General features: G+C 31.7%; 1 protein-coding gene and 1 pseudogene across 2 annotated transcripts; one reads left to right on the forward strand and one right to left on the reverse strand.

The window, feature by feature from the left end:
• Positions 1-38,071: 38,071 nt before the first annotated feature.
• On the forward strand, positions 38,072-40,135 carry LOC132936639 (uncharacterized). 2 transcript variants are annotated; one of them, XR_009663503.1, is made up of 7 exons: positions 38,072-38,305; positions 38,411-38,489; positions 38,563-38,652; positions 38,718-38,807; positions 38,885-39,147; positions 39,316-39,470; positions 39,535-40,135. XR_009663503.1 is itself a non-coding variant. In XM_061003398.1 (6 exons), exons 1-5 carry the CDS (start codon positions 38,300-38,302, stop codon positions 39,337-39,339), a joined length of 462 nt encoding a protein of 153 aa, XP_060859381.1. In that variant the 5' UTR covers positions 38,072-38,299; the 3' UTR covers positions 39,340-39,470; positions 39,535-40,135. The 2 variants fall into 2 exon arrangements, 1 of the variants encoding a protein (XP_060859381.1); XM_061003398.1 differs by lacking the exon at positions 38,718-38,807.
• An 18,087-nt stretch (positions 40,136-58,222) lies between these two features.
• Positions 58,223-58,811, reverse strand: LOC132934136 (rho GTPase-activating protein gacQ-like; annotated as a pseudogene).
• Positions 58,812-72,089: the final 13,278 nt, after the last annotated feature.

Raw genomic sequence — 72,089 nt, forward strand, 5'->3', positions numbered from 1 at the left:
TTTTGGACTTAGTATGTTCTGTTTCTAACTTGTCCAGACTTGTCATAACTTGTCTTTCTCGCTGTAATATTTCCTAGTGTTTGTGTTACATAAGTTTACGCAGCTAAAATATCATCAAGTTTTGGATCGTTATTTTCATTAGGCTGTTGTATTGACATTTGATGTACAGATAGGTTATCTCTTGAAGCACTTGAAGTACTAGCCATCTGCGCGTATGAAATGTTTGATGTGACCGGCTGAGCTGGTTCTTGTTGCATCCTTTACACAGCAGTGACTTGTTTTGGGTGTGCTCTTTCCATTGCTTTTTTATAGGCTGAGCATCCCATCCAGTTGGCAGTGTGATTTTCGCTACAGTTAGCACATTTTGCTTTAATAATTATGTGTGTAACCGAATGCTTGACAGTTTTTACACTGCGGTACTTCTTTATTTTTACTCGGTGGTTCTATTTTTATAACCTCATGGCATAACAATTTTATGTTATATATGTCTTTATTATACTCCTTTGGCTATAAATCTACGAAAAATAATAGTAGACTTAAATGAGTCCACCATAGCTGGTTCTTCCCATAGATGCCATGGCAACATAGCCTCCAGGAAATACCATCATATTCATCGTTTTTAAGTTCCATTACATTTGGCCGTCACGGTGCTAATAAAATGTTATCGATTAATTACAAAATATAAATATTTTTTATTTTATTTACATACATAATAATATTTTAATTATTATTTATTTCCCATTTGAGTATAATCAAAATGTTTTGACACATTTTGAGCTGTTTGAAGACATTTTAAGTATAAAATTATTAATATAAAATGTAATTTCTAATGTCAAAAATAAAATTGTTATAGGTAACTTATAACTTTTAATATAATTAGAGGTGGCGCCTCCCAACGTTAGTCTAATAGTTTAAACTAAGTCATATGGTCTTCGGCGTTTGAGACGCCTAATGTCTTGAGAGTGATCAAGTAGTTGAATTGCTGCTGGATTGGTGTGTTTATATCTAGTCTTTTCTCGTGTTTTCTGGAAATCTTGGTAATCTCGTCCTGGACTAGGATCGAGCTCCTGTTTTCGTTGTACTAATCCATTAGCGTTCCTTGTCATGATCCTAAGTATATTGTTCATTTCTTTTTCTGTTTGGTGTTTTGGACTTAGTATGTTCTGTTTCTAACTTGTCCAGACTTGTCATAACTTGTCTTTCTCGCTGTAATATTTCCTAGTGTTTGTGTTACATAAGTTTACGCAGCTAAAATATCATCAAGTTTTGGATCGTTATTTTCATTAGGCTGTTGTATTGACATTTGATGTACAGATAGGTTATCTCTTGAAGCACTTGAAGTACTAGCCATCTGCGCGTATGAAATGTTTGATGTGACCGGCTGAGCTGGTTCTTGTTGCATCCTTTACACAGCAGTGACTTGTTTTGGGTGTGCTCTTTCCATTGCTTTTTTATAGGCTGAGCATCCCATCCAGTTGGCAGTGTGATTTTCGCTACAGTTAGCACATTTTGCTTTAATAATTATGTGTGTAACCGAATGCTTGACAGTTTTTACACTGCGGCACTTCTTTATTTTTACTCGGTGGTTCTATTTTTATAACCTCATGGCATAACAATTTTATGTTATATATGTCTTTATTATACTCCTTTGGCTATAAATCTACGAAAAATGATAGTAGACTTAAATGAGTCCACCATAGCTGGTTCTTCCCATAGATGCCATGGCAACATAGCCTCCAGGAAATACCATCATATTCATCGTTTTTAAGTTCCATTACATTTGGCCGTCACGGTGCTAATAAAATGTTATCGATTAATTACAAAATATAAATATTTTTTATTTTATTTACATACATAATAATATTTTAATTATTATTTATTTCCCATTTGAGTATAATCAAAATGTTTTGACACATTTTGAGCTGTTTGAAGACATTTTAAGTATAAAATTATTAATATAAAATGTAATTTCTAATGTCAAAAATAAAATTGTTATAGGTAACTTATAACTTTTAATATAATTAGAGGTGGCGCCTCCCAACGTTAGTCTAATAGTTTAAACTAAGTCATATGGTCTTCGGCGTTTGAGACGCCTAATGTCTTGAGAGTGATCAAGTAGTTGAATTGCTGCTGGATTGGTGTGTTTATATCTAGTCTTTTCTCGTGTTTTCTGGAAATCTTGGTAATCTCGTCCTGGACTAGGATCGAGCTCCTGTTTTCGTTGTACTAATCCATTAGCGTTCCTTGTCATGATCCTAAGTATATTGTTCATTTCTTTTTCTGTTTGGTGTTTTGGACTTAGTATGTTCTGTTTCTAACTTGTCCAGACTTGTCATAACTTGTCTTTCTCGCTGTAATATTTCCTAGTGTTTGTGTTACATAAGTTTACGCAGCTAAAATATCATCAAGTTTTGGATCGTTATTTTCATTAGGCTGTTGTATTGACATTTGATGTACAGATAGGTTATCTCTTGAAGCACTTGAAGTACTAGCCATCTGCGCGTATGAAATGTTTGATGTGACCGGCTGAGCTGGTTCTTGTTGCATCCTTTACACAGCAGTGACTTGTTTTGGGTGTGCTCTTTCCATTGCTTTTTTATAGGCTGAGCATCCCATCCAGTTGGCAGTGTGATTTTCGCTACAGTTAGCACATTTTGCTTTAATAATTATGTGTGTAACCGAATGCTTGACAGTTTTTACACTGCGGTACTTCTTTATTTTTACTCGGTGGTTCTATTTTTATAACCTCATGGCATAACAATTTTATGTTATATATGTCTTTATTATACTCCTTTGGCTATAAATCTACGAAAAATAATAGTAGACTTAAATGAGTCCACCATAGCTGGTTCTTCCCATAGATGCCATGGCAACATAGCCTCCAGGAAATACCATCATATTCATCGTTTTTAAGTTCCATTACATTTGGCCGTCACGGTGCTAATAAAATGTTATCGATTAATTACAAAATATAAATATTTTTTATTTTATTTACATACATAATAATATTTTAATTATTATTTATTTCCCATTTGAGTATAATCAAAATGTTTTGACACATTTTGAGCTGTTTGAAGACATTTTAAGTATAAAATTATTAATATAAAATGTAATTTCTAATGTCAAAAATAAAATTGTTATAGGTAACTTATAACTTTTAATATAATTAGAGGTGGCGCCTCCCAACGTTAGTCTAATAGTTTAAACTAAGTCATATGGTCTTCGGCGTTTGAGACGCCTAATGTCTTGAGAGTGATCAAGTAGTTGAATTGCTGCTGGATTGGTGTGTTTATATCTAGTCTTTTCTCGTGTTTTCTGGAAATCTTGGTAATCTCGTCCTGGACTAGGATCGAGCTCCTGTTTTCGTTGTACTAATCCATTAGCGTTCCTTGTCATGATCCTAAGTATATTGTTCATTTCTTTTTCTGTTTGGTGTTTTGGACTTAGTATGTTCTGTTTCTAACTTGTCCAGACTTGTCATAACTTGTCTTTCTCGCTGTAATATTTCCTAGTGTTTGTGTTACATAAGTTTACGCAGCTAAAATATCATCAAGTTTTGGATCGTTATTTTCATTAGGCTGTTGTATTGACATTTGATGTACAGATAGGTTATCTCTTGAAGCACTTGAAGTACTAGCCATCTGCGCGTATGAAATGTTTGATGTGACCGGCTGAGCTGGTTCTTGTTGCATCCTTTACACAGCAGTGACTTGTTTTGGGTGTGCTCTTTCCATTGCTTTTTTATAGGCTGAGCATCCCATCCAGTTGGCAGTGTGATTTTCGCTACAGTTAGCACATTTTGCTTTAATAATTATGTGTGTAACCGAATGCTTGACAGTTTTTACACTGCGGCACTTCTTTATTTTTACTCGGTGGTTCTATTTTTATAACCTCATGGCATAACAATTTTATGTTATATATGTCTTTATTATACTCCTTTGGCTATAAATCTACGAAAAATAATAGTAGACTTAAATGAGTCCACCATAGCTGGTTCTTCCCATAGATGCCATGGCAACATAGCCTCCAGGAAATACCATCATATTCATCGTTTTTAAGTTCCATTACATTTGGCCGTCACGGTGCTAATAAAATGTTATCGATTAATTACAAAATATAAATATTTTTTATTTTATTTACATACATAATAATATTTTAATTATTATTTATTTCCCATTTGAGTATAATCAAAATGTTTTGACACATTTTGAGCTGTTTGAAGACATTTTAAGTATAAAATTATTAATATAAAATGTAATTTCTAATGTCAAAAATAAAATTGTTATAGGTAACTTATAACTTTTAATATAATTAGAGGTGGCGCCTCCCAACGTTAGTCTAATAGTTTAAACTAAGTCATATGGTCTTCGGCGTTTGAGACGCCTAATGTCTTGAGAGTGATCAAGTAGTTGAATTGCTGCTGGATTGGTGTGTTTATATCTAGTCTTTTCTCGTGTTTTCTGGAAATCTTGGTAATCTCGTCCTGGACTAGGATCGAGCTCCTGTTTTCGTTGTACTAATCCATTAGCGTTCCTTGTCATGATCCTAAGTATATTGTTCATTTCTTTTTCTGTTTGGTGTTTTGGACTTAGTATGTTCTGTTTCTAACTTGTCCAGACTTGTCATAACTCTTGTCTTTCTCGCTGTAATATTTCCTAGTGTTTGTGTTACATAAGTTTACGCAGCTAAAATATCATCAAGTTTTGGATCGTTATTTTCATTAGGCTGTTGTATTGACATTTGATGTACAGATAGGTTATCTCTTGAAGCACTTGAAGTACTAGCCATCTGCGCGTATGAAATGTTTGATGTGACCGGCTGAGCTGGTTCTTGTTGCATCCTTTACACAGCAGTGACTTGTTTTGGGTGTGCTCTTTCCATTGCTTTTTTATAGGCTGAGCATCCCATCCAGTTGGCAGTGTGATTTTCGCTACAGTTAGCACATTTTGCTTTAATAATTATGTGTGTAACCGAATGCTTGTCAGTTTTTACACTGCGGCACTTCTTTATTTTTACTCGGTGGTTCTATTTTTATAACCTCATGGCATAACAATTTTATGTTATATATGTCTTTATTATACTCCTTTGGCTATAAATCTACGAAAAATAATAGTAGACTTAAATGAGTCCACCATAGCTGGTTCTTCCCATAGATGCCATGGCAACATAGCCTCCAGGAAATACCATCATATTCATCGTTTTTAAGTTCCATTACATTTGGCCGTCACGGTGCTAATAAAATGTTATCGATTAATTACAAAATATAAATATTTTTTATTTTATTTACATACATAATAATATTTTAATTATTATTTATTTCCCATTTGAGTATAATCAAAATGTTTTGACACATTTTGAGCTGTTTGAAGACATTTTAAGTATAAAATTATTAATATAAAATGTAATTTCTAATGTCAAAAATAAAATTGTTATAGGTAACTTATAACTTTTAATATAATTAGAGGTGGCGCCTCCCAACGTTAGTCTAATAGTTTAAACTAAGTCATATGGTCTTCGGCGTTTGAGACGCCTAATGTCTTGAGAGTGATCAAGTAGTTGAATTGCTGCTGGATTGGTGTGTTTATATCTAGTCTTTTCTCGTGTTTTCTGGAAATCTTGGTAATCTCGTCCTGGACTAGGATCGAGCTCCTGTTTTCGTTGTACTAATCCATTAGCGTTCCTTGTCATGATCCTAAGTATATTGTTCATTTCTTTTTCTGTTTGGTGTTTTGGACTTAGTATGTTCTGATTCTAACTTGTCCAGACTTGTCATAACTCTTGTCTTTCTCGCTGTAATATTTCCTAGTGTTTGTGTTACATAAGTTTACGCAGCTAAAATATCATCAAGTTTTGGATCGTTATTTTCATTAGGCTGTTGTATTGACATTTGATGTACAGATAGGTTATCTCTTGAAGCACTTGAAGTACTAGCCATCTGCGCGTATGAAATGTTTGATGTGACCGGCTGAGCTGGTTCTTGTTGCATCCTTTACACAGCAGTGACTTGTTTTGGGTGTGCTCTTTCCATTGCTTTTTTATAGGCTGAGCATCCCATCCAGTTGGCAGTGTGATTTTCGCTACAGTTAGCACATTTTGCTTTAATAATTATGTGTGTAACCGAATGCTTGACAGTTTTTACACTGCGGCACTTCTTTATTTTTACTCGGTGGTTCTATTTTTATAACCTCATGGCATAACAATTTTATGTTATATATGTCTTTATTATACTCCTTTGGCTATAAATCTACGAAAAATAATAGTAGACTTAAATGAGTCCACCATAGCTGGTTCTTCCCATAGATGCCATGGCAACATAGCCTCCAGGAAATACCATCATATTCATCGTTTTTAAGTTCCATTACATTTGGCCGTCACGGTGCTAATAAAATGTTATCGATTAATTACAAAATATAAATATTTTTTATTTTATTTACATACATAATAATATTTTAATTATTATTTATTTCCCATTTGAGTATAATCAAAATGTTTTGACACATTTTGAGCTGTTTGAAGACATTTTAAGTATAAAATTATTAATATAAAATGTAATTTCTAATGTCAAAAATAAAATTGTTATAGGTAACTTATAACTTTTAATATAATTAGAGGTGGCGCCTCCCAACGTTAGTCTAATAGTTTAAACTAAGTCATATGGTCTTCGGCGTTTGAGACGCCTAATGTCTTGAGAGTGATCAAGTAGTTGAATTGCTGCTGGATTGGTGTGTTTATATCTAGTCTTTTCTCGTGTTTTCTGGAAATCTTGGTAATCTCGTCCTGGACTAGGATCGAGCTCCTGTTTTCGTTGTACTAATCCATTAGCGTTCCTTGTCATGATCCTAAGTATATTGTTCATTTCTTTTTCTGTTTGGTGTTTTGGACTTAGTATGTTCTGTTTCTAACTTGTCCAGACTTGTCATAACTCTTGTCTTTCTCGCTGTAATATTTCCTAGTGTTTGTGTTACATAAGTTTACGCAGCTAAAATATCATCAAGTTTTGGATCGTTATTTTCATTAGGCTGTTGTATTGACATTTGATGTACAGATAGGTTATCTCTTGAAGCACTTGAAGTACTAGCCATCTGCGCGTATGAAATGTTTGATGTGACCGGCTGAGCTGGTTCTTGTTGCATCCTTTACACAGCAGTGACTTGTTTTGGGTGTGCTCTTTCCATTGCTTTTTTATAGGCTGAGCATCCCATCCAGTTGGCAGTGTGATTTTCGCTACAGTTAGCACATTTTGCTTTAATAATTATGTGTGTAACCGAATGCTTGACAGTTTTTACACTGCGGCACTTCTTTATTTTTACTCGGTGGTTCTATTTTTATAACCTCATGGCATAACAATTTTATGTTATATATGTCTTTATTATACTCCTTTGGCTATAAATCTACGAAAAATAATAGTAGACTTAAATGAGTCCACCATAGCTGGTTCTTCCCATAGATGCCATGGCAACATAGCCTCCAGGAAATACCATCATATTCATCGTTTTTAAGTTCCATTACATTTGGCCGTCACGGTGCTAATAAAATGTTATCGATTAATTACAAAATATAAATATTTTTTATTTTATTTACATACATAATAATATTTTAATTATTATTTATTTCCCATTTGAGTATAATCAAAATGTTTTGACACATTTTGAGCTGTTTGAAGACATTTTAAGTATAAAATTATTAATATAAAATGTAATTTCTAATGTCAAAAATAAAATTGTTATAGGTAACTTATAACTTTTAATATTATAATTAGAGGTGGCGCCTCCCAACGTTAGTCTAATAGTTTAAACTAAGTCATATGGTCTTCGGCGTTTGAGACGCCTAATGTCTTGAGAGTGATCAAGTAGTTGAATTGCTGCTGGATTGGTGTGTTTATATCTAGTCTTTTCTCGTGTTTTCTGGAAATCTTGGTAATCTCGTCCTGGACTAGGATCGAGCTCCTGTTTTCGTTGTACTAATCCATTAGCGTTCCTTGTCATGATCCTAAGTATATTGTTCATTTCTTTTTCTGTTTGGTGTTTTGGACTTAGTATGTTCTGTTTCTAACTTGTCCAGACTTGTCATAACTTGTCTTTCTCGCTGTAATATTTCCTAGTGTTTGTGTTACATAAGTTTACGCAGCTAAAATATCATCAAGTTTTGGATCGTTATTTTCATTAGGCTGTTGTATTGACATTTGATGTACAGATAGGTTATCTCTTGAAGCACTTGAAGTACTAGCCATCTGCGCGTATGAAATGTTTGATGTGACCGGCTGAGCTGGTTCTTGTTGCATCCTTTACACAGCAGTGACTTGTTTTGGGTGTGCTCTTTCCATTGCTTTTTTATAGGCTGAGCATCCCATCCAGTTGGCAGTGTGATTTTCGCTACAGTTAGCACATTTTGCTTTAATAATTATGTGTGTAACCGAATGCTTGACAGTTTTTACACTGCGGCACTTCTTTATTTTTACTCGGTGGTTCTATTTTTATAACCTCATGGCATAACAATTTTATGTTATATATGTCTTTATTATACTCCTTTGGCTATAAATCTACGAAAAATAATAGTAGACTTAAATGAGTCCACCATAGCTGGTTCTTCCCATAGATGCCATGGCAACATAGCCTCCAGGAAATACCATCATATTCATCGTTTTTAAGTTCCATTACATTTGGCCGTCACGGTGCTAATAAAATGTTATCGATTAATTACAAAATATAAATATTTTTTATTTTATTTACATACATAATAATATTTTAATTATTATTTATTTCCCATTTGAGTATAATCAAAATGTTTTGACACATTTTGAGCTGTTTGAAGACATTTTAAGTATAAAATTATTAATATAAAATGTAATTTCTAATGTCAAAAATAAAATTGTTATAGGTAACTTATAACTTTTAATATAATTAGAGGTGGCGCCTCCCAACGTTAGTCTAATAGTTTAAACTAAGTCATATGGTCTTCGGCGTTTGAGACGCCTAATGTCTTGAGAGTGATCAAGTAGTTGAATTGCTGCTGGATTGGTGTGTTTATATCTAGTCTTTTCTCGTGTTTTCTGGAAATCTTGGTAATCTCGTCCTGGACTAGGATCGAGCTCCTGTTTTCGTTGTACTAATCCATTAGCGTTCCTTGTCATGATCCTAAGTATATTGTTCATTTCTTTTTCTGTTTGGTGTTTTGGACTTAGTATGTTCTGTTTCTAACTTGTCCAGACTTGTCATAACTTGTCTTTCTCGCTGTAATATTTCCTAGTGTTTGTGTTACATAAGTTTACGCAGCTAAAATATCATCAAGTTTTGGATCGTTATTTTCATTAGGCTGTTGTATTGACATTTGATGTACAGATAGGTTATCTCTTGAAGCACTTGAAGTACTAGCCATCTGCGCGTATGAAATGTTTGATGTGACCGGCTGAGCTGGTTCTTGTTGCATCCTTTACACAGCAGTGACTTGTTTTGGGTGTGCTCTTTCCATTGCTTTTTTATAGGCTGAGCATCCCATCCAGTTGGCAGTGTGATTTTCGCTACAGTTAGCACATTTTGCTTTAATAATTATGTGTGTAACCGAATGCTTGACAGTTTTTACACTGCGGCACTTCTTTATTTTTACTCGGTGGTTCTATTTTTATAACCTCATGGCATAACAATTTTATGTTATATATGTCTTTATTATACTCCTTTGGCTATAAATCTACGAAAAATAATAGTAGACTTAAATGAGTCCACCATAGCTGGTTCTTCCCATAGATGCCATGGCAACATAGCCTCCAGGAAATACCATCATATTCATCGTTTTTAAGTTCCATTACATTTGGCCGTCACGGTGCTAATAAAATGTTATCGATTAATTACAAAATATAAATATTTTTTATTTTATTTACATACATAATAATATTTTAATTATTATTTATTTCCCATTTGAGTATAATCAAAATGTTTTGACACATTTTGAGCTGTTTGAAGACATTTTAAGTATAAAATTATTAATATAAAATGTAATTTCTAATGTCAAAAATAAAATTGTTATAGGTAACTTATAACTTTTAATATAATTAGAGGTGGCGCCTCCCAACGTTAGTCTAATAGTTTAAACTAAGTCATATGGTCTTCGGCGTTTGAGACGCCTAATGTCTTGAGAGTGATCAAGTAGTTGAATTGCTGCTGGATTGGTGTGTTTATATCTAGTCTTTTCTCGTGTTTTCTGGAAATCTTGGTAATCTCGTCCTGGACTAGGATCGAGCTCCTGTTTTCGTTGTACTAATCCATTAGCGTTCCTTGTCATGATCCTAAGTATATTGTTCATTTCTTTTTCTGTTTGGTGTTTTGGACTTAGTATGTTCTGTTTCTAACTTGTCCAGACTTGTCATAACTTGTCTTTCTCGCTGTAATATTTCCTAGTGTTTGTGTTACATAAGTTTACGCAGCTAAAATATCATCAAGTTTTGGATCGTTATTTTCATTAGGCTGTTGTATTGACATTTGATGTACAGATAGGTTATCTCTTGAAGCACTTGAAGTACTAGCCATCTGCGCGTATGAAATGTTTGATGTGACCGGCTGAGCTGGTTCTTGTTGCATCCTTTACACAGCAGTGACTTGTTTTGGGTGTGCTCTTTCCATTGCTTTTTTATAGGCTGAGCATCCCATCCAGTTGGCAGTGTGATTTTCGCTACAGTTAGCACATTTTGCTTTAATAATTATGTGTGTAACCGAATGCTTGACAGTTTTTACACTGCGGCACTTCTTTATTTTTACTCGGTGGTTCTATTTTTATAACCTCATGGCATAACAATTTTATGTTATATATGTCTTTATTATACTCCTTTGGCTATAAATCTACGAAAAATAATAGTAGACTTAAATGAGTCCACCATAGCTGGTTCTTCCCATAGATGCCATGGCAACATAGCCTCCAGGAAATACCATCATATTCATCGTTTTTAAGTTCCATTACATTTGGCCGTCACGGTGCTAATAAAATGTTATCGATTAATTACAAAATATAAATATTTTTTATTTTATTTACATACATAATAATATTTTAATTATTATTTATTTCCCATTTGAGTATAATCAAAATGTTTTGACACATTTTGAGCTGTTTGAAGACATTTTAAGTATAAAATTATTAATATAAAATGTAATTTCTAATGTCAAAAATAAAATTGTTATAGGTAACTTATAACTTTTAATATTATAATTAGAGGTGGCGCCTCCCAACGTTAGTCTAATAGTTTAAACTAAGTCATATGGTCTTCGGCGTTTGAGACGCCTAATGTCTTGAGAGTGATCAAGTAGTTGAATTGCTGCTGGATTGGTGTGTTTATATCTAGTCTTTTCTCGTGTTTTCTGGAAATCTTGGTAATCTCGTCCTGGACTAGGATCGAGCTCCTGTTTTCGTTGTACTAATCCATTAGCGTTCCTTGTCATGATCCTAAGTATATTGTTCATTTCTTTTTCTGTTTGGTGTTTTGGACTTAGTATGTTCTGTTTCTAACTTGTCCAGACTTGTCATAACTTGTCTTTCTCGCTGTAATATTTCCTAGTGTTTGTGTTACATAAGTTTACGCAGCTAAAATATCATCAAGTTTTGGATCGTTATTTTCATTAGGCTGTTGTATTGACATTTGATGTACAGATAGGTTATCTCTTGAAGCACTTGAAGTACTAGCCATCTGCGCGTATGAAATGTTTGATGTGACCGGCTGAGCTGGTTCTTGTTGCATCCTTTACACAGCAGTGACTTGTTTTGGGTGTGCTCTTTCCATTGCTTTTTTATAGGCTGAGCATCCCATCCAGTTGGCAGTGTGATTTTCGCTACAGTTAGCACATTTTGCTTTAATAATTATGTGTGTAACCGAATGCTTGACAGTTTTTACACTGCGGCACTTCTTTATTTTTACTCGGTGGTTCTATTTTTATAACCTCATGGCATAACAATTTTATGTTATATATGTCTTTATTATACTCCTTTGGCTATAAATCTACGAAAAATGATAGTAGACTTAAATGAGTCCACCATAGCTGGTTCTTCCCATAGATGCCATGGCAACATAGCCTCCAGGAAATACCATCATATTCATCGTTTTTAAGTTCCATTACATTTGGCCGTCACGGTGCTAATAAAATGTTATCGATTAATTACAAAATATAAATATTTTTTATTTTATTTACATACATAATAATATTTTAATTATTATTTATTTCCCATTTGAGTATAATCAAAATGTTTTGACACATTTTGAGCTGTTTGAAGACATTTTAAGTATAAAATTATTAATATAAAATGTAATTTCTAATGTCAAAAATAAAATTGTTATAGGTAACTTATAACTTTTAATATAATTAGAGGTGGCGCCTCCCAACGTTAGTCTAATAGTTTAAACTAAGTCATATGGTCTTCGGCGTTTGAGACGCCTAATGTCTTGAGAGTGATCAAGTAGTTGAATTGCTGCTGGATTGGTGTGTTTATATCTAGTCTTTTCTCGTGTTTTCTGGAAATCTTGGTAATCTCGTCCTGGACTAGGATCGAGCTCCTGTTTTCGTTGTACTAATCCATTAGCGTTCCTTGTCATGATCCTAAGTATATTGTTCATTTCTTTTTCTGTTTGGTGTTTTGGACTTAGTATGTTCTGTTTCTAACTTGTCCAGACTTGTCATAACTTGTCTTTCTCGCTGTAATATTTCCTAGTGTTTGTGTTACATAAGTTTACGCAGCTAAAATATCATCAAGTTTTGGATCGTTATTTTCATTAGGCTGTTGTATTGACATTTGATGTACAGATAGGTTATCTCTTGAAGCACTTGAAGTACTAGCCATCTGCGCGTATGAAATGTTTGATGTGACCGGCTGAGCTGGTTCTTGTTGCATCCTTTACACAGCAGTGACTTGTTTTGGGTGTGCTCTTTCCATTGCTTTTTTATAGGCTGAGCATCCCATCCAGTTGGCAGTGTGATTTTCGCTACAGTTAGCACATTTTGCTTTAATAATTATGTGTGTAACCGAATGCTTGACAGTTTTTACACTGCGGCACTTCTTTATTTTTACTCGGTGGTTCTATTTTTATAACCTCATGGCATAACAATTTTATGTTATATATGTCTTTATTATACTCCTTTGGCTATAAATCTACGAAAAATGATAGTAGACTTAAATGAGTCCACCATAGCTGGTTCTTCCCATAGATGCCATGGCAACATAGCCTCCAGGAAATACCATCATATTCATCGTTTTTAAGTTCCATTACATTTGGCCGTCACGGTGCTAATAAAATGTTATCGATTAATTACAAAATATAAATATTTTTTATTTTATTTACATACATAATAATATTTTAATTATTATTTATTTCCCATTTGAGTATAATCAAAATGTTTTGACACATTTTGAGCTGTTTGAAGACATTTTAAGTATAAAATTATTAATATAAAATGTAATTTCTAATGTCAAAAATAAAATTGTTATAGGTAACTTATAACTTTTAATATAATTAGAGGTGGCGCCTCCCAACGTTAGTCTAATAGTTTAAACTAAGTCATATGGTCTTCGGCGTTTGAGACGCCTAATGTCTTGAGAGTGATCAAGTAGTTGAATTGCTGCTGGATTGGTGTGTTTATATCTAGTCTTTTCTCGTGTTTTCTGGAAATCTTGGTAATCTCGTCCTGGACTAGGATCGAGCTCCTGTTTTCGTTGTACTAATCCATTAGCGTTCCTTGTCATGATCCTAAGTATATTGTTCATTTCTTTTTCTGTTTGGTGTTTTGGACTTAGTATGTTCTGTTTCTAACTTGTCCAGACTTGTCATAACTTGTCTTTCTCGCTGTAATATTTCCTAGTGTTTGTGTTACATAAGTTTACGCAGCTAAAATATCATCAAGTTTTGGATCGTTATTTTCATTAGGCTGTTGTATTGACATTTGATGTACAGATAGGTTATCTCTTGAAGCACTTGAAGTACTAGCCATCTGCGCGTATGAAATGTTTGATGTGACCGGCTGAGCTGGTTCTTGTTGCATCCTTTACACAGCAGTGACTTGTTTTGGGTGTGCTCTTTCCATTGCTTTTTTATAGGCTGAGCATCCCATCCAGTTGGCAGTGTGATTTTCGCTACAGTTAGCACATTTTGCTTTAATAATTATGTGTGTAACCGAATGCTTGACAGTTTTTACACTGCGGCACTTCTTTATTTTTACTCGGTGGTTCTATTTTTATAACCTCATGGCATAACAATTTTATGTTATATATGTCTTTATTATACTCCTTTGGCTATAAATCTACGAAAAATAATAGTAGACTTAAATGAGTCCACCATAGCTGGTTCTTCCCATAGATGCCATGGCAACATAGCCTCCAGGAAATACCATCATATTCATCGTTTTTAAGTTCCATTACATTTGGCCGTCACGGTGCTAATAAAATGTTATCGATTAATTACAAAATATAAATATTTTTTATTTTATTTACATACATAATAATATTTTAATTATTATTTATTTCCCATTTGAGTATAATCAAAATGTTTTGACACATTTTGAGCTGTTTGAAGACATTTTAAGTATAAAATTATTAATATAAAATGTAATTTCTAATGTCAAAAATAAAATTGTTATAGGTAACTTATAACTTTTAATATAATTAGAGGTGGCGCCTCCCAACGTTAGTCTAATAGTTTAAACTAAGTCATATGGTCTTCGGCGTTTGAGACGCCTAATGTCTTGAGAGTGATCAAGTAGTTGAATTGCTGCTGGATTGGTGTGTTTATATCTAGTCTTTTCTCGTGTTTTCTGGAAATCTTGGTAATCTCGTCCTGGACTAGGATCGAGCTCCTGTTTTCGTTGTACTAATCCATTAGCGTTCCTTGTCATGATCCTAAGTATATTGTTCATTTCTTTTTCTGTTTGGTGTTTTGGACTTAGTATGTTCTGTTTCTAACTTGTCCAGACTTGTCATAACTTGTCTTTCTCGCTGTAATATTTCCTAGTGTTTGTGTTACATAAGTTTACGCAGCTAAAATATCATCAAGTTTTGGATCGTTATTTTCATTAGGCTGTTGTATTGACATTTGATGTACAGATAGGTTATCTCTTGAAGCACTTGAAGTACTAGCCATCTGCGCGTATGAAATGTTTGATGTGACCGGCTGAGCTGGTTCTTGTTGCATCCTTTACACAGCAGTGACTTGTTTTGGGTGTGCTCTTTCCATTGCTTTTTTATAGGCTGAGCATCCCATCCAGTTGGCAGTGTGATTTTCGCTACAGTTAGCACATTTTGCTTTAATAATTATGTGTGTAACCGAATGCTTGACAGTTTTTACACTGCGGCACTTCTTTATTTTTACTCGGTGGTTCTATTTTTATAACCTCATGGCATAACAATTTTATGTTATATATGTCTTTATTATACTCCTTTGGCTATAAATCTACGAAAAATAATAGTAGACTTAAATGAGTCCACCATAGCTGGTTCTTCCCATAGATGCCATGGCAACATAGCCTCCAGGAAATACCATCATATTCATCGTTTTTAAGTTCCATTACATTTGGCCGTCACGGTGCTAATAAAATGTTATCGATTAATTACAAAATATAAATATTTTTTATTTTATTTACATACATAATAATATTTTAATTATTATTTATTTCCCATTTGAGTATAATCAAAATGTTTTGACACATTTTGAGCTGTTTGAAGACATTTTAAGTATAAAATTATTAATATAAAATGTAATTTCTAATGTCAAAAATAAAATTGTTATAGGTAACTTATAACTTTTAATATTATAATTAGAGGTGGCGCCTCCCAACGTTAGTCTAATAGTTTAAACTAAGTCATATGGTCTTCGGCGTTTGAGACGCCTAATGTCTTGAGAGTGATCAAGTAGTTGAATTGCTGCTGGATTGGTGTGTTTATATCTAGTCTTTTCTCGTGTTTTCTGGAAATCTTGGTAATCTCGTCCTGGACTAGGATCGAGCTCCTGTTTTCGTTGTACTAATCCATTAGCGTTCCTTGTCATGATCCTAAGTATATTGTTCATTTCTTTTTCTGTTTGGTGTTTTGGACTTAGTATGTTCTGTTTCTAACTTGTCCAGACTTGTCATAACTTGTCTTTCTCGCTGTAATATTTCCTAGTGTTTGTGTTACATAAGTTTACGCAGCTAAAATATCATCAAGTTTTGGATCGTTATTTTCATTAGGCTGTTGTATTGACATTTGATGTACAGATAGGTTATCTCTTGAAGCACTTGAAGTACTAGCCATCTGCGCGTATGAAATGTTTGATGTGACCGGCTGAGCTGGTTCTTGTTGCATCCTTTACACAGCAGTGACTTGTTTTGGGTGTGCTCTTTCCATTGCTTTTTTATAGGCTGAGCATCCCATCCAGTTGGCAGTGTGATTTTCGCTACAGTTAGCACATTTTGCTTTAATAATTATGTGTGTAACCGAATGCTTGACAGTTTTTACACTGCGGCACTTCTTTATTTTTACTCGGTGGTTCTATTTTTATAACCTCATGGCATAACAATTTTATGTTATATATGTCTTTATTATACTCCTTTGGCTATAAATCTACGAAAAATAATAGTAGACTTAAATGAGTCCACCATAGCTGGTTCTTCCCATAGATGCCATGGCAACATAGCCTCCAGGAAATACCATCATATTCATCGTTTTTAAGTCCCATTACATTTGGCCGTCACGGTGCTAATAAAATGTTATCGATTAATTTCAAAATATAAATATTTTTTATTTTATTTACATACATAATAATATTTTAATTATTATTTATTTCCCATTTGAGTATAATCAAAATGTTTTGACACATTTTGAGCTGTTTGAAGACATTTTAAGTATAAAATTATTAATATAAAATGTAATTTCTAATGTCAAAAATAAAATTGTTATAGGTAACTTATAACTTTTAATATAATTAGAGGTGGCGCCTCCCAACGTTAGTCTAATAGTTTAAACTAAGTCATATGGTCTTCGGCGTTTGAGACGCCTAATGTCTTGAGAGTGATCAAGTAGTTGAATTGCTGCTGGATTGGTGTGCTTATATCTAGTCTTTTCTCGTGTTTTCTGGAAATCTTGGTAATCTCGTCCTGGACTAGGATCGAGCTCCTGTTTTCGTTGTACTAATCCATTAGCGTTCCTTGTCATGATCCTGTATATTGTTCATTTCTTTTTCTGTTTGGTGTTTTGGACTTAGTATGTTCTGTTTCTAACTTGTCCAGACTTGTCATAACTTGTCTTTCTCGCTGTAATATTTCCTAGTGTTTGTGTTACATAAGTTTACGCAGCTAAAATATCATCAAGTTTTGGATCGTTATTTTCATTAGGCTGTTGTATTGACATTTGATGTACAGATAGGTTATCTCTTGAAGCACTTGAAGTACTAGCCATCTGCGCGTATGAAATGTTTGATGTGACCGGCTGAGCTGGTTCTTGTTGCATCCTTTACACAGCAGTGACTTGTTTTGGGTGTGCTCTTTCCATTGCTTTTTTATAGGCTGAGCATCCCATCCAGTTGGCAGTGTGATTTTCGCTACAGTTAGCACATTTTGCTTTAATAATTATGTGTGTAACCGAATGCTTGACAGTTTTTACACTGCGGCACTTCTTTATTTTTACTCGGTGGTTCTATTTTTATAACCTCATGGCATAACAATTTTATGTTATATACGTCTTTATTATACTCCTTTGGCTATAAATCTACGAAAAATGATAGTTGACTTAAATGAGTCCACCATAGCTGGTTCTTCCCATAGATGCCATGGCAACATAGCCTCCAGGAAATACCATCATATTCATCGTTTTTAAGTCCCATTACATTTGGCCGTCACGGTGCTAATAAAATGTTATCGATTAATTACAAAATATAAATATTTTTTATTTTATTTACATACATAATAATATTTTAATTATTATTTATTTCCCATTTGAGTATAATCAAAATGTTTTGACACATTTTGAGCTGTTTGAAGACATTTTAAGTATAAAATTATTAATATAAAATGTAATTTCTAATGTCAAAAATAAAATTGTTATAGGTAACTTATAACTTTTAATATAATTAGAGGTGGCGCCTCCCAACGTTAGTCTAATAGTTTAAACTAAGTCATATGGTCTTCGGCGTTTGAGACGCCTAATGTCTTGAGAGTGATCAAGTAGTTGAATTGCTGCTGGATTGGTGTGTTTATATCTAGTCTTTTCTCGTGTTTTCTGGAAATCTTGGTAATCTCGTCCTGGACTAGGATCGAGCTCCTGTTTTCGTTGTACTAATCCATTAGCGTTCCTTGTCATGATCCTAAGTATATTGTTCATTTCTTTTTCTGTTTGGTGTTTTGGACTTAGTATGTTCTGTTTCTAACTTGTCCAGACTTGTCATAACTTGTCTTTCTCGCTGTAATATTTCCTAGTGTTTGTGTTACATAAGTTTAAGCAGCTAAAATATCATCAAGTTTTGGATCGTTATTTTCATTAGGCTGTTGTATTGACATTTGATGTACAGATAGGTTATCTCTTGAAGCACTTGAAGTACTAGCCATCTGCGCGTATGAAATGTTTGATGTGACCGGCTGAGCTGGTTCTTGTTGCATCCTTTACACAGCAGTGACTTGTTTTGGGTGTGCTCTTTCCATTGCTTTTTTATAGGCTGAGCATCCCATCCAGTTGGCAGTGTGATTTTCGCTACAGTTAGCACATTTTGCTTTAATAATTATGTGTGTAACCGAATGCTTGACAGTTTTTACACTGCGGCACTTCTTTATTTTTACTCGGTGGTTCTATTTTTATAACCTCATGGCATAACAATTTTATGTTATATATGTCTTTATTATACTCCTTTGGCTATAAATCTACGAAAAATAATAGTAGACTTAAATGAGTCCACCATAGCTGGTTCTTCCCATAGATGCCATGGCAACATAGCCTCCAGGAAATACCATCATATTCATCGTTTTTAAGTCCCATTACATTTGGCCGTCACGGTGCTAATAAAATGTTATCGATTAATTACAAAATATAAATATTTTTTATTTTATTTACATACATAATAATATTTTAATTATTATTTATTTCCCATTTGAGTATAATCAAAATGTTTTGACACATTTTGAGCTGTTTGAAGACATTTTAAGTATAAAATTATTAATATAAAATGTAATTTCTAATGTCAAAAATAAAATTGTTATAGGTAACTTATAACTTTTAATATAATTAGAGGTGGCGCCTCCCAACGTTAGTCTAATAGTTTAAACTAAGTCATATGGTCTTCGGCGTTTGAGACGCCTAATGTCTTGAGAGTGATCAAGTAGTTGAATTGCTGCTGGATTGGTGTGTTTATATCTAGTCTTTTCTCGTGTTTTCTGGAAATCTTGGTAATCTCGTCCTGGACTAGGATCGAGCTCCTGTTTTCGTTGTACTAATCCATTAGCGTTCCTTGTCATGATCCTGTATATTGTTCATTTCTTTTTCTGTTTGGTGTTTTGGACTTAGTATGTTCTGTTTCTAACTTGTCCAGACTTGTCATAACTTGTCTTTCTCGCTGTAATATTTCCTAGTGTTTGTGTTACATAAGTTTACGCAGCTAAAATATCATCAAGTTTTGGATCGTTATTTTCATTAGGCTGTTGTATTGACATTTGATGTACAGATAGGTTATCTCTTGAAGCACTTGAAGTACTAGCCATCCGCGCGTACGAAATATTTGATGTGACCGGCTGAGCTGGTTCTTGTTGCATCCTTTACACAGCAGTGACTTGTTTTGGGTGTGCTCTTTCCATTGCTTTTTTATAGGCTGAGCATCCCATCCAGTTGGCAGTGTGATTTTCGCTACAGTTAGCACATTTCGCTTTAGACTAGGATCGAGGTCCTGTTTTCGCTGTACTATTCCATTAGCGTTCCATATAATTATCCTAAGTATATTGTTCATTTCTTTTTCTGTTTGTAGTTTTTGGACTTATATCTTATACTTATGTTTCACTTTATTGTAAATCGTTTTTATTAGTTTGTGTATTTAAGTGAAACATTTTTAAAATATTATTTTTGCTTATTGATTTATGATTATTTTGAAATCTATAATATGACATGATCATTACTCTTTAAAAGGATGGACATGTCAACAACTCGATTAGGTAATAAGAAATATTTCTACCATATTATACGTATTTTGATCGCGTGTATATAACGCTAATATAATCTTTCGGTGATAATCAAACGTATCTACGGTAATTTTTAATCGTTCCCTTCGGTATAAAACATATAAAACACTTAAATTTGAATCTTTCAAGAAGATGCTGCTGAGATGTTTTTAATAGATATGTTTCATAATTTTGTAAATTAAAACCAAATAAGGTAAATAACACATTATATAGATAGTTATTTAACTTTTAGCTTGGATTTGATTTTATACGATTTATAGAGGCATAATGCATAGTGCATGGCCATTTTTTACTATTATGATAGTTATTACGAAATTATTTTGATTATATTTTGTTATTAAATTCAGCACTATACTTGTCCCTTGTTAGTAAAATAATTTTTTAGTTGGGTTACTTGAGTATATTTTAAATATGTGTTCTATTTTTTAAAGTAAATGTTACCGATAATTTTTCATTTTTTACATACATAACAATTACACATGCTGAAATGCCTCAAACGTAATTTGAATCGCCTGAATGCTATGATTACATGAAACCTGTGGTTAGAATGTCCAACTATGTATTTATGGATTGTACGCAAGGATCTATTGAATTTGGAACACATTCTACAAACACTCGCTTTTCTGACATTCATTTAAATAAAGTTTGTGCAGATTTTACACCATCTAAGGACGAAGGACCTATCGAGAGGCTATATCGAGCTTATTCTGTTGGTTTCAGACTAGATGATGGCTTAAGAAAAAAAATTGACTATTAATATACATTGATAAATCAAAAATGTATATTGATATACAAATAAACTATTAATTTATTATTAGAATTAATACTGATCGTATAATTACACGTGCATTTTCAGTGGGGAACCGCGGTCGATTACCTTCTACCGGGTTACCCTGAAATGGTTATCAATCTGGTTACGTTCTTGTTCAATCAGTATTATTTCTAAAAAAAATGTATAGGTAATTTTAATATGACGTTACATTGTGAGACATTTAATATTAAATATTATATTTTATGAAAGCTTGATGAATTATGATTCTATTATGAAAAAGTAATATTATTAGATCCTTGTTTTTTTTTTTATTAAGTATAAAATATATTATTATTAACTTGACATGAATAGTATTGTTTGATAGTTGATAAACATAACCTTATATTATCAATAATATTCGTGATACTCTTCCGAATTCGTCAGCCAAACAGAGACGCACCGAAACTAACAATTTGCGTCTACAACTACATCGATTGTTTGTTTAGGTTTGGACAGACGTTTTGAATTCTTTTTTACACATTTAAATTTTTGTTTTACTGGCACATTCAATTCTGTACATTTACTGCTCATCCATCATTGAGACGGCACGGTCACAGCGGACCGGCGTCCGAAATAATAACGTTGGTTTTAGTTATATCTACATTTTACATAGGTATAAATAATATGTACAAGTGGGGCAGCGAGGGTCACGGTTGCGACGGCTGGTCTATGGAGACGGACCGTCGCGGTGAGAGCTCGTTGCGACCGGCAGTTGCTAGGTCCTAAATACAAGGTGAAGGAATTTGTGTTGGGGCACAGGCGTTTACAACCGCCATAGGGACGGGGTTTGCATACCACAGTGACTTGTAGGAATCGGCTACTGTGGTTTCAACACAACTCGGTTAAGTGGCAGGGGGGAGGACAAGAGACAGTGTGTTGGTCTCTGACCAGTGGAGTCGGCGTCGGCGGCGGAGTCGGTCGTCTGTATTGGGAAGACAGATTAACCCTGGGAGCGCTGTCGACGCCTATCGTACTGATGGATAGAAGGGTTCCCCCTTACGTGGAGTCCGGACTCGAGTCGGGAGATTGTATGTATTTTCCCGACATTTCGCATATATTTTGCTTTAAGTGAAGTGTATTTGAATGTATTTGATACATTGTTTTTGATCATGTATTAATGTATACAGTTAGCTATAAAAGCGTATAAAGTTTCGATACCAGAATTGGCAGAATTCATTTATTATAAAAAGTAAAATAACCAATATAAAACATGTTTATAGTTACTATATCTATACATCCCGAATTGGAAGGTACAAATTGTTTCCACCAGAGCGCGTTTTGTTAATCTGTTTCCCCAATATGCCGATGGAACGCGGCGATCGCTGGGATCCTGGTACTGTGTGCGGCGGGCGTTGCTGTTCGGACGGCGTGTGTACAGACCGATTTACCGTGCACGGCGCCGCCGGCTGCTTGCTACGGCCCTGGCCGCAGTGGCGGCATCTGGGGGGTGCATGAGGGTGCAGTTGCACCCACGACCATTTTCCTGGGGGTAAAAAAGTATCATTTTGAGCCCACAGACAGACAACCACAACAGTGAAAAATATTTTATTAATATTTTTATTATTTTTATTTGTATTGCCAACAATATTTATACTGATATAATGTAATTTTGATAATAAATATTAAATAATAACCATGGACCACTTCAAAATTTTATATCTGATAACTCAATTAAATAATGTAGTAAGCTGGCGTCAAGATAATTTGCCATCCCTGACCTATACTGTATGCCAATATACAGTACAGGTAGGTTGTTATATAATTTGTATACAGCGGTAGTTTGATGGTTTCCGTTATTAATTACACTAGGTACTAATATATATTAAATACTAGCAGCTATAGTGACGTATATTACCCTGGCCCCCTTCATTGAACCTTTTACAAAAAAAACTAGGTCACACATTAGCACGACATTAGCATGCATCTGCACGACTATTTTTAGAATTTGCACGACCTTTTTTTTACGAGTTATTTATGAAAAAAACATGAGGGGGGCTGACGTAACGTTACCCCAGTCCCTCACAAGTGAAATAATCACTTTTTTACAAATTTTTTGAACTAAGCATTAGCATGCTTTTGCACGACTGTCGCTGAACCCGACACTTAAGTGATTTTCCGTTTTCAGCTATTATGGTATTCGTGGTAAGTATTTTTTACACATATCAAAATCAATACTTACATTTGATTTAATTTACATTAACATTTCACACGATTAGCATGCTTATTTTAAATCGTACATTACACGCAAATGCTAACATTTTATATTTAACTAATAGGTATTATAATTATATTATACCAAATAGGTGTGCATGGTAATTAAAAAAAATAATATAGAATAAATATTTCAAATTACCAAAATCTTTATATCTTTAATGAACTATTTTCAATGAAATAAAATAATTAAACAATGTTTTGAATACTTTACTTAAGTTAAAAATACAATTTAAAAAGTTTATTTTATAAAGACTTAGGTTTAAATTGTATACAATAAAAATTGACATGGCACTATCGTTGTGTCCTTTACTGGTACAGGTTTAGTTTTTATGTCATCATACAACTCCCAGTTTTTTGTATCATATTTTGCGTGAATTGTAGAATGACCGATTGAATGTCTGAGTTTTGATTTTCCCTGACGAAATGCTATCACGCCATGAAGTTCGTATGTTATTGTTTCACAAATGATAATAGGACAAATATTACATAATCGTACCAGAGAGATATTTGCTGCTTCACTACTTCACTGATCATTGGCTTCTAGAAATAATACAATTTTTGAATGTATAACTTTTAGTAATATACTTTAATTTAATTTAATTACTTTCCCAATAAAGGACGTCAATAAATTAAATTAATTTTTAAATATTGGTTTTTACAGACTTCAGATTATTACAGCCAATTTGTGCACAATTTATGAAGTCTGTTTCAGTACTTTATAGGTACATAATATATCTCTCAGATTTTTCACGTGTTGATGATATGCACTCAGTTACCTTTTTGGCCGATGGAATGCCACTAAGTAGGGAATTTATAACATGACTTATCGTCGCATCATATGTCACCAAGGAGTTGCCATATTCCAATGGTTGAATATATGTCTAAAACATGAATTAAGATAATTTATCTTAGTTTATGGTCTAAAATAAAGATTTTGGTAATTTGAAATATTTATTCTATATTATTGGAACGAAGTTCCTTATCTCAGGTTGTCGAGGGGACCTAGTCGAGAAAAAATGTAAAGCGTTGACGTGGCTATGGCGAAGTCTGTGATGTCGGCTTTCCTCGGTTGGCCGGTCGCCGTGTTGACTACAGTGTTAACGGGTGCGGGTGACACTCACAAATAACACAACACGGTATTGATAGTTTGACGAAAAAATTATTTAGCTCTTATAAATAAAACCTATATCAATTTTTTTTTTTTTTTTTTTATTGAACTTAAGCCCGGCGACTATGGCCATTGGCTGTTGTAGGGGTTATGAACAGTGGTAGGGGTAAGGTTGGTACGTAGGTTGGTTTTACAATAAAATTGTTTTTTTAACGGTTGTTACGGTAGGTAGCAAACACGTGTATGTGTGGCAAGGTTTTTAACTACTATGAACCCGGGTGGTCACCCATCCGGCAGCTAGTAGCTGTGGCCGTTACTTACTCCCAGTCGCATTCCGCGACTGGTAGCAGCCAACGCACCACGCCAAGCCACCCTATATCAATTATTTACATTAAGGGGTATGCATACTGACCGTTTCTAAGGAGTTCAATATAAGCAATTTTCTATTTGTGTGCATTCGGGTCGAGTAAATGACGTGTGGGTAGAAATAGTGATCATAAGTGTGAGTGACTATGTGTAAAATGTAAATAAATAGCGAAGCGCACCCGCACGTGCACGCACATGTCAGTAACTCGGCATTTTACACGCTATATTACAAATGTGAATTTTAGTGAAACACTGAAACTTAGTTTCGTATTTCCAATAATATAACTTACTGAGTGACATTACAGTATGAACACCTATTATACGAATTGAAGAGATGAAGTTTATCTAGGTTTGTATAGGAGTCGATTTTCGATATTTTATTTTCAAAGTCCAATATTTAACTCTAAAACTTGTGATATTTTACTCTTTCGATTTCAATTATTGAGTTTAATAATTCAAATATTTAAAATTGACTTTTATACAGACATAAATTAAATTTCTCTTCTACAATATTGATAAATATTTACTCTCAAACCGTTCAAAAAACCATATTATTGGAAATACAAAAGAAAAATAAAGGAAAATTAATCGATTTGTATAATAAATGTCAGATTAAGTTACAAAGCGGGCGTGGATTTGAATACAACAAAACACAAGAAAAATACCTTAAAAATACCATTTAATACACTATAGTGTAATATTATAGTATTACAAGCTTAATAAACAGAAAAATTAAAAGCCAATTTAAGGGGTATTAATAGTATTGAAAAATTCTATAAATATTTATTTTTGTATTTCAAATAATATATGACAGCAGATAATGGTCAAGAAATTGTTGACTTATTTAGTCAATACTTCTCTTCAGTTTATAAAGATACAGCTCCTACTACTATTAATTTTCAGTCTAATATAGTTCAATCAATTGATTCGTTAAACTCACTTCACATCGAACTCCTAGATGTTTTCAATGAATTAGATATTCTATCTTACAAAAATGCAATTGGTCCTGATGGACTCTCTCCTATATTTTTATTTAACTGCAGATTTATACTTTCACCACCTATCACGTATCTCTTTAATTTTTGTTTAAATAGTGGCTCATTTCCATCATCTTGGAAATCCACTTATATTAATCCGATTCTTAAAAAAGGTAATAAATCATTTATCTCAAACTACCGTCCTATATCAATAATTTCTATTCTCCCAAAAATACTTTCTAAAATAATAAATAACAAGCTTACGCCCATATTTAAACATATTTTAGCACCACAACAACATGGATTTCGCAATAAAAAGTCATGTCTTACTAATTTAATAACTATTAAACATCATATAATAAAATCTTTTTCTAATAATCAACAAACAGATGTTATTTATACAGATTTTGAAAAAGCTTTTGATAGAGTAAACCACTCTTTATTAATCAATAAACTGCAGGAAATCGGCTTTGCCAATCCCTTGTTATCATGGTTCAACTCATTCCTAAGTCAAAGAATACAATTTGTCAAATATAAAAATTTTATATCGACACCTATAAACGTAATTTCTGGTGTCCCTCAAGGCGATCACCTTTCCCCTCTCCTATTTAATTTATTTATAAATGATGCTGTATCATCCATTTCACACTCAAACATTTTATTATTTGCCGACGACGCAAAAATTTACAAATCTATTACTTCCCCCGATGATATTAAACTTCTTCAAACTGATTTAGCTTCATTTAACGAATGGTGCATTTCAAATAGCCTATCATTAAATATTGACAAATGCCAAATTGTTACTTACTCCAAAAAACACAATCCCTTACATTTTAATTATCATATATTATGTGACATTAACCTACATCGTTCATCATTATTTAAAGATTTAGGGATCTTATTTGATTCCAACTATTATTCAATGCTCATGTATCAGCGATTAAAAATAAAGCTTTATCTGTATTTGGTATGATAAAAAGGAACTGCTCAGATTTTCGTGATCCACTTGCTCTCAAATGCCTTTATACCTCACTAGTCCGTTCTTTATTAGAATACGCTCCACTGATTTGGGATCACAACAATGTAGGACATAATGATCAACTTGAAAAAGTTCAAAATAAAGCTCTTAGATTTTTATGTCATAAATGTAATATTCAAAGAATACCTCACTCTGGTTACGATAATATCTTAAATTTGTTAAACTTAGAATCTTTAAATGTACGAAGAAACTTATCCTACAACACGTTCCTCACCAAATTGCTAAATAACGAGATTGATGATTCATTTTTATTAAGTCAATTAAATTTCAAAGTTAATAGCCATTACACTCGTAACAATCATTTATTTTATATTCCTCACTCATCTAAAAAGTTTACGTCATACGATCCGATAAATATTTTAATGTCTTCGGGAAATAGTTAATTATTTTAATGAACATTGAATGTATTTTTATTAATATTATCATTTATTATTATTATTATCAATATCATTTATTATCATTATTATATTTACTATTATTTGATATATTAATCTCTTAAATTTTTATTATGTCATATTTTATTATTTTAAATTATATTACATTATTTTTATCTACAAATAATATATTGTGAATTGGACTTTCGTCGTAATGCTCGTAACAATCATTTATATTATATTCCTCATTTATCCAAAAATTATACGTCATATAACCCCATTAATATCTTAAATAAATAATTAATTATTTTCATAAACACTGAATGTATTTTTACTATTATTACTATTATTAATATTATTATTATTATTATTATTATTATTATTATTACTTTTATTCGATCTGTTAATCTTTTCATTTTTTATTATGTTAATATTTTAATTATATTACATTATTGTTATTCTATACAAATATATTGTGAACTGGACTTTTGTCCGTATTAATAAATAAATAAATAAATAAATAAATAAATAAATAAATAAATATGATTTATCGAGTGGTTTGGAATTAAATACACATATTATCAATAAAATTTTGCCTTCTATAAAATAAAACCCTGTTTAGTTAGCTTTTAATCGGTGAAATTAAGTTTTTATCATTTATTGATCAATGATCATTAATCATAATATAATATTCATTTTTTAAATTTTAATTTTAATACTCTTAACTTTATACTAATTTATACCAATACTTTAATCTCTATTCTATCCGTCTATGCTTTATACTTCACAGTAGGTACATACTCAGTATATACATCGCTAATCAACATACGGCAATGACCGGTGGATCAGGAGAGGCGCGCGGGACAACGATGGTCGCGAAACGCGACCTTGACCCGATCTTGGCGAAATTAGCTTATTCGGCATATTATACATATTAAGAATTGTGTCAAGCCGTGACAGCTTATCAACCAACAACACTAATAAGAAAATAAATTACTTTAATTCTGATTAATATCATGACATAATTTAGTACCTAGTTACCTCATTCAGTTAAGAGTTAACTTTGAAAAAAAAGTAACATAACTTAGTGTAAAGATACAATTTGCAAATTTACAAAAATAAAAAAATACAGACACATTATATAGTTTATTTAATAATTTTTCTTTACACTCAAGAAAATGACTGGGGAAATTTAAAATGATACATCAAAGTAAAAACCCATTAAAAAATTTGCATTATTCTTCGGACGAAAATTTACTTAATTTAGATACTTTTGAAATAAAGTTAACTTGGAGTTAACACATTAATCTTGAAAAAAAGTAACTTATTAAGTTAAAAGTTATAGTTTAAAAAAAAAGTAACGAGTTAGTTAACTTAATTAAAGTTAACTTAATTTTAACTTTAAACTCGTTAATGCCCAGCCTTGCTTATATTGATTAGGTACATGGTCATTAGGTACACTCGATGCCGATATATTTTTCGGGTTTTAATATAAATTGATAACAGACTACGTGCGATTATCAAAATGTTGATTAATATTCAAGTATGTTTTGTACGTAAATAGGGAAATACTTGGTGAACCCAGTACAACAGTAATCTCTGTTTGTTCAAAAGAAACACGTATGCACCATTTTCTCGGATTGTTGCCTAAAATATAGGCAGCCACGAGTATTTTGACGTAATAATATAGTAGTTACTATATTTTGAAAAAAAAGTTGATTTTGCTATTAGTACACCTGTGTGTTTAAAAAATATGAAATCATAATAAAAAAAATTACCTGTTAAAAACAAAGAAACGTGTCTTTTTTCGTTTTGTCATGTTCCTATGTCATCGATCCATAATCGTTAGGTTAGGTGTATGGCCTATAGAAAATGCTAATATAAACATTCAGTCAAAATTTCATGTCCCTACGGTCATTTGTTTTAGAGTTACACCAAAAACCAAAATCGATTTTCTCGAAAACAGATTTTGCGTAAAAATTCCCGTTTTTCCTTAAATTTTCTTTTGTTTTTCACGTCGCTTTGGAAAACTACTAGGAAATTTTTACTTTTGACAACCCAAAGTACCAACTAGATTCACTTTCCTATCAGAAAAGTTACTGTTGAAGAAAATCCGAGCACTTTTACTGTCTAAAAGGTGATGACAGACACAAAAATTAAAAAAAAAATTAAAAAAAAACACACATCATTGTAAAATCAATACATTCATCGCTTCGCTCAGAATCTAAAACTATGACTAGATTTTTAATATTTTTCAAATATCATTGTAAAAATATATTAATAGCCTTATATTAAATTTTCAAGCTTTTTTACCTAACAAATATAATTTTATTGACATCATAAAAAAAATATTTTAAAACTGACCGGAAACTGAAAACAGTTCATAAACAGTTCAAAACAAATCAATATATTTTGAAAATTAAGAAAAACCGGTTTTGGTCTTAGGTGTAATTCTAAAACAAATTACCACAATTTCATATACATGAAAATGTTCACCTTAAAACAGTAAATAAATTTAAATGAGTACTAATAGGTAAGTCAGTGGCATCATTTTAGTTTTTATTAGACTAGGAAACTTTTCAATGCTTTTCCGACTCAAAATTGGTTTCACTCAGATTCTCATAGCATAGTGCCATAGTGGTTTAGGGTGAGGGGGGGGGGGGGGTGTTAAATGTGCTGACTTAAGGTTGATGTAAATATACTAGACTGGGGAAAATTCCCCTACCCCTCCCCAATGACACCACTGAGGTAAGTAGTGATCCAGGAAATGAGTGATATTTAGAATTCACTGTTTTATGCCTAAATGATTGGTATTATTTTATTTTATAGAGTTAATAAAATGGTGTTACAGCCTAAAGATTTACTTGTAAATAGTAAAATAAGAATGGATTCCTATTGTATAGTATACTTTTTATAGGTCGAGAATGAACATTATCTGGAGCGAGTGTGCTAAAGGTATAGTATAAAAAATGTCTGTCTATTATTCCAGACCGCGACCCATCTTTTAAAATAAATACAGGAGTGGTCTATGTCTATCTATTATTTTATTACCTATCTATAAGTTTATATACGCCCACTTAACTGGCCGATAAACAGATGCTCGATGAGTTAATTCGTCTCTAATCTATTTGTAAGCCTCGCTAGGAAGTATTCAAATGCAGTCTACGTTACTGGCTGCGCACGGCGACGGTTCGTGCGTGACGATGATGCGTCGATGCCACTTCTCCGTACTATGCCACGCCCCGGAATTTTATATTCTTAATATAATATTCTTTTTACGTTCGTTAATGTGAACGATTGTTATAATATATTAATATATTATTAAGACATTTATAATTTATATATAGGTACCTAATGCGTAAAATATAATATATAAGTATATTTATTATATACATATATTATATTATGTAATATGCTGACGCGTCCTTGTAAAATATTCAAAGATTATAATATTTTATTTTATTAATATATTACCCTATGTAATACCGTTACATAACTGTTCGGGTTTCAATGATATGCAGAACATTTATCTAATGGACCAAACGACTTATAGTCATTTTTACCAGCTAGATATAGGTACCTAGATTTAGCGTTAAACATCACATGGTGATACTGTAGAATAGGGATTAAAAAATAAAAAATAAAGACTTTATAATAATAATTTGTCTATACTGATAAAAACACAGGATAATAACTAGTGGCGATGGCCGCATTGAATGTGGGGTGATTTAATATTCATATTAAATACGCAATCCTTTTACTTACACGCAACATATGCAACACATAAAGTATAATATTCAACACCTCTCCGATCAGTGGCTTAGTAAAAACAAGACAAACAATAATCAGCGGCAACAGACGACACCATTGTAATTCATATATTATATTATACTAACTTATACTATCTACACACAAAAATTTATTTATATATATATACATGTATACATATAATATATATATATATAATATATAAATATATATCAGTCCTTTTATTCGCAATGTTTCGAATCCTAGTTGCATTACAGCTTTGTCGTGAAGTATTTGATCGTCTTGGTCGTGGCATGGTATTGGACAATTTGCGACAACATATCAAGTAGACAATCCACCTGCTATAAGTCCGACTCGGCCACCTTGGTAGACAATGTGCGAAAATTCTATATAACGCATTCTTGTACCTGATCTGTCCGAATAACTTATGGCCACCAACAATAAATAAAAACTAATTAGTCATTTCTACTATAATTATTTCTCCTATAACCAATAGCTACCATTTATTAACTACAATGTCCATCGTAAATCTCAAAATCCCTGTTTTAGCACCTCCCCGGCTTAATGGGTCCAATTGTGAATCTAAATCATTCGAGGACCCACTCAAGCACACACAAGAAATTTCATTCAAATGGTCCAGCCTATAGGAGGAGTTCTTTGACATACACATTACACACGTACAGTAGAATTATATGTATAAAGATAATATTTCTATATTCTATACTTAAATAAAAACACAGGATAATAACTAGTGTCGATGGCCGTATGGAATGTATGGAATATTACTATCATCGTATTATAGGCCAGATTTAATGTCATTCGTGTTTATTAAATATTAGTCTTAAATTTATATTATATTATCGGGTATATGTAATGCGCCGCGCGTCAGTGTGCGAAACCTCCAGCTCCACCGTCCGCACACTCTACCACCTCTGCCCGCAATCACATTTTCGTAAATTAATTATATTATTAACATTATGTATATTACCGGCCTCCCACCAATTGTTCCCAAGACCGTTAGTCGTTAGCCGGTTGTCGGTTTACGTACTCACTCCTCTTCTCTTCCTGCTACCTACGTCCTACGGTGACACATGGGTGAAAATTATTATTGTATATCAGCGTTTTTCTTTTGAAAACTTAGAACTAATAATGATATATAATTATAATTATGACTATTTAAAACGTTAAAAAAATGTATTAACTATATAATATTATAGATATTATACATTCAGATTGTGTAAGACTACAAGATATTCCTAATTTCAATGAAAGAACAACAACTGGTTAGTTATTTTAATTTATGAATATTATTACTATACCTACTACTATTTGAAAACATTTTTTTCAGAAATATTACACAATCTACTGCACCCTATTTTACTTTGCCCTACTGCCATCGAAAAGGTGCAACAAAAAATAGCTAACAACTTGGAAATTATTGGCAATTACTTGGTTACAATAAGTGGAGAATGGACTCGTCGTAAACTTGTCAAATTACCAAAAATTGGAGGTTGTTTACAACACTAACCAAACCGTCCAAACCTAACCTTGACGACAATGGAACATTATCATGTATTGGTCAATATGTTAAAAAATGCTGAGCATAAACAAAAGTTGGTGAGTAAAATATAATTTTAATATTATAAAAATATGTTTGATCAACATTCAGTTAACTGGTTTTATTTATTTATAATTCATAATTCTAATTCTTATATTAATATTTATGAAAATTAATTCATTGTGTTGTTGATGAATTATAAATAAATAAAGTACGCTACTGAACTCAAATGTGGTAGATATTATTATATAATAAATTATTAAATTATTAATACTCTTACCTCGTTGTAGATTGTACACTAGTCTTGTGTAACGATGATCGTCATCGACATCGTACATTACTCCCTACGTTGAGCACGGCTAATATGCTGAGTGTTAGTAACGACAAATGTGTATATATGTATGAAATATATATTATGCTGACGCGATGTTTAGCTCAGATCGTGTAAATAACCGACCGGGACGCCTGGCGGTAGATAGTTATGATAGAGTCTACAGGGAGGTAGTCGATAGAGTCTATAGTCCGCTGGCGCGGCGGTTGATAGTTGGATGGTCAAGAAAGAAGAGTCATAGTCGGCGGTCGATAGTGTAACTCGAGGCCTGACAACGACCTGAAGAGGACCTGCGGACGAACAGCTCAACCCACATTTGGACATCGGCATCCATGACACATCATGGCCCGATCGGTAACCCGGAGTTATAATTTATAAATATACTTTCGATGTTGTAATTTGTAGTAGATAATAATAATACATTTATATTCAATAACAGATATACACATATATATATATATTACGTTGAGTAATTTGCTTCACATAAGGTAACCCTGATCCCTAGTAATAATATCACACACCGAGGTCGAGTCTCCGAGACCTCGTTAATATAAACAGAACGACACCTGAACGGGTAAGAGCCCAGGTGAAGAAGAGACGTTACACTTGCATTCAGTTGTATCAAAGATCCAATCGATGGAAATAGGCACAGTGATTTCCAGATTACTAGACATCATTATTACTAAACAGTTATTAATGGAGTTCACTTTCAAAGGCACCAAAACTAAGCCAGCATTTTTTGAAAGTGTTTTATATAAAATATTGGACAGAAAAATAATTGTCTATAGCTTATACTTATGTCAACAAAAAAAATCCATAACCTGGTTTTTGTATTATATATGTTGTAGAAATTACATCAGGACTTCGGAAATCTAAAGTAATGCCTGGAGAATTAGACCCATTTGACACAAAACTGTTAAACTTGGTAAAACATGCAAAGAGGGATTATGAAATCATGGTGAAAAAGTATTCAAACATAATAAATGCTGAATGTAAATAATTTTAAACTATATAATTTTGAGTATAATAGGTAAAAATATGTGGTTTATTATTTATGTTATAAAATAGATTATTATTTCTATTTTTTTTTATTTTTAACAAATATTACAGTAGGTAGTATAAAGTAACTATAGTATTATTACTCAAATTATTTTCTCATTTAAATACATTCATACAGTTCTTATAAGGTGCAATAATAATCAATACAGTTCTTATTTTTACTAATAATTAGTATATTGTAATTTATTATATCTGTATATATAAAAAGACTTGTCTTGGGTGATTCATCATCGCCTAGCCGGAACTGCTGAAGCTATGGATAAGAAATTTTCAGTAAATGTACTTATTACTATGTATTACTAAGAAAGGATTTTTCGAAATTCGCATTTTAAAGGGTAAAAAGAGCATAAAATAGTTAATTTTTAATTAATGGTGGGTGAGGTTCGCGGTAAAGCAGCCGTCGACGCGCGGTGGCTAGACGTGGCCGCCCAAATTTCCCCTTCCATGTCACCGCCGCCCATAGATAATATAAGAATGGATAGGACATGTCTATACCAGTTCCATATGGGGCCGTGTGCTTTTTTGGGGAAGAGAGAACGTAAAGAGAGAAAGACGATATGGGGCTTTTTAAGGTTATATGCAAAACTATTTTATTAAATAATAATGATAACATGATAGTCAGTTTGTATTTTGATTGTTGTACCTCTTGGGCCTGGAAAATTACTCTAAACTTTGTTAGAATATAGAATAATATTATTAATATTGTTAAATATCACTAATTAATCAATAATGTTATTAGTTATTACAGAATAAAATTATGTTACCTATTTAATATTTATTATTATTTATCAATTATCATATCAATTTTTGCCCCATGTAACCTTAAAAAAATTACCTATCACTAAAGTTTCATGTGATCAGTTCTTATGTCCTATCCATTCTTATATTATCTATGCCACCGCCGACACCGCGCACCACCGCGCCACCGACCTGCTTAATCCCGAACCGAAAATAAACCGAACGACGAGCTAAATAGATAAATATATCTCGGATACTCAAAACTTTATCGATAACACATTATATTATTAATTTCGATTTTAAAATAACACGGTGGCATGTGTCATTTATGATTCTATTATAACGCTTGTCATTATCGACGACGCACACAGGCTTTTCCAACAGGAGTAGTAGTGGGGGTAGGCATGCTGAGAGTTGTTGGTATAGATAAAAATTAATGGTTGTGTGTAGATTAGAACTCTGTGAAAAAGATAGGCTAATTTAAAAAGTGTTAAATTTGTTTTTTTTTTTATTCATCAGATTTTAGTACGGTTGCGTTAGGGTTTTTGTATTAATTGATTATATCAATCCTCCGTGGGTGGAATTAAGTAAAAATGACAAAATTGGTACAATTTTTATACTTTAGAGTTAAATCATACACTTACGTACAAACAGCACGGGGTCCGCGATCTACCGCAGGTAGATTGCCTACCTGATAAAATACTGCTGCGAATCAGAATTTTTATTCCGAGCAACAGAAAAGTTAGGATAAATTGTGAACACCATACACCATACACCGAATATTAAATAACGAATTGAACAAAGTTTGAGTCTTATAGAATTGGTACATTTAACGGGAAACGAAGTGCCAGCGGGATCAGCTAGTTATAATATACCTATTTGTCAAATGTAACATGTGATACACAATACACAAAAAATAAAGGTACTACAGCATCATGATATATTATATTATTATTCTTTTTACATAGCTACCTAAATACGGTTGTTATTATTATTAGAAAATCCTACGATTGTCATAAATGTATTTTTTAAATTTTTTATTTAATTACATTATAATTAAAATAAACAAATATTTATGTAATAAAAGAACAGTTATTATTAAAAACAAATATGATCTTACTTTTATTTTATTAATTATACAATTACCTAACCTATAGGCTATAACCATGATTCATTATTACGATTTAAGATACATCTTAAATGTTGGTATATATATATACATACATATACCTACAGATATTTTCAGGGATATATTTAGAAATGTCTTAGGGGGGGGGGGGGGGGGGGGCACAAACAAAAAGTTAAAAATATATACATATATTGTTTAGTAGACCAATAGGACACAATAGTAAGAATTTTGGATATAATAGTCATTCATTCATCCTGAAAAAATGTATGACTATTTGGTCGTATAATATAATTCGTTATAATTCATTCCATATTCCTATATTCCTATAACTGTTAGACGATTGACGATAAGGTATATAATATTACAGAGAAATATATTGCTTACGAGCTATTTTTAGCCAATAGATCGTATCATTATATCATAAGCTCTATATTATAGTATTTATTATATTATATCATATTACGTACACTGCAGTGGACTGCACTATTACTGGTAAAACCGCATGAATTTTATAATAACGTTCCATTGGGTAAATCTTTAATACATAAACTTTAATCTTAATACATTAATGATTAATATCAAATTTTTTTGACCGTCAATTGTCAAGACGTCAAGTACTCATTCAAGTGTCGGTCTGTTGCGTTATTTCGTTAACACGTTTACTTTTCAATATTTATTATTACTTTAAAATGTTCAGTTTATTTTAAAAACTACAAACGTGAATTTATACTTGGATGACCCAAGTGTGCCTTGTTCGTCGGGTACGTTAAAAAATGTCATAGGCTTTAATGATTTGGGAACTCTAAGTACTGGTCCTCGTCGTCCAGTTCTAGCAGTAAGTATCGATTACATTTTAACCTAATTCCTAAATCGAAACACTCTAAATTCTAAACATATAATTATGTGATTTTTAGTCATACAAAAAAAAGCAATTTGGGAAACAATTCAGATAATTTCGTAGCCAATGGTATAATGACTTGAAATGCTGCGTTTTGTTATGTATGTCGGATTTTTAGTACAGGAAGTTGCACCCAGGATGTATGGACTCATTCCGGATTTGATAATTGACAAAAAGTAATATTATAAATAATTTACCGATGCGATTATTATTACTAATATTGGGTTGGTCTATTTTTAGTATTTAATTAATTTTTTTAGTTGGAAAGTACAGGAAGAAATTATAGAAATCAGTGCAGATCTTGTCATAGACAGACAATTATTGACAATATTGTTAAGACTGGACATTTTGCTTTAATGGTGGATGAAGGTACCTACAATAGTTTTTAATTTACTCACTTAAACAATCAGTAGGTATCATAATAAATATTTTAGCTGCGTTTTTTTAATGTTTTGAAAAATTGAATATTAGTATGAGCTCATTACATATAGTTGCATAATCATACGATGGTACTAGTGTGATGTCAGGTTGTCTTGGAGGAGTACAGGCCAAAATAAAAGAAAAACATTATAATGCAATTTACACACATTGTGTGGCACGCAGGCTTAGTTTAGTTGTAGTAGATATGTGTTAAGGAGTTAAGGTACAGAATGTTAGAGTACCCAATTTTTAGAAAGCACTAATTATAACAAATCCAAATTATTTTAGTGTGCCCGAAATGTATTTAATACATTGGAAATGCTCTACGTTCATTTTTTACGACGAATCATTGAATGATTAAATACATTTTAAATTCTATATTTGTAGCTTTCAAAAGTTCAAACTATAAACGACTTCAATTTAATCAAGATGATAACATACAAGCATCGGGCCGTGAACTAAAACGAAAAAATAGTGGTAATTTTTATTTTAAATGTGGTACTGCATTATGAAAAATAATGTTGTTGGTATAATTTGTAATTTTATATTTATAGGTATGTATAAGTATTAAAAATCCAGTATCCAAAAAAAAGTTATTTGGCAATAAATGTGTAACGAACCCAATAATACGCATGATATATTATTGTGATCGTTTCGCCTTCGGCTTCATTAGACAACATAAAGACAAGATAAATATTAGCACATAGAAATTCGGCTAAATAAATCAGTCATATTATATCCTTTTGAAAACCTATGGGAATATAACGAGAGGGCAATGCGATATTGAAACCGCATTTCAATAGGTCCTACAACTTCACTTGAATCATAAATATATGAATATAATATTTAGATATTGTTATGAAATATACATATATATATATATATATAATGTATAGTATCTAAATAGTGACGGATGGCGACGATGGCGTATAACATATATTGCAAACACGATAACAGGTCACGATTCTTGGAATAACCAGGCGTGTGAATGTATCGATAATAAATTAAACAACGTCCTGTGAAGTTCACAGATATGTCAATAGTCTAGGGGGGAGTGGGAGAGCAGGAGGCCCTATAAAACCAAACCCGAAACGGCCTGTAGATTAGACGTGTTACACCATAGTACAGACGAGCACCTTCACGAGAGACAACATAACAACTTTGTCAATTTGTACTTAGAGTATTTTATGCAGAAGAAATTTAATAAACAACTTAACTTTTCAACAAGTCAAATGATTTTGTCAAATCTACCTGAGAAATCCTTTACCAACGGTCTTGCTACCTGAATCCTATAAACTAAGCAGTTATTTCAATTGCTAGTTTATAACAAATCAGATGAAGAGCATGTCATGTTAAATGATGGTAAGTAAAATACTGTTAAGCTTATTTTTTGTAATTTTGCAAGAAACAAACATATAGCTTAACGATAAATTATTAAATATCATTTTGAATATCATGTATTTTTAGTTGTTAATAGTCCAGAATACCGGAATATTAGTTTTGAAAATAATTCCAATGAACAAGTTGTTGCCAATAAATATAAGCAGTAAGCTAATTTTTATGAAAAAATTAAACATGGCAATATTTAATGTCTCATAAATCATAATTTGTGTTTACAGACAGCAAAAGGCAAAACACACATAATATTTCAATTGCAGAAAGAGATGATCTTGATGAACACTTGTTTAGTAGACCAATAGGACACAATAGTAAGAAGTTTTATTGTTTAATTTTCATTGTTTTTCAATATTATAATTTACAACTATTATTACAGTAACTGTTAGTAATGGTACCATAAAGAAAAATAGTTAGGCGGCTTATAATAATATGTCCAACTCGACAGAATTCGTTCATAATATAAATGGTACATAATTTAAATTAAACGATTGTTACATATTTAAATATTTTCAATATTATTATTTAAATTTCGTTGTTTTTTAGATCTATTGCAATCTCAAAACCAACTATTGAGAAATATAACATTCTTAAAATATGAGTTGAAACAAGTATTAAGCAATCAGACGGTAATGCTTGATAAACTGGACCAGATGGAAAAGTGTTTGGAACAAAGCTCATTTAATAAGCCTGTGATGGAAGTTGATAGTGTTGACTTTAGTGATTGTCCTCTGCCAATTCATAACATTTATGATTCACAAACATTTGAAGATAAAATATCGGGTGATCAAAGTTATAAAAATCAATTGGTAAATAAATTAACTTAGTTCATTATACTATGTGTCAATGACAAAGGGAGACTATATTGTTTAAAGATTTTTTTTCAAGCTGATTATAGTATAGATTAGTACATCATGGGCATTAGGCATTTAAAATAACGTTTATAATATTAGCACAGTATTATTTATTATTTTCAGATCACAGAACTTTCTCATATATGAGGAAAAAATGAGAAATCAGTTGTCAAAAGACTTAAAACTTTTTTCCGACTGTTTACTATCAGAGTACTCATATACGGGTAAAAAAGGGAAAAAAACATTTTCAAGTTTATTTATATGCTATGTTATTTTTGGTAAGGATGCAATAATTAATATTAGTGATCATTGATTATAATATACATACATTTTTTTTTTTAGAAACTAACTCTCGGCATCATTGCCATTGGAAGACATAATATAGTCTATTTAATTATATTAAATTACCTATTATTCAAATATATATTATAATATAATTGCTAGTATATTTTAGTGAAGATACTATATACCTAATATTTGTTGTAATTTGAAATTGTTTCTTATGAAATGTTATATCTATACTCCATTCATATTAAGAAGGAACCTAAGTGGTTTTCATCGGGCAGTAGTGAGGAAACACCCGTTTGTCCCTCCCCACCAAGTCAACTTCCATGCGCTCAAATTGGCCGCTATAGGTTCCTTCTTAACATGAATGGAGGTATATTAGTGTCACTAGTATAATAATATATTCTACCACTCCTAAAAATGTTGTATTAATTCCTAATTTTTATTTTTATGTTATTCATTATACTACCTAGGTATACACCATAGAAATATTATATAATAACTAGATAGATATGTTACATTAAAAATGGCAATATTTACAAAATAACTCAATAGATAAGATACCTTTATTAATAATATTGTTTATTGTCATAAAAAAATATTTACATTAAGATAGATACAACAAAAACTAAAAAGTAGATTCAGCTTATGACGTTGCCCCAAAAGCATAGCTTGTGATGGGTGCAGCAAGTTCAAATACAACAAATTTAAACATAATAATAATATTATATAGATTGACAAAAAAATTAAATAAAAATACAATCATAGGTTTTATTTTTAAATTATATTATAACGTAATATGATTTAGATTAAGCGATCTTTCAAATATTTTTTATAACAATACTTATTTATGTACAATGATAAATTAATATTGAGCATAATTAAAAGGTAAATACCAACATCATTAACCATTTTCCCACCAAATTAGGGTACTGGCCATCAGTAAAATATACTAAAAATTTTTTTTAATAAATATTGAAAATGATATAGAAAAAAATATAAACAATACAATTAATAAACAACAAATAACCCCAACCCGTTTCTCAGCCGGATCCTCAGTAACATAGCCATCATAATCTCGAATTATGCCTCTGCATAGAGGACACGTAGTAAAGTGCTCAGCATCAAGACGAGTTACACATTTTTTACAAACTGAGTGCCTACATGGCATTATGATAATTTGGCATGGCTGGTCCAAGCAAATTGGACAACATGTTGATTCTTTTGGAACCAAAAATAAAAACAAATTATGAATAATTATTAAGTGTTAAATACAATTCATAATAAGTATTTTTATTTAAAACAAAATATTAAATTTGTATGAATATTTATTTATTAGAATATAATCGACGAACTACTATTTAAAATAAACCATGTACTATAACGATTTCAACACACGCAAAACTTTTTTTGCTATCTGAAAAATTAGGGTTTGATTGGTGGTAATCCAACTTGTTTCTAGTGGATAAAAAACTATCAGGTTTATATGAATATTTTAATTTATACTATGAGGCCGTATTCTGCGCAAATTTACTAACAATTTTTTTCAAAATTTTTTTTAATATCCTAATTTAAAATTAATTTACTCCAAAGACCAAAAATTTATATTTAAAAAAATATAATACTTGACTTAAATTAACATTTTTACCACCAAAATTTGTATAAAAATTAGATTTACAGATTAGCTGTTTTGACATTTTTTTTTTTGTATTAAAACATAAAAATAATAAATATTATACAGTACTTGTAGCGCAAATGTCTATAAATTACATATTTAAAAAAAAATGTTAAAATATTAATTAGAACAAAAGTTATTTAATGTGTCAGGTTTTTAAATTCATATCTACTGTAATACCATTGCCTACATCAAGCCCCTTAAAACCCGGGTCCTTCCCAATAAAGAGGGGTTTTTCAAAACCTTAGGTAATTAAAAAATATGATATATTGACCATAATGTATGCATACCAGAATTTTCAGATGACCCATCTCCTTGGCCATCACTGCTCACTGTATAAATCGTAAAACACAATTAAAGATAGTACATTTTAATTTATATTAATCCTATAATATAGCATAAACATCTTTAGTATTGTTATAGTCAATTTATAATATAAACAAATTATTTTTAATATTTAATACTAAAAATAAAAACTAACATATAAAGTGTCACACGCGACCCTCGGAAGATGTGAAAACAAATATATGAGCTTAGAAATTTAATATAGATTTATTATGTTGAATTTGAATTAAATATTCTCAATTTAAAAATATTTTTTGTAGGGATTGAACATCTTTAAGAATTATATTTGTTCAAATTTTACACTAAGAGATAAATTTTAATAGAATAAAATATTTACATAATAGGTAGGTACGCTACGTAGGTACATATTTAAACATTTTAAACGCATAATATAAGTTTAAAATTTTTTTAAAAGTGACAAAAAAAATTGAACTAAAAAAATTATAATACGTATCGAGCGTTACGTGATTAAGATAATGCTCGAAAATTTTCCCTGCTTAAGTGGAAAGATCTGAACGCCGTATAAGATGTTTTCACATAAAAAATCACAAGTTCAAAAATATTACTTTATAATTAATAATTGATATATAAATAATAAAATAGCTTGTAAGAAACCCTGCATTACATTAAAAAAGTCCAAGTATAATGCTTCTAATGACTATGAAATTATAACTTTAATTGTTAAATGGCTAACAAGTGCAAAAGGAAGAATTAATAATGAGGGTAAATAATATATTTAGGTTTCACTACTTTGTCGTTATATTGTTTTTCGTATTATATGTATTCATCAATGATAATGCATAACTATATATATACATAATTCTTATATACGGATATTGGACGACCGGCAGCGTCGTACAAGCAATATTCAGAATTCGTATATTCGTATAATTCGTATAACCAGTGGCGGCTCGTGCTAAGGTGCAATGGTGCGACCGCACTCCCTGAGTACATTTTTTAAATAAAATTATAATCGTAATTATAGGTACTTCTTAGTAACTAAATAGGAGTCACGATGATCTATATTTCTTTCGAAATAATTTAGGTATATGATTCAGAATTGTGTTTGAAAATATTAATATTTGAAGAAAATATCTTTTTAATCCGAAAATTATTCCAATGCAATAAGAAAAATCTAAAAATTAAACGAAGGCTGCAGAGCGTATAACGCGAGCACTGAACTCTATGCATGGAAGGCGCATTGTATATAATTCATATATTGAAAAGTGTCCCTATATCGATGGCCGCCATTTTGATTCCGTTAGTGTTCCTATCGATGATTTGTCAATTTGTCATTGATAGAATTATTTTATTAGCTTATCTTCTACGAAATATCAGTGATATACCGGTGGTATATCCACGGTTAATATCTTTTGACCGAGGGGGTATTTTTACTTTTTATGATAACAAAAATGATCTTATATGTCACCCATAATTTTTATCGTTTATTCTATGAGAAAAATCAAAATGGCAGCCTACTAGGGTGGGACAGTTTTTTTTTTTCCCAATGCGCGTTCAATAGTGTATAGTTCAGTGAACGAAAATTGCGTACTCGGCGTGTATACTGTAAACAACTGTATACTGTATGGTGCGGCGGCGGTCCGTGGTGCACATAAATGTGTATTATATTATTATAATTATATTGATATGAGCCGCGGCAGGACTATTATTACTATAGTGCGATAATTATTAATTCTCGTCGTACATTTTCGGCGACGATCAGCGATTTTGTATTTACAGCCCGCCGAGTTTGATATTTACGTCTAATAATAGCTAAAGAAATTCAGACCGACAGCAATGACTGAAAGTATAATATTATTTTGTTATCCATATCAGTGATATTGGTGATATTATTTACGTCATATTATTTTGATTATTATTATTTGTAGATGAATATATAATTTTAGCAATATAACTTATAAGTATTATTGTTGGTCAGTGCCTCAGTGGCGTCGAAGTCAAATTGTACAGGTGTGGCCAATCATAGATTTTGTGTTCATCAAAGATCGGTAAGGGTGTGGGGCTAATGTCACTTCAAAAAAAAATTTATCGCATTCCCATATCAAACTACCACTGATAATATCTTATAAGCGATTTGCAGCAATCGTGTGCGTGCGGGTACGTTTATTGTTTAAGCTGCGATGTTATATACAGGTTTGGACGTCGGGCAGCGTCGTCCATACAGTAAAGTATTTATATATTACTACCTACATTGGGTAATTTATTTTTAAAAGTACGTCGTACCCGCATGTGTTGTCTCCGTCTTACACACGTTACGTTTTAGCAAATTTTCGTTCGCTAGTTTCAATAGGGTGCTGTCATTTTTGATTTTAGAGTGAATTGACCTATTATCAAACTTTTAGGTAACAACATTATCTGTGCCCTCTCGTTGGTTTCTTACGATATTTTAATTTTCAAGTGAGTTATCAGTATGTAAAATATTAATGTTTGAAAATGCTCATAACTCACTTATAAAATTATAATATCGTGAAAAATCAACGAGAGGGCACAGATAATGTTGTTACCTAAAAGTTTGATAATAGGTCAATTCACTCTAAAATCTAAAATGACAGCACACCCTATTGAAACTAGCGAACGAAAATTTGCTATGTCGTACGTGTGTAAGACGGAGACAACACACGTGGGTGCGACGTCCTCTTAAAACTAACAGCGTTCTCGGTTGCTAATCGCTATTATTATTATTTTAATTTCCATTTTCTACTGCGACCTGTGACTAGTAAGATGTATATTTTCGTATATTTAAATAATTTGTTATACCTATGACTACCACTATTACATTTAAAGTCACACCAGAACCACCAGAACCCACGAGCCACTACTGATAAACAGCTAAGATGCATTTTTTTTATAATATACAAAATGTGTATATTGTCAAAAATATTTTAAAAATAAAATGCATTCTTTTTATAATAATACAATTTTATATTTATAATTAATAATAATATAATATATCTAAAGTATTTTAGTTATAGTATACTATTTATTTTTTTTAATAAAACTATATATTTTTATACATTATTTTACAAAAAATGTTTTTAAAATGTAATTAAAAAAAATATTTAGTTTATGTTTAGATTACCTGTTTCTTCTAATTCCTTCCCCATTTTGTATACAACAATTATTGGTGATTGTTCGTCACATACTAAATTTAAAACCTGAAAACCATATTTGAGTGATTCGATAATTAAGTAGTAAACACACACACACAAACACACTGTCATACCTAATCGTTAAATATTAAAAAAATATTAATCAATTTTTTTTATGATAAATTTAGGAATTTAATAATAATACCTACTTTAATATATTTTTTGATAATCGCAATTTAATTATCTATAATTGTATAGGTACCTATACTCCGAATCTGAATAACACATTCCGTCATTCGAGTATGTAAAACCTTGTATCTAATCAATATAATATGCATAATACGCATTAATCATATCAATATTAAAACGAATACAAAGAATAAAACAAATTCACTATAACTGTTTCGCCGACGCCGCTTCTACGAATGAGGCGGTTGGCGGCGACGACTTGCGAGTTGCGAAGAGTTGTAGACGTGAAAAAGTTACCTAAGAATATATAATAGTAAATGATAAATGAACTCCAATTGCGAGTACACACGCGCTAGGCGCTTAATAATATAATAATAACAATAATTGGCGATTATGCCGCAAAAAACAATAGACTATAAATCACGGGAGCCCTTAATACTAAAACACACTTAAGAATAATAACATAAGTGACGACTACTAAGCCGCGCTTCAACATAATACAAAAGAAAAACAGACTTGTCTATGCTGACTATGCTGCCGAGGAGGGGGTAAGCCACCTCGTGAACTTCGGCATCCGAAGCGCAGCTTTGAGGACGTATGCCGAAACTACGGTGGCGTGAAAACGGGTCCGTGTTCGAACATACTCCCCCCGCGAGGCTCTGCCTCACATGCAGTGACGTAAAACCGGACGCACGACATAGCAGGGGATGAAGGTCCGAAGTAGATGGATGTATGAAATCGATAGCTGCTGGGCACATATGCGCCTGGTTATATGCAGGTGTACATTTTTTTTTTAACGTTAGAAAACAAAATATTCGAAAAAATCAATACGTAATGGTACGAATAATGATTGATGAACAAGTAGTAATACATAATATAAATCAGTGTAAGAACACATATTAACAATAAACACATGTTGAACATAATTGAAAGCAGCAATGCTGCAGGGTGCTAATTAGTATACATACGCCAACATTTTAACACCTAATAATAATACATGAACAAGTGCATAGCAATACACTAATATAGATTATAATTAAAAAACAAACCAATGAACATAATATGGTTCATGAAATAAATAATTGTATGAATACAAAACAAATACATAGTGATCACTAATAATACAAAGTACAGAATAATAATACAACAAATAATACAATTACATATATAGTGAACGCTCCCGTCCCAACACCCAGCCAGTCGCGATTTATACAAAGTATAAAAACGTGCAACACGCCAAAATAATTAACAGGTGAGTTGGGTCGGTGAGTCAAGGAGCACAGTGCTTACATGTGACACAAAAGGACGCGACAACATATTTTATCAATTTAACTTATTGGTGGGTGATAAAGCCACCGTGGACGTACGCCACTCATTACATTTTGGCGAAACATTATTAGCCGCAATGCGTACATTATAGGCAGTGTGCCTACCCCCGGGCCCACAGGCGCTAAACGACGCGAAGTACTAAAGCTAGGCTTACACGAGACATGAATCACGAGTGAATCACGAGAGTGAACCACGCTTTCGGCCCCACGACCCAAACGTGATAGAATCAAACAATGTTTGATTTTCAGTCGTGAGAAACAAACGAAGGTGGCGTGCCGTGGTTCACTCTCAAATTCACGCCCCATGTAAACGCAGCTTAACGCGCGCATTGGTGGGGCACAACAACAGGTGCAACCGGCGACCGAGGTGCCGTGAGACACAGGATACCGACGCTACAGACATGGTACGTCTGTGATTAGACCTGACAAAGCGCCGCGGTCGACCACCTCCGCCGAACACTACGTACGGAAACAAATTACTGGTAGGTACATATACGGTACCACCAACTCTCTGCGAACGGCAACAAGGACCGACGGGTCACAGTTACGTCGACAACAAACAGCAGTCGTACGGTGCACATTATAAGCTACAGTGCGCAACATGAAGTCACAATTACAAGTGCGCGTTAACAATTTGTAGGTCATATGGACAAGACGCGCGATACACGAAGACAACAATTTGGGGAGGTCACACCGGGATAGCAATAGGATTGAATCCGTCCCATTCCGACAGATTTCTCTTCGCTCCAGGTGTACCACCTAAGTACAAAACGAATCGATGATATGAAACAATCGGCATTAAGCCGCGGGACGCCTTATGTACGTTATTCGACAATTTGCCGTACTGCCAAGAATAGACGGTTATTAACAATGTGCGGATATTATGATTCCCGCGACTAAACACATATTTTTTTAACGATCCGTGAGGGCCAATTTCCCAAAACACGATGATTTTTACGCCTGCCCACGGACGTAAAGACGATGGCGACCGCACGTATCGCTGATACGTGCACCGAAAATGAAGGACACTCAACACGACACCGTTCCGTGATAATACGTTTAAACATTGCGGGTGGACGGCACACCACGGGGTGGAGTGGGGACACCGGCGGCTACATACGCGACACCGGTTGCGACGTCGACGACGGCAACGCGTATACGTGCTTTAACACGGCTGGCGCTTGAATACAGGTCAATGACCTCTTAGTGACTCCACGGGCAGCGCGAAGTGCTGCGCAAAAAGCATCGGGAGGGAGCCCGCCCCTAAACAAATCATAAATACACCACCTTATAAAATTCGGCGATACTACCAAGGGTCCGAGTACAGAGGATAACTTGGCCAACGATATCTTATTATGAGCCAACGAATTACATTCTGATGCGCAGATATCCCTATACAACGATTGTACGGCTATGTCGCGGGACCCGGCTGACGGCTTAACGTACGTCGACGCACGAACCGGCAACACCTCAAAAAATTGTCCACTAGGACCACGACATGTTCTCCGACGTACACGACACTAACTTAAAAACTGTCGGAGGTTCATGCCGAACTACGTCCGACGAGACAGTGACTCCCGCACCGGATTTTATGCCCTGCTGCACTCGTGCCAAAACCGCTCTGGACACCTCGACAAGCTCACACACCTCATCACGTAAAAAACGCAAGTGTTCCTCAATCCTGTTAAGCTCGAACAAACATTTGAATGCACCCATGTCATATAAAATATAATCAATTAATACAAAATCCTAACCTAACCGTACTAAAATCCGAGGGATAAATAAAACCAAATTTAACCCTATTTAAATTATTTTATCTTCTTCCCAGAGGTCTAATCTACACACAGACATTTATATATATATATCAGTCCTTTCATTCGCAATGTTTCAATTCCTAGTTGCATTACAGCTTTGTCGTGAAGTATTTGATCGTCTTGGTCGTGGCATGGTATTGGACAATTTGCGAAAACATATCAAGTAGGCAATACACCTGCAATAAGTCCAACTCAGCCACCTTGGTAGACAATGTGCGAAAATTCTATGTAATGCATTCTTGTACCTGATCTGTCCGAATAACTTATGGCCACCAACAATAAATAAAAACTAATTAGTCATTTCTACTATAATTATTTCTCCTATAACCAATAGCAACCATTTATTAACTACAATTTTCATTGTAAATCTCAAAATCCCTGTTTGAGCACCTCCCCGGCTTAATGGGTCCAATTGTGAATCTAAATCATTCGAGGACCCACTCAAGCACACACAAGAAATTTCATTCAAATGGTCCAGCCGTCTATAGGAGGAGTTCTTTGACATACACACGTACAGTAGAATTATATGTATAAAGATAATATTTCTATATTCTATACTTAAATAAAAACACAGGATAATAACTAGTGGCGATGGCCGTATGGAATGTGGGGTGATTTAATATACATATTAAATACGCAATCATTTTATTTACACGCAACACATAAAGTATAATATTCAACATCACTCCGATCAGTGGCTTAGTAAAAACAAGACAATCAATTATCAGCGGCACCAGACGACACCATTGTAATTCATATATTATATTATACTATAAGACCCCTTCGGCCTTAAAAATCCTACGATCAATACATTCGGTAAAAACAACACAATCAATTACCAATGGTTTCTTTGTCACACATCACAAAATAAAATAAAATCATAAACACATCAATACTATAAAATTACGTATTAATCGATCATCGATGCATATCAAAAGAAGGGATTACACAAATATCATTCTATATAAGGATCATACAGAATCGTCGTGTCAGACTGTCAGACTGTCCACAAGAGGATCCGATGCACAACGTCTATGCTAGTATGCACTTCGACAATATTTTTGCGATTCAAAGCGAGTGCGTACATATTATATGTATATTATTATTCTAGCATTCGGTATGAGTGTATGACTGTCTAAATTAATTATCTCGTATTATCGAACAAATTGACCTTGTTAATTATTCATTCACTTATCTATTTACATTTTGCAATATAAGGTTTATATACTATTACTATCATCGTATTATATAGGCCAGACTTAATGTCATTCGTGTTTATCAAATATTAGTCTGAAATTTATATTATATTATCGGGTATAGGTAATGCGCCGCGTGTCAGTGTGCGAAACCTCTAGCTCCGCCGTCCGCACACTCTACCACCTCTGCCCGCAATCACATTTTTGTAAATTAATTATATTATTAACACTATGTATATTACCGGCCTCCCACCTATTGTTCCCAAGACCGACGGCCGTCGTTTACGTACTCACTCTTCTCTTCCTCTTCTCTTCATGCTACATACGGTGACACATGGGCGCAAATTATTATTGTATATCAGCGTTTTACTTCTGAAGACACAGAGTAGCGACCGTTGAAGTTTTCACGGCGATGCCCGCGGGAAGAACGTTTGGTGAAAAGGGGTGATCAGACATCGATGGGTGTCTGATCCCTTATGTTACTATGTACGTATTATTATTATGATCATTATTATTATTTTTTTTTATGTATCTGACCTGTACAACGCGTATAGTGAATTATACATTTATATAATATAATATACGTTCTAAGTGCACGCACGCTAGTCAAGGCATTGCTGCAGCGTTGCACTGAAAATTATAATGTTTATAAATTAGGTATATTAAAATATTCTCTGCTATGCATTATGTCGTGAATATTAGTAAACACACAATACAAAATAATATGATTACCGTATTTACATAATATGGTGTGATACATAATAATGCAGGTGTTAGTTGTTACTTGTTACTTGGTGGGCACCTTCTCAGCAGTCACTACTCACGATATAGCCTATTATAATATTATACTGTAGTCGGTAACATACGGTTTCACACTTCTGCCTTCTTCATTGGTACGTGACCTGAGATTGTCGTATTCGCCGATTTTCAATCGATCGTATTTGATCACATTCAACTTGTATTATTCGTGAGTATAAAATATATATAATAATATAATATACATTATTATACATTACGTCCATAATAGAATATATTACAAATAATATTATCTACATAATAATCAATAATAATACGTAAAACATTAACACGTCATATTTTGAATTAATTATAGTGTATATTATTTTCACTATTGTTATAATATAATACAATATACGTATTGTATATAATATATGCCGATATATATTATATTATATTGTTATTAACTTTTGAGTCAATACTTTCTTATCATAGATCGATCCAATTTGACAATTATTCTATCCAAAACCATGAAAATGATGTACACAGTAAAGATGTAACAGCTAGTAAATCTAATAACTTAGGTAATTGTGTTAAAATATTTCATTGCCAAGTTTAAGTTTAAATGCAGCTATTTTTTTATATTATCATCACTATGTTACGAATTTTTATCTATAACATATATATATACGAATAAAGACGCGGAAACGATATAGGTACATTACCTATATCGTATTTCATAAAACAAAATATGTACCTATAGTTAGTGTTAATATCAAATATTTCTTAGATTTTTTGTGTCAGAATAAAACACGCACAAGAATAACCTTGATATAAATATTTATCTTCATACTATCATTAAATGTCCGCTGATCTGTGTAAACCATTCATCGTTTCGTCAAGGCTCACGCGCTCACACGGCGTTCAAAATTATTTTTTTTTGAAGGTTTTTAAGTTTTTTCAAAAGATTGTATATTCGTTAAAACTAAAAATTATGTTTTGACGAAGAGGTTCGCTATACGCATATACGGGTACGGCCGGCGGAACTAACTCGCAGATGGCATAAGTTCCAGTGACTCTTCGGGGTTCCGTGAGGTGAGTGTCCGATAAGGCACCTAGGCTAATAAGTTAATAGGTTAATAAAGGTTAAGAGGACGCTACACGTCCATTTTTGCTACCTATAAACATGTCTTAGTAGAATCGCTCCTCTTTGGGCTGTAGGCATCGCACAAAAATCAAATTTTGATTACTTAAGGATAACAATATTTTCTGTGTTCCTATGTTTGATTATGATTATAACTTTACTCAATAATTTTTTATGGATTGTAGAAAAGTATAAAAAAACTAAATATTCAACATTTAATAATAAATTATAACAATGTTAATGCTATCTAAAAAATAAAATATAAGAACACAGATAATGTTCTTACCTTTATGTTAACGAAAGTTCGATTTTGTACGATTAGTGTAACCCAAATGAGACTAATTCTCCTGAGACATGTTTTTGAAAAAAATTCGTATTTGTAACACGTGATAGTCTCTAGCGAGTAGCGGCAGCGTTCTAAAAACGTACCCATACATCTACATCACGCGCATAACCACCGTACCGCATCATAGGTCGAAAATAATTATCTATCGCATGCCCGTATAGTTTATAAATATCCAGATCGTCGATACGAAAACAATAATACTATACCGATGATATTATAATAAATTCCGTATCATATTATTTTATAAAATATGAATTTATTTCAGGCCATGAAATTCGGTTACCGGGTTACCGAAAAAATTTTCGTAAGTGATTATCGGTTTTAAGGCTTTTTAGAATTAGTGGTAATTGATTACTGGTTACCAAAATGATCCCTAAAAATGTGATTACCGGTTATCGGTTTGGAAGCGGTTTTAATTCTTCAAGATTACCGGCAACCACTTCGGAAATGTTTTTTTTGGGAAAATTTTAGTTTTACTTTAATTTACACAAAACAAATATCCACTTTATAAAACGATTTAGGGACAAGCTAAATTAAAAAATAAATATGCTTCTAAACATTTGGTTTTTTTTGTTTTTTTCATTTGCTTATAAAAAATGATTGGATAGTGCTATTAAAAAAAAGCACGCTGTTGCGCGGATATGTCAGTTCTTTATGTGCTGTGAGAATTTGATAATTCTACAACAAATATGGTACGAGAAAAGTTGTCCCGCGCAAAACAATTTTTGCTATGCTCTACATTTGTAAGACGGAGACAACACATGCGTGTGTTAAAACCTCTTATTACTTATCATTGCGGCTACTGAAGGATGGTCTTTAATCGTACTTATTATTAAATTACATTTATTATCTTGTAAATAAAATTATTAATCAATAAAATAGAATACAATTTCCAAAAAAAAAAATATAAAAATCAAATATAACGTTATTTTTTTATTGATTTTTCAGGTTTTGTTGAATTGACCGGTTTTTATAAAAAAAGGTTACCGCTACTCGTTACCCCTTAATTGAACTTGGTGGTTACCGGTAATTGTTAACCGCTTCTGAAAATGTAAACTTACAAACCAGTAAGCGGTTACCAGAACCAAAATTGGTCATGGTAACAGGTTTCCTTTAAAACCGGTAACCGGTTTCAAGCCCTGATTTATTTCATTGTGACCTGTACATCCAACAGTGAACGTCAAACGTTCGATGTCAATGCGCTTTTGTTTATTTTTACATTATTTTAACTTTTACGTCTATAGACTATCATCTATTTATAAAATTGTAAACTTAAATACCCATTACCCATCATGATTATTATTTTATGATTTTAAAGAGAAATACGGCAAATTTTGAGCCTAGAAGAGCCCAACATTGATATTGTCGAGTAAGTTAGATATTTATTAATTTACAAACTCTAAAATCTCAAAACTAAAATTTTATATGTGTTCATATGTTTTTTTGTTGTGATTAAAAATTAGTGATTTGTAAATTATTTTACAGCTAAAATGTTATTCAATTTTCAATTTTAAAATATATTACCCATACATAATACTATAAATACAAATTACATATTATGATATTTCATATATGATATTTATTAGTATACAACTCGCGGAAAACGGATCAAATCTGGTGACTTCAACAACAATTCAAAGTAATGTTTTTTCTATATGTACGTAAGTATATATAAAACTAATCTTAAACATAATAATATAATAATAATAACTTCAAGTATACACGATTTACAATATTTATTAAAAAAAAAATCTTATTTTTTGTTATAACCTCTAGCGACGGCGCTCCTTTGAGGACTCAATATTTGGAGCCCCCCCCCCTAAATACGCCACTGGTATAACACCAAAAAGGTTTTATTCGTCGGAATTCGCAATCGGTACTGTTCTGTTTGGGAACGGTTGAATTATAAAAATATAGAGGTACCAATTCACAAATGTTTTTTGCATCAAAGGCAATAGTAGCGGACGGAATAATGGAAGGATTTCTTAACAGCATGAGTATGCATGGTTTAAAATATAACAAATTCATTGGTAAATTATATTTTTCGAGAAATTATATTTTCCACTTTCTATATTTTATTAATTTTATTTTTTAGGCGACGGTGACAGTAACGTCACCAAACGAATAAACGAAGTTATGCCGTATGATGGACCAGATTTCAAAATTATAAAAATTGAATGCAGAAATCATCAACTGCGAAATTATATGACGAAATTGAGTGCAACAGAATATCCCATTATATTTATGACCAACAACATTCTAAGATATCTGATATTAGGAAAGCAGTTAACTATCATTTGAGCACAGATTTAACGCTTCAGCAAAAAACTACAGGTGAACATAAAAAAAAATATATCAAATTTTATGAATGTTTTGGGATTACCAAATTTATACACACACAAATTTATAACATTTATACACTAAAACTATATAATAACTAAAAATTATTTTCATTAGATATTTTTATAGTTATTTCATATTTCCTTGTTTTTAATTTTGTTTGAACCATATTTTTAGAGCTTAGAAAAGACATATCACCGTTTGGGTCAACACGACAGTTGTGCTTCATAGGCATTTTCAATTCAGTGGTGTATTGGTAAATATATTTATGGGTATACGCACTAATAAAATATGTATGTACCTAAACTAAAAAAATTTTTCTCTCTCGCTCGAAAAACATTCATTAATCCCTAATATAATAAGAACTTCTAATTAATATTACGTTCAAATTATATTATCGTAAATAACGTTATTGCAATTCAATTAGTAGGTACATAGCTTTTAACATTATTTTATTAATTTTTTAATAATAATCAATAGAAAATAAAACAAAATCAACTTGAAGTCAAGAAAATAAAATAACAATATAAAACTAAAAAGAAATAAAAGAATATTATGTTAATAATATACAATCTATAATAGAATTTTCCACAAAGATGTTTTGTATTAAATATTCAATATTGGGTTCATCTGTGTTCAATATTTTTGTTCTTGTATCATCAGCAGCTCTATGTTGGCTAATTAGCCACGACTCAACATATACTTCTGGGTTCCATTCAGAGGTGGACCGTTTATACCTATTTAAAAACTAATACGTCAAATTTTTTGAATTTAAAAATTAAAACGGACTCCGGTGGTCAATACACCTTACGGGTTATACATTTTACACACTTGTAGTTTCTTGAAAATTTAAATTGTTTAAGACTTACATTTTAGGGATAAAACCCATTATTGCTACTGCCATAATTTATAAATAAATACTACTAAATTGAGCTTAAAATACATTAAACACAACGCATACTTGTTATATTCATTACTTCAATAGATAAATGATTTATTAAAATATCATAACATTTTTTTTCTATGAACTAATATTTAATATATAAGTTTTAACTTTTATTTGGTTTTTGGGTTATTTACGGCGTATACCCGTAAAATGAGATTTTACATTGGGTAACGCCTAAAATAGAAAATCTGCTGACGGGTATACGCCGTATACCCACGTAGCCGTACCAATCCACCCAGGATCTCAAGCGAAAATAGTTAACTAGGCAAAATCAAATTTTGCCGCCCTTAACAGTAGAATTTTATCAGTATTTTGAAAATGCCACCCTGTTACTAACGTGCAGCTTAAATGCCGCCCTAGGCGTGGGCCTATGTCGCTTACCCCTTGAGCCGGGCCTGAATCAATCCACCCCTGAATTTATAATATTATCTCTTTTCATCGAATTCGTGAAAATGTCTATAATACAATAATAGTTATATACTTTACCTATTATAAAAAAAAAAGTTGTTGAGTATTTATTTTTTTTATTACATTCCATAACTAAAATGATAAGTTTTTATTATTATTTAGTAAGTACCTATTCAATGTAGAAAATAAAAATATTTAAATTTAATATAATTCATTTTTACTTAAATAAATCTAAATTAGTTGGTAGGTAGGTAGGTATACTATATATTGCGCCGCAAAGTGGTGAAAAGAGCCCGGTATCGCCACAGTTATATAGATAATAATATAAGAATGGAAAGGCCGCCAGTATCTATAACACGAGAATGAACATCTTATATTTAGGACATTGGGTTTCAAATGCACCTACTTATCAATTAAATAACAAATAAAATTAATGATAAAACTCCTTTCTAGATTGAGTGCACTATATAATATAATATTAAAGGATGACAGCCAAATTCCAAACAACGGCCTTTTTGTTAGTTAATATAGGAGTAGCCTATTCATTCTTATCTTATCTATGTTCACACACACCCACCCAAACGGCGACTAACCAGATACAAGAAGCATTTATTCGTCTCTAATCTATTGACTAAAACTTATTGTTTTAGGTACATATTACATTTTTTAAAAGACAAATAAGGAGTTTTTCATAAATAAATCACATAAATAATTTCAGTAATATTACAAGCGTTAATTATAAAAACATGCAGCCTGTCTTTCAGCCAAATTCCGAACAATGGCCTATTTGTTAGTTAATATAGCCTATTCATTCTTATCTTATCTATGTTCACACACACCCTCCCAAACGGCGACTAACCAGATGCTAGAAGCATTTATTTTATTCGTCTCTATAATCTATTAACTATTTGTAAGGCTCGCGTCCGGTTTACAAATTCAGTTATTCCTGTGCCACGCCCGAATTTCAACGATCACGCAAAATATTATTTTTTCTCTGCGTTCATTAATGTAAACCTTTATAATATATAATATAATATATGTTATATTCGTAATAGGTACGTAGTATATAATATTATATTATTATCTAATATCAACACACTGATAAGTATAAAAAATAAAATTGTGTACCTATAATGGCTAATAGGTACAGTAATACCTATAGGTACCAGTTGTTGGTCTTCTAATATAATCAGTTTGAAAAACCATCAGAATGACAAAAAAAAAATGTTTATAAAAGTGATTCAATTTTCCGGTACATACAATAGCTAGTGATTCTAATAAAAATTAAAAGGTCAATTTAACATTTGTCATATAATACGAGCTATTTGGTTTGGATTTTGTCTTTTTAATTTCAATTAATGGTTGATTTTATAAACCAGTGATCACATAGAACTCACTGTAATTATTGTAGTTAATTAAGCTGGCTACGCACGGAGTGGTTTCGGATTATAATCCGCAGTGATTAGAAACCGCTTCCGCGGCTTGCTTACCACGAATTAAGATATACAGGATGCCGAACGACAGCCCGTTATCAGTATTTTTGCGAAGTCGAAAGTTTCCAGGTTCCCAAATTAACTTATTGCGCTGAAATGGTTACGGTCGCGAAATCCTTAACTAATTTTGTATAATTACGACTATCGAGTATCGCAATAAACATGGCGGGAAATTAACATCATGATAATTTTTACGATAAAGATACGTAAAATTATAAACCTTGGTAGATGGTTGCACTGTCTTAGTTCATTAAACGCCACTGTGGCAAAAAGCGCTATAAGTCATTCTGGATTTTTGGAAACTTCCATCTTCACGTCCTGATAAGCTCTCATTCGGCAACGAGCGTCTAGAGACAGCTTATCAGTACTATTATTATCAGTATATCACACTATCATGACAGTTGCTTTATCACATAATCGTTTGATTACATTTAAATTATTATATTTAAATACTATATATATTTAAAATTTAAAATTTTGTTTTATTTTATTAAATTAATTGAATTTACAACTATACAATGTCTTCATCAAATGAACAACTGGAACGATATCATAATTAGTTTCATTGCGGAACTGATCAATTATGACATTTGGCGGGATTCCACTTTCAATTTTACCTATAAATATAATAATATAATAAGTATAATTTAGTACTTTAATTAAATAATTTAATACAATACTTATAAGATTCACTTTAACTGAATTAATTGGAGTAATATCCTAATACATATATAAACAATTGTATAACATTATATATAACAAACATTAACAATAAATTTACCAAACCATTCGGCATCCTGTATATCTTAATTCGTGTTACACACATAGGTGGTTTTAAAAGCGGTTTCGACCAATTTTTTTGGCGCTAATTTTTGAACAATACTTCAATTATTATGTAATAAAATTATTATGTTATATTTACAACAATATGATTTTTGCGCGTATTTTAGCACCTACAGTATTACTTATAGAAAAATAAATTACAATAATAGCAATAATATTATAAAATATGGTTGATAATTTATTGTTTTTCGTATGATTTTATATCATTCAATTCAAACTTAAGACATCCATTACAGTGAGTAACTGTTACTTACCTAACATACTTCTGTTACTGAGTTACTCCTATAAATTTCAAGGTATTCTCTACCAACCTTCTTTTTTTAGCTTTAAAATAATTAGGGTCATCCTCTTAGTAAATAAGATATACTTTTAATAATATATTTTTGTTCTAAGTATAATGTAACTACTCATTTCTGTTCTTTTTTAGATTTCAGTAAGTGGACCATTTATATCAAAACAATTGACAAATATGCCCATTCCAATTTCAAAAGAAGAAAGGCTGACAATAACTTTGAGGTAAGCGCCTACAAGTACATATTGCAATAATAATAAATTCTTACATTTTATTTTGTAGTACTCTTGCCTTTTTTTAAGTAGGTACATATTTTATTAAGCATAGTTAAAAAAAATGGTTCATATAAACATAATCATTACATCTTGTAAATAAATAAATATAACCAAAACATTATTTAATATTATACCTATTAATTTTATAAAAAATTTGTATAAGATAATTATAATAATAATTAGGCATGAATAAAATATTATAAGTAGTTATAAAAACTAATAAGTGTAAAATATGAAAAGAAAAAATAAAGGTAATAAAATGTTATTTATTGTGAATTATTGTTATCTGTGTTATATGGAGTTAAGTTTTTAGGGTAGTAACTATTATCACTTATCAGAGTCTATTGTTGGTACAGATGTAGTAGAAGATGCAGTGTGAAGGGAGTTTTTTTGTGAATAATATGAGTTAACAGTTGGAGTATCATTTGGTGTAACAGGTGGTTGTGGAGTAAGATCAGGTGATTGGGTATGTGGGTAATATAGTTAATGTCTGTGAATGTTACAATATTTTTGAGAAGTAATTGATACAAATGAAGAATTGTTCCCACCTATATTATGAGGTACATAGTTTATGGGCATATTTGTATTTGTAGAAGGTGTTGGTGAGAGATTTGAAATGTATGAAGTTGTTGGTAGATGGAAATTGAACGGGTATGTCGGGTATGAGTTAGTATTTTTATATGAATATTGCAAGGGTTGAAAAGTACTATTGCTGACTGAAGAAGGAATGAATTGTGGTTGAATTTGATCAGAATTTTTAGAAGTTTTTACTTTTTGAATTATTTGTATAATTTCAATATAAACTTGATTTTGCTGGTCTTCTGTTATTTTTCTGATTTGAGGAGCCAAATACATCAGAAATTATGTTACTGGATCATTTGAAACTTTGCGTTCTTTTAATATACTTATTAATTGGTTTTCAAAAGAATTTTCTGTAGTCTTTTTTTTTCAAACAGCTGGTGACTCTTCTTCAGATACACCCGAGTGGTTAGCTTTTTTGGTTATAACATTTTCATTATCTATGGTGTACTCTCTGTCGTTTTGTGCAGCAACGTTACTCTCAGTGCTTTAGAATAATATCGAAAACATATTTACAATTTATTTAGAAGATAAACTATGTAAAAAAAAATCAGTATATTACTTTCTGTTTTCCATTGTTGGTCAAAGGAACTCTAAAATGTTTGCATATACATTGTCTGATTTTGCTGCCTGGCCGGATTTATGTATACACTTTTTTTGGTAATTGTCCTTGATATTTTTCCACTTTAATTTGAGATATTTTACTAATTTAAACCAATACATTTAATTACTTATATAAATGAGACAATATCCAAAATAATATTAATGATTAAGCATAGTGAAAAATAAAATAATTGAGATATTACTTATAATATTTATGTATTTATTTATTTATTATGTGCAATGCATTGACCAAAATTAAATGTTCAAAGTAGATAAAATATTAAAATTAATTAAATACAGGAGAAATTTAATTTATTTTATCAAATAACTAAAAAATATAATTATTTACATATTACATTTGAATTGATACATTATTGCTTTTACATTTTATTTGTTAAAATAATATATTCCAGTTACTCAAAATGTTTTTCAACATTGCAAACAATATTCAACTGTGTCCTAATTAACACTTTTGCATACATTAAATATAAAAATTATATTTATTGATTTGAGTAAAATTAAAATTAATATATTGAATTGTATATTTAATAAATTAATAACTATAGTGTTCTTAATCAATAGTTTTTTTTAAATATTTGTCCAGATACTTGGCAACAAGAACACATTACACAGCGTTACACTTTGAGTTTTTAGCAGGTGTATCTACTATATCAAAAGTAGTCCAGAAAACATGCGATGTTTTATGGAAAGTGTTACAACTTTTGGAAATGACGGAACGAACAACAAATGACTGGCTGGATATATCGAAAGGTTTTTACGAAAAAACGAACTTTCCAAATACTGTTGTAGCGGTATGTTTATTTATTTATTTAATAGTCATGAACCATGGCACCGGAGTACAAAGATAAGATATCCAAATTCCTTGGTAGAAATTGTTGTTACCTATAAGTATATATACTAGGATCAGCATTGCAAAATCGGGCGATGACTATAAGTAGTTATTACGTATTAACTGTCCCGTGTCAAATATTTGATTTTTATGATAAATTTATTTGTAAAAAAATGTATATACCATATTTCCATGAACCTGACTGAGAGCACACGGGCCCGACCAACTCGTGTGCGAATACGTGCAAGGTGGAAGTCCGGTTGGGGGACACCCACCGGCAAACACTCAAACCCGAGTATTCGGTACGGACACGGCACCCGGCAAAAGAAAACCGTACCACTCAAAAAAGGTCGCACCGCGGCAGCATAAGAACTGTCCCGGTGCCGATGCTAGTGGGAAAATAGTCGTTGTGAGTACTCTGGATAACGGATCCTTCAATCTCATCCCGCGGGCGACGAGGACAAGCCCCACTGAAAACCCGACATTGCTAACGCCCGAACGGTATCAGTGCCCGTCGAGCTATGTGGCGTGCGTCCGGCCGACGCGCGCGTGTACCTCGCGTGCTCGCGCTCGCCGGCCGCGCGTTTGCGACATATGTGGATGGCCTCGCGGGGGCTGTCGGGAGTAGCGCCTTAGTAGAAGGGGAGGAATTTGACTGGGTCGAATCCAGCGCTCGCCGACGCGGATCAGCGAGACCCAACGATCTACCTCGCACGAGAGTAGCCGGCGGGAGACCGCCAGGGTGCCCTGACGTAAACCCGTCGGAGGGACGCGACCGCGTCACTAAGGCGTGAAGTAGCCGCCCTCGAGATATATGGCTAAAGGTGTAACAACCCTCGGGGGAATGGTCTTATACTCCCCGTCACACAGTGGTTTACAATACCATATTTCCAGTAATTATAATAATAATAGGTAATATTGACAACTATAAATAAACAAAAAATATTTTTTTTCGTGAGCTAAAAGAAAAGTCACGTTTGAGATAAACCTTTTAGGTAGATATAAGTATAAGGATTGAAAAATAAACTATAAACACCATCTAAGTTTCAAAGAATCTATTGGTATAACTTTTTATTAAAAACGGTCTAGTAGTTTTTAAGTCTATTAACTTTGAATGAACAAACGCGGGTTAAAATAAAGTTTTCAAAATTATAAATTAAAATTATTATATTATTTATATCTGATCAATTATATTATATGTGTAATCTGTGTCAACATGTGTATATACTATATACTATATGTATAATATCACTGATTATAAATTTTAACACAAGTATATTTTATAATTTTAAAGTACAAAATCTAATTGTCTTTTTTTGTACAATGTTCATTCAAAATTTCTTGTAGTAAGAGAGCATTTTTTAAATTGTAGATATATGACATTATAACAATAATCGTCCATATCACTCGCCAATATCTGGACAAAAATTAAATAGTACGTAGGTAAATATGGTCCTAAATTCACTTATTGTCAGCCAGTTAACGCCACGCAAATTACATTAATGTTTTATGCTATTATTAAAAATAATATATTCCTTACGGCTCACATCAGATCAATGAGCTATTATAATTATTTACTAATTTATTATATATTTATTTGGTACTTATATACGTAATAGATATCATCAATTTTATTGAAAAAATATGTACTGCAGTACTTATAGCCATCGCCGTCGTTCGGTAACGAAATACAAACATGAAGTCAATGGTTCTAATACAATAGCCTTGTTTACAAAGCAAAAATTCAGATAGATTAATAATAGCTACCCATAGAAATAGTTTCTTGGAGAATGATGTGCGTCGTCAACTTCCTCCAATGTTTCGAGAATTATTGATGGTTTATCTAATACGGGTATTTTATAAAGTGAAAATAGATACCTATTTAAGTATGTAGGTTAATATTTAAGTATGAAATATGAAATATCTGCACCTAGGTACATATTATCATATTATCTAACTACTATAACCTAACCGACGTAGGTAACCCATAAGGTACTTGAGTAGACATACCAATCCTATATTATTACAAAATAAATTTGAAAAAATCTAGGTAGGTACCCATTTTAGCTCTAAGCAATTTTGAATTTTTACAACGTAATAGATTTTTTGTCACGCCTGCACCGAAAGTTTAGTTTTCGATGACGGTTGAAGCGTTGGAAAGCGACGTTTTTCCGTCCAGCGGGTGGTAAAGTGGGAATCCCCAAAAGTACCGGGTGGTAAAGTGGAAATCCCCAAAAGTACCAGGCGGTAAAATGGAAGCCCCAAGAGTACTGAGCTCAGATATCACGCGTATTCTCTGAACAAACAGACACTAAGATCTATACTACGGTCCTCAAAAAACATGAACTTTTGGTTACATATTATAATCATATCATAACCTTCTTGCATGATGCGTAATAGTATATATTGTGTGGCAAGGCTGGAAATTGCCTTCCCGCACGAGCCACACATACTATTTTTTTGTCACGCCTCTGCGTTCATTGGTCACGCCATCACGGCAAAGGTAATTCAGGCTAGGATCTATGCAACTACCAGACTATTTCATGAAAGAAACAATTTGGTTTTATTTATTTTATGCGTCATGCATGGAGGTTATAATATAAATATAAGATGTAACCAAAAGTTTATGTTTTATGAGGACCGTAGTATAGATTTTAGTGTCCGTTTGTTCAGAGAATACTCGTGATATCTGAGCTCAGTACTCTTGGGGAATTCCACTTTACCGCCCGCTGGACGGAAAAACGTCGTTTTCCAACGCTTCAACCATCATCAAAAACTAAACTTTCGGTGCAGGCGCGACAAAAACATATTTCTTTCATGAAATTGTTTTCGTATAATAATTTGGTTGTTGCATAGATCCCCGCATAATGCATTATTACCTTTGCCTTGATTACATTTTTTTATTCTTATTTTATTTTATTTTAATGTAATAATTATTATTTATACTGAAATCTATACTACGGTCCTTACAAAACATAAACTTTTGGTTACATCTTATATTCATATTTTAACTTCCATGCATGACGCTTAAAACAAATAAAACCAAATCGTTTCTTTCATGAAATATTGTTTTCGTAGAATAGTCTGGTTGTTGCATAGATCCTAGCCTGGACTACCTTTGCCGTGATAGCGCGATCAATGAACGCAGAGGCGTGACAAAAAATAGTATGTGTGGCTCGTGCGGAAAGGCAATTTCAGTCTTGTGCGAAATGCGGCCCTCGCCTACGGCTCGTGCCGCACACGTCGCCCGCGACTGAAATAGCTCACTTCCCGTCCTTGCCACACTATTCCGCAAACTAAGATTTATATTCTGCCCTCAAAAAGTTTTAATTTGTGCTTATGTCTTATACCAATACGGAACGGCTGGCGGCTAGCCAAAATAACAACAGTACAGCGGTATCCACTTGTCCACCTTCTTTTATATTGTACTATAGATACCATACCTACTATACTTATAGACTTATTAATTTGTCAATATTATTGTGTTAAGCTTAAATATACGCCGTGTTTTTTTATTAGTTTATTTACTTATTCATATTGTTGTAAGTACAAAGTATTATATTTTTACGTATAGTTGGCGTTGTTCCCTTATACCTAGGTATATATCAAGATATTAAATATATGCAACTGCTAACTGACGATAATGACATTTTAGGCACCGCAATTTCACTCTACCCTGGGCCCTGCAAATCGTCAGGACGGCCATGCGGCGCATTTATATATAAGTTAACAAAACCTAAGTATAGACACCAGCTAGAAATGTTGTGAATTTGTTTTATTAAATTCCGAATAGAATTTATATAATACACTAGCTGATCCTGTGCACTTTGTTGCCCGTTAAATGTACCAACTCTATATGACTCAAACTTTGTTCAATCCGTTATTCCGTGTATGGTGCTCAAAATTTATCTTTACTTTTCTGTTGCCTGGAATAAAAATTCTGATTCGCAGCAGTATATTAGCAGGTAGGCAATCTACCTGCGGTAGATCGCGGACCCAGTGCGGTTTGTACGTAATTGTATGATTGAACTCTAAAGTATCAAAGTTATACCAAGTTTATTTTGATATAATACGGTGGATTAATGTAATCAATTAATACATAATCCTAACCTAACCTAACCGTACTAAATTCCGACGAATAAAAAAACCAAATTTAACCCTTTTTAAATTAGCCTATCTTCTTCCCAGAAATCTGCACACAAACATTAATTTATATATAATATAGGCTATAGCTGATCCTGCGCACTTTGTGGCCCGTAAAAAATAACAATTCTTAAACAAATTGTGATTGTTCAACTCCTTTTTGGTTTAACTCACTGCAGTAAGTGCAACTCAGCCACCCTGGTGGGGAATATGTGAAAATTCGATTTGATGCATGCTTGTACCTGATCTGCCCGATTAACCAATAGCAACCAATAATACATAAATACTATTTCTATTAATTATTTCTTCTATAACCAATAGCAACCATTTATAAACAAATATTTCCATCGTAAATCTCAAAATCCCTGTTTGAGCACTTATATTAATTTATCGTAGCGTGAAGTTATATAGCCTATAGCCTTCCTCGATGAATGGACTATCCAACAAAAAAATAAATTTTCAATTCGAACCTGTATAGCCCCTTACAGCCCTTTTTTAGTTTTAAAAAGTAGCCTATGTTTTTCTCAGTGTCTAAACTATCTATGTACCAAATTTTAAATCGGTTCAGTAGTTTTGGAGCCTATTCAATACAAACAATCAAATCTTTCCTCTTTATAATATTAATATATATTAATATACCTAATAATATATTATTGCACATTCCTAAATTAATCGTTAAAAAAATTGATTAATGTTTAAGTGAATCTAAAACACGTACTTAATACGATTAGGTATATATATTTTATATTATAAAATGTGTGTGTGAGTGTGTTTAATGCGTATTTCTAGTGCCGGGGAAATTGCGATATTACTTAATTATCGAAACACTCAATTATCTTGTTCAGTTTTTCTTTTAGTTGGTCATTGGTCACCAAGAACTACGGAGCATATTAACTGACAACTGTTATACACAATGGGGAGAAAAGTCGAAAATATAAAAACACCAGGTAACTTAAACAACAATTAAATTTTTTTTTTTTATTACATTTTAAACACTTTTTTAATTAAAATATAAGTACTATCTGTAATTGTGTTATACGATTTCTACAGGGTACAGTGTTAGTACCAAAAAATCATCATCTGGTATGCATACATTATAATTAATATATCATATTTTTTAATTACCTAAGGTTTATATATTAAGTAGGTACATGATACATAAAGATAATCTTACGTTAAAAGGTTATTAATGTTATTAAATTAATTAAAGCCAGACGTAATAGAGTATATAGGATATACCTATATGGTATGTTATTGTTATCGACGTTCGAAGACATCGTCATTTTGGGGAAAAAATAAAAACACGCACTAAAAATAAACAAAAAATAAAAACCAATATTATACTATTAGATTCTTGAGACAGTACCTGATCACTTATAATATATTTGAAAACGTTATCTCATCATCAATCAAAATGATGAACCATCAAATGAAAAATAATGCACCGGGATGCTTGGACTATAATATTATGATATTATCATTTACATGGTTCATTATTCCGGTGCGGGATAATGTGGGCGAATTTTAAACCAGTCTAGTTTAGCGAATTTCTAGCATATTTGTGGACGAGTAGTCGACACCGGCTACCAGGGCATGATTGAAATATATAGGTTATTGCATATTGACTCGGATTGTTATCATCATAAACAAAATGGCTGCGTAAAGGGATATCACAAATATAATTTTTTCTTATCATATAAAACATGCGTGTAAAAGCAAACAAATTCAAAATTAATATATAGAACGTATGTATACAGATATATTAAATTGAAAGCGTTACATTTGTCAGTGATATTTTCACGCGTTTACTCCCATGGTTCAAGCGAAGAGCAGAGCCTCCCAAGGGTGGTTTTCACTTAATAAATCTGAGGCTAAAACCGATTCCAAAAAAAATGGTAATCGGTAACCAAACATTTTTGAAACCGGTTACCGGTTATCGTTTTATTCGTGCATTATACCATAGAACAATAATAATAATAAGATGCCTAAATATTGTATTTTTGTTTTTAATTCTAAAATGCATAATACATATGAAAAGTTTATTAGTCATCAAATAAAAAAAACTATATAACATATTATTATGATTATTATTCAAAGTAAAATTTATGTTGCAATTTTTAATAAAATCTATTTACATTTAATATTGTAATATTATAATATATATATATAAATGTGCACTTAAAATTGAATCGAAAACATTTTATGCCCGCGTAAGGAAGGTTTTGTAAAAAGGGTGATCGATCACTGATTATCATCTTATTATTAATAACATAAGGTATACAATAATATATAAATATTTAATTAATATGTGTGTATGTATGTATGTATGTATGTATGTATATGTGTGTGTGTGTGTGTGTCTGTGTGTGTGTGTGTGTCTGTGTGTCTGTGTCTGTGTCTGTGTCTGTGTCTGTGTCTGTGTCTGTGTCTGTGTCTGTGTCTGTGTCTGTGTCTGTGTCTGTCTGTCTATGTGTCTGTGTGTGTGGGTTTATGTGCATATTATGAAGGAGAAGGAACAAAATATTGTTGTATGCACAACAATAATAATAATTAATTTCATAATCACGTATTTCTAAATTCTTAAATCAACAACCGATTGGTATTTGGCACTCTTATTTATCATTGACTTCAGTTATATCAAGTAATTAATATGCTGAAATATATCAGTGGCAGATACAGAGCTTAATATAATGCGTATACTGTATACTGTATGTAATATCTTAGTTCGTGCATTATATCATGTTTTCCATGACTCGAAATCACGGACTATAAGATATGTATTATATTGTGTTCCGTGATCGGAATATGGCAACTTTCTATCAAGATCGTATTTAGATTAATATACGCATTCCGTGTATTTAGATTAGTGACAATATTATGTAAATTTTTCTGATTTTTTATTTTATATTAATGTATTAATAATTGTTAGAATTTTTTTGTTCATATACCTAATTGACAATGTTTATATGCACAAGCAAAAATTGTTAATGCACACGTTTGAGATCGATGTTTGATCAATTAGCATTTTTTGTTAGAATTTTACGTAGGTACTATAATCAATGGTACTATACTTATTTTATATGACGTACGTATACTTACTTACGTTCTATTATGAATTATAATGGATGGAAAATATAAAATCTGAAAATAATATACCTACTGAGAATTGAGGTATTTCTATGCAAGACGCGTGTTATTTCCAAAAACTGCTTTTTTCAGGAATAGTGATTTTCTGTTGCAAACGAACCAAACAAGTTAGGACTTATGGGTAACTTTTAAAAATTAAATATTTATTATTAGAAAAGGAAACTGTTTGAGAAATAAAAAATATTAAATAATTTGATCAAGTTATTTTGTTTTGATTTTATGCAAAACGTATCATTTCCGGAAATTTCCATTATTTTAATTTTGTTTAGAATGTAGAAAAATATTACAATATTATATTTGAAATATACAATAAGCACATCATAAGCATATTTATTTATATTAAACTCAATAAAACAATAAAACAGCTTTGTTATATTTAAAATTTAGTATATGATTATAGATGGTTCTTCATGAGATCATACCACGATTTAAGATAGTATGGTTGCCCAACGAGCTATGATAAGACGGCATTGGATTTAAATCGGACCGCGCAGTAGCGCTTCTAGTGGACTATTTTATAATTTATAATATAATACGATCATTATATTTTTATTGTATATAGGTATAACATAACAATTTTTATTAGTTTTAATTTGAACCGATATGGGCGCTGTATGCGGGGGCCCCCGTAGATCACGTGACTTTTCGATTCAAACCATATGCCATGTGATAACATTTTTCTAATGGGTCGTTGTGCAACCATACTATCTTAAATCGTGGATCATACTAAATATATAATAATGTATGATAATAAAAATATGTAAATATAATAATTTATATACCTTCCAAATATCAAAAAAAAATTTAAGAATTAATGAGTATTCTTCACTTTAATTCTTCACAAAATGTAATTAATCATGATAACAACTAAATTATATAATAAGCACATGAAAAACATTTATTTATATCAAACTCAATAAAACAGCTTTGTTAAATTTAAAATGTAGTATATGAACATAATGGTTCTTCATGAGATCATGCTAAATAGATATTAATGTATCTTATCCGCCATAAGCTTGGCTTGCTTAGATTTCAACATAGCTTCTAATAGTTCAAATGTTTTTTTATAACTTAGGAGTTAGTAATAATATCCATGACAAATTAATATAATTACATTTTAAAATATATATTTTTGTCATGGAAATAATCCAAAATATGGTATTAATGTATTATGTATATTAATTAATAGACACGATAACATAGCATAGTACTCTCACAAAGAAGCCAAAAGCAGCTATCAGGAAATAACACGTTTTCAAGAAAAGTAAAAGTTTAAGCCTAATTTCAGCTAAGAAATAGCACGTTTTGGCAAAAAATAACGTTTTAATCGATTTATCGACATATTTTCCATAAGAATCGATGTACAACTCGATTTTATTGAAAATGGAGATAACACGTTTTGCATAGATACACATTTATTGTATGAGAATTATAGGAATCTATTCAAACACGAATAAAACAATGTACTACATATATATGTATACATATTGTAACATCACAGAATTGTTGGCCTTGTATATCATTCAGTTACGGCTCGTGCTAAGGTGCATGGTGCAACCGCACTCCCTGAGTAATTTTTTTAAATAAAATTATAATCGTAATTATAGGTCCTTCTTAGTAACTAAATAGGAGTCACCATGATCTATATTTCTTTCGAAATAATTTATATGATTCAGAATTGTGTTTGAAAATATTAATATTTGAAGAAAATATATTTTTAATCCGGTAATTATTCCAATGCGATAAGAAAAATCTAAAAATTAAACGAAGGCTGCAGAGCGTATAACGCGAGCACTGAACTCTATGCATGGAAGGCGCATTGTATATAATTGAAAAGTGTCCCTATATCGATGGCCGCCATTTTGATTCCGTTAGTGTTCCTATCGATGATTTGTCAACTTGTCATTGATAGAATTATTTTATTAGCTTATCTTCTACGAATTATCAGTGATATACCGGTGGTATCCACGGTTAATATCTTTTGACCGAGGGAGTATTTTTACTTTTTATGATAACAAAAATGATCGCATATCTCGCACATAATTTTTATCGTTTATTCTACGAGAAGAATCAAAATGGCAGCCTACTAGGATGGGACAGTTTTTTTTTCCCAATGCGCGTTCCATAGTGTATAGTTCAGTGAACGAAAGTCGCGTACTCGGCGTGTATACTGTTAACAACTGTATACTGTATGGTGCGGCGGCGGTCCGTGGTGCACACACATGTGTATTATAATACGGGTTATACCTATTATTATGATTATATTGATATGAGCCGCGGCGGGACTATTATTATTATAGTGCGATAATTATTCTCGTCGTACATTTTCGGCGACGATCAGCGATTTTGTATTTACAGCGCGACGAGTTTGATATTTACGTCTAATAATAGCTAAAGAAATTCAGACCGACAGCAATGACTGGAAGTATATTATTTTGTTATCCATATCGGTGATATTGGTGATATTATTTACGTCATATTATTTTGATTATTATTATTTGTAGATGAATATATAATTTTAGCAATATAACTTAAGTATTATTGTTCGTCAGTGCCTCGGTGGCGTCGAAGTCAAATTGTACAGGTGTGGACAATCATAGATTTAGTATTCATCAAAGATCGGTAATGGGGGTGTGGGGCTTAAAAAGTAAACTTATAAATTTATAAAGTATTAAATGTATATAGCTAAGGCTAGACAATTTAATACAAGGTCTTTCATACAAGTAGTTCATACTTTTACCGAAAAATTACAGATAATTTTAGGAAAATTGGTATGGAAAATATACAATATTTTTCAAAAATGAATTCATTCTGGTAAAACAAATATGAAATTTAGACTTCTGGGCAAAATAATAAAAAAAAAATTATTTAAACAATAATATCCAGTTGGGTTTGCATACTATAAATACATATTTATATATAGTATTATATCATATAATAATAACTAGGTGATATAAATGGTTATATAATTTAGTTATAGATTATAAATAATAAACACAATACTATATTACTATTCTAGTATCTTGATTTGTGTACCACAGAAAAAAACATAAAAACGTAAATTTTTCTTAGTATGTTTGTGTACAAAAATAAAATAAAAATAATAACTGTTTAACTGTGTAGATAAAATAAATTAAATTATAAGATGCAAATTAAGAAATTAAATTATTATTTTTATTTTGTTTTTTTTCTTCTCCAAACTTGGCATTACCTAGCCATATAAAATTTCATTTGTTTCAATATCTCTTGATCAATCCAATTTTTATAATTTTTTACAGTTCTTATGGTTTCCGAAACACACATGTAAAATGTAAGTACATAAGTACTTATTTATTTTATATATTACAAACGTATAAAATATAGTAGAGTTTAATATGCAGGTATAATTAAGTTAATAAAATTATGAAGAGATGATGGAAGGGGGGAGGAAATATTAAAGCGGTTATACAACCATTCCTAAATTTCAAATAAAATATAAGAAAAAATTTAATTTAGAATTATTTTTAATATAAACTACTAGAACTTTAATAAGTATTAAGCCCATTACAACCGTATTGTATTGTACTACAATTTTCTAATGGAACACAATATTATCTTATAATATATTATAATATGAATTTTAGAGTCCTTTGGATCTTGAATATATTTTCAATTAAATGCCTCTTACAAAGGAAAACAGTTGAATGTCGTCATTAATATGAAACCAAATATTATCATCGTGAATTTTTATAAAGCTCAATAACATCAGAATATTATTATTTGTTATTATTGTGTATTATAGAAACTATAACTGTATTTTGTTCTTTTATTTTTTTTAATATTTGGTCATAACTCTGGTAAATTAGGTAGGTTTTTTTTAATGTGCAATAAACTCATGTAAGACATAATTTGGACTACGGTAATACCTAAAAAAAAATATTAATTTAGTGCAAATATTATTGTTAATATTAATGTTGGTGTCAAATGTGATTTCTTTGGTTTCGCATACAGTACTTTTTTATAATAAACAGTGTTGTTATGTTGTAAACAACTTGTTTAAAACATTAACTTTAAACATTTACTTACGACGTTTTTAAATTGACAAAAACTGTTTAAAGTCAAATTAAATATTCCTTTTAGATACTGAGTGGAGCGAGAAAACTAGTGGTTTTACAATGGTGTTTATTTTTTATATATATATCTTGTATACAACATTTTTACCAGAAGGAGTGATTCGATTTCAACATATAGTACCTTATATTTTAGCAAATTGGATGAAGATGGTATTTTAAACCGGTCATTTTTCGATTTTATCAATAATTATTTAATACCACGGGAAAACCCACCGAAAAATTACGAAAAACCGCTAAAAATGGGATTTTCATTTCTTACGCTTTGTGTATCACCATAGAAACGAATAAAAAATAATAATATTATAATATTAATTCAACTTACATGATATAATAAATAATAACAGAGTAAAATATCCAGACTGACAAATCGTCTCCGCTCAGAATCGTTTTTCTTATACAATGATATTATATAATTGAATTCAAGTTTGATACAATCCATTATACAATGACCCACTTGTAATCTACTGTACAGCAGAGTGACCCGCTTCCCACTCACCCGCTTTTTATTTTTAATATTGTATTATTTTTATTGGTTATTTCATTAAATACGAATAAATAATAAAATAATAGATATAACAGCTTAGATCATTATTCATTTATGTAAACTTAATAAGTAAAACCTACAAATTTTAAAAAATTAATTAAAATTAACTAAAAATATTTAACATTAAGAAATTCAAATAAAATAATATATCAAAC

Source organism: Metopolophium dirhodum, chromosome 1 (assembly GCF_019925205.1).
Source record: "Metopolophium dirhodum isolate CAU chromosome 1, ASM1992520v1, whole genome shotgun sequence".
Classification (NCBI taxonomy): Eukaryota; Metazoa; Arthropoda; class Insecta; order Hemiptera; family Aphididae; genus Metopolophium; species Metopolophium dirhodum.

Bases quoted from the DNA above. Each gene is read 5' to 3' on its own strand.
- LOC132936639 (XM_061003398.1), top strand. The intron at 38,490-38,562 runs GTAAGCTAATTT...TTGTGTTTACAG, and splicing joins GTTGCCAATAAATATAAGCA to ACAGCAAAAGGCAAAACACA. The intron at 39,148-39,315 runs GTAAATAAATTA...TATTATTTTCAG, and splicing joins AAAGTTATAAAAATCAATTG to ATCACAGAACTTTCTCATAT.